At 39.5% G+C, this 72,089-nt stretch overlaps 1 protein-coding gene and 1 pseudogene across 3 annotated transcripts; both read left to right on the top strand.

Annotated features, from left to right (window-relative positions):
• Positions 1–6,623: 6,623 nt before the first annotated feature.
• LOC121471487 lies at positions 6,624–7,054 on the top strand (annotated as a pseudogene).
• Positions 7,055–20,857: 13,803 nt separating this feature from the next.
• On the top strand, positions 20,858–62,311 carry LOC121471979 (solute carrier family 22 member 9-like). Of its 3 annotated transcripts, none has more exons than XR_005982741.1 (11): positions 20,858–20,974; positions 21,093–21,514; positions 22,393–22,496; positions 40,832–40,986; positions 41,079–41,247; positions 41,993–42,116; positions 57,104–57,219; positions 57,994–58,208; positions 59,193–59,361; positions 59,586–59,694; positions 60,154–60,169. XR_005982741.1 is itself a non-coding variant. In XM_041722916.1 (11 exons), exons 2-11 carry the CDS (start codon positions 21,113–21,115, stop codon positions 62,194–62,196), a joined length of 1,656 nt encoding a protein of 551 aa, XP_041578850.1. In that variant the 5' UTR covers positions 20,858–20,974; positions 21,093–21,112; the 3' UTR covers positions 62,197–62,311. The 3 variants fall into 3 exon arrangements, 2 of the variants coding, with proteins under 2 accessions (XP_041578850.1, XP_041578849.1); XM_041722916.1 differs by lacking the exon at positions 59,193–59,361 and adding an exon at positions 62,136–62,311 and having other exon boundaries at positions 22,396–22,496; positions 60,154–60,357; XM_041722915.1 differs by lacking the exon at positions 59,193–59,361 and adding an exon at positions 62,136–62,311 and having other exon boundaries at positions 60,154–60,357.
• The last annotated feature ends 9,778 nt before the right edge of the window (positions 62,312–72,089 follow it).

Raw genomic sequence — 72,089 nt, 5'->3', positions numbered from 1 at the left:
TGCACATGGCTGTCCAGTTTTTCGTTTGTTGCTTGGCTATTCAGGATCTTTTGTGGTTCCATAAAAATTTTAGAATTACTTTTTTCTAGTTTTGTGAATTATGCCATTGGAATTTTGACAATGTTACACTGAATTTGTAGCTCCATTTGGGTAGTATGGACATTATAATATTAATTCTTGCAATCCATAAGCACGGAATATCTTTCCATTTATTTGTGCTTCTTCATTTTCTTTCATCAGTGTCTTATAATTTTCAGTATATAGGTCTTTCACTTCTTTGCTTAAATTTATTCCTAGATACCTTATTCTTTTTGATGCAATTATAAATGAGATTATAAATGAGTCTTCTTGATTTCTCTTTCTGGTGCTTTGTTATTAGTATATAGAAATGCCACAAATTTCTGTATATTGATTTTGTGTTCTGCAACTTCACGAAATTCGCTTATTGGTTTTAAGAGTTTTCTGCTAGATTTTTAGGATTTTCTATATATAGTACCATGTCACCACTGAGTATGACATTAGTTGTAGGATTGTCATGTGTGGCCTTTGTTATATTGAGATACATTCCCTCTAAACCCACTTTGTTGAGAATTTTTATCATAAATTGATGTGGAATTTTGTCAAATGCTTTTTATACACCTATTGAGATGATCATTTGATTTTTATCTTTCATTTTCTTAATTTGTTGTATCACATTGATGGTTTACATTGTTGAACCCTGGTATAAATCCCTGTTGATGGTGATGTATGGTTCTTTTGATGTATTGTTGGAATCTGTTTGGTAGTATTCTATTGAGGATTTTTACATTTATATTCATCAGGGATATAGGCCTGTAATTTTTGTGCGTGTTGTCTTTGTCTAGTTGTGGTATCAGAGTAATGCTGGCCTCATAAAATATGATTAGAAGTTTTCCTTTTTCTTCAATTTTTGGAAGACTTTGAGATAGATAGGTATTATATCTTCTTTGAATGTCTGGTAGAATTTGCCAGTGAAGCTGTCTGGTCCAGGACACTTTTGTTTGTTGGGAGGTTTTTTTTTTTTAATTTTTATTTATTTATGATAGTCACCACAGAGAGAGAGAGAGAGAGAGAGAGAGAGGCAGAGACAGAAGCAGGCTCGATGCACTGGGAGCCCGACGTGGGATTCGATCCCGGGTCTCCAGGATCGTGCCCTGGGCCAAAGGCAGGCGCTAAACCGCTGCGCCACCCAGGGATCCCTGTTAGGAGGTTTTTGATTACTGTTTCAACCTCCTTACTAGCCATCATCTATTCAGATTTTCCATTTCTTCATGTCATTTTGAGTTAATTTCTCTGAGTAGTGAGGGTCCAATTTCATTCTTCTATGTGTGGTAATTCCAGTTTTTTGTTTATTGAAAGTTGTCCTTTCCCCATTAAGTATTCTTGGCTCCCTTGTCAATATTTTGTGACAGTATAGATGGGGGCTTATTTCTGGCTCTCTACTCTGTTCTATTGGTCTGTGTGTCTATTTTTATGCCAATACCATACTGTTTTAATTACTATAGCTTGTAGAGTATTTGCAATCAGGAAGTGATTCTTCTGTCTTTGTTCTGTCTCAGGATTGCTTTGACTATTCCTGATCTTTTGTGGTTCCATATAAGTTTTAGGGTTGTTTTTTCTAACTCAGTGAACTACGCCTTTGGAATTTTGATAAAGATTGCATTGATCTATAGATCCTTTCAAATAGTATGATTTTTTTAATGTTAATTTTTCTGATCTATAAACATGGTATATCTTTTCATTTGTTTGTATGTTCTTCATTTTCATTTATCAAGTCTTATAATTTTCAGTGTACAGATTTCTCACCTCCTTGGATAATTTTATTCCTAAGTATTTTGTGGTTTTTTTGATGCTATTATAAATGGAATAGTTTTCTTTGTATCTATTTCAGATATTTTGTTAGTGAATAGAAATGAAACTGATTTCTCTGTGTTGAATTTGTATCCAGGAACTTTACTGAATTCGTTGATTAGTTCTTAACAGATTTTTATTCAATTATTAGGATTTTCTATATTTAAGATCATGTCATCTGCAAATAAGGACACTTTTATTTCTTTGTTTCTGATTTTGAAGTATTGTATTACCTCTTCTTGCCTGATTGTCCTGGCTAGGACATCCAGTACTATATTGAATGGTAGTGGTAGTGGTAAGAATGAACAACCTTGTGTTGTAACTTAGAGAAAAAGACTTCAACCTTTCACATTGAGTATGATGTTAGCTATTGGTTTGTTATATATGGCCTTTATTATGTTAAGGTATGTTCTTTCTATATCTACTTTTGAGCATTTCTATAATGAAAGGATGTTGAATTTTGTTAAGGGTTTTTTCTGCATCTGTTGAGATGATCATATGATTAGCTTTCACTCTCTTGATATAACGCATGACATTTATTGATTTGCATATATCTAATCATCTTTGAATCCCAGTGATGATGATATAGGATCTTTTAATGTGCTTTTGAGTTCACTTTACTAGTATTTTTCTGAGCATTTTTACATTTATATTTATCAGGAATATTGCTCTGCAGTTTTCTTTTCTTGTAGTATCCTTATTTAACTTTGGTATCAAGATAATGGTAGCCTCATAAAATGAATTTGGGGTTGTTCCCTCCCCTTCAATTTTTTGAAAGAGTTTAAGAAAAATTGGCATTAATTATTCTTGAAATGTTTTCTAGAATTTATCAGTGAAATAACCTGATTTTGGGCTTTTCTTTTTTGGAATTCTTTTGATTACTGATTTAGTATCCTTAGTTGTTATTGGTTTGTTCAAATCAGTCTTGATAGTATTTCTAGGAATTTATCCATTTTTTCTTTTTATACAGTTTGTTGGCACATAAATGTTCATAGTAATCTCTTATGTGTCTTTTCTGACTGGCATCAGTTTTAATGTCTTCATTTCAAAAATTTCAAAGACTTCATAAATGATCCAGGGAAAAAGAGGAGAATACATCATTTGGTCTATGGAAAGGGGAGCCAATGCTGGCCCTACTGGCCATCAAATTAATTGCTCCAGCTGTTCCCGTAGGGCATGAACAACAATCCAAAATAAGTTGGCAAAAAGCACACATGTAATTTACTGTTATTATTTTGACAGAACAATTGGTAGGTACACGGGCTTTTATGTCAAACTCCTGCTTTTGAGATTTGCTCTGTCACTTGAGATTTGCTCTGTCACTTGGTAGTTTATTTGTTTCTTATTTTGGGAGGGATCAGGGGTACAAGTAGATGGAGGATAATTTTTTCATTTTATTTTTTTAAAGATTTATTTATTTATTTATGATAGAGAGAGAGAAAGAGAGAAGCAGAGACACAGGCAGAGGGAGAAGCAGGCTCCATGCAGGGAGCCCGAGGCAGGACTTGATTCCGGGACTCCAGGATCGCGCCCTGGGCCAAAGGCAGGCGCCAAACCACCGAGCCACCGAGGGATCCCCTAATTTTTTCATTTTAAAAATACTGGAAATATTTATGACAATACTAATATCAGACAAAATAGACTTTAAATCAGAACTGTTATAAGAGACAGAGGAGAACATTGCATACTAATAAAACTGTCAATTCAGTAACAAGATGCAATTATAATCATATATGGCACAAAACAATGAAGACCCAGAATATATGAAGCAGAAATGAACAGAAATGAAAGAAGAAATAAATATTTCTAAATAATAATTGGAAACTTAATATCCGTCTTTCAATAATAGATAGAATCTCTAGACAGAAGGTCTGTAAGACAATAGGAGACCTTAAGTAGCACTACGTGTCAACTAGATCTAACAAGTATACACAGAACACTCCAGTTTCTCAAGTGCACTTGGAATATTCTCTAAGATAGATCGTATGTTAGGCCATAAAACAGTCTCAATAAATTTTAAAATATTGAAATCATATAAAATGTCTTCTGAGACCACCATGGAAGAAGGCTGTAGAAATCAATAAAGAAGAAAAACGGGGGCACATATGTGGCTCATTTGGTAAAGCATCTGCCTTCAGCTCAGGTCATGATCTCAGGGTCCTGGAATTGAGTCTCACATTGGGCTCTCTGCTCTTTCCCCCTGACCCCTTCATGCTCTGTCTTGCTATCTTTCTCTCTCTCAAATAAATAAATAAAATCTTTTTTAAAAAAAGAGAGAGAAGAAAAATGGAAGAATCACACTTGTGTAGAATTAAACAACACAGTGTTAACCAAGGAATCAAAAAAGAAACCACAAGGGAAATTAGGAAATACTTAAAGATGAATTAAAAAAAAAACCCAAACACAAATAACCAAAACTTACGAGGTGCAGTGAAGACAATTCTCAGAAGGAAATTGCTATTAATGTCTATATTAAAAAACAAGAAGTTATTTTTTAAAAAGACCTAAATTTACACCTTGAAGAACTAGAAGAAGAAAACCAAACACAACACAAAGCTAGCTAAGGCAATAATAAATATTAGAGTAGAGTCAAATAAAACAGAGAACAGAAAAACAGGGAGCATCAACAAAACCCAAGGTTGTTTCTTTGAGAAGAATAATTCAATTGACATGTATTTAGCTAGACTGACAGAGAAAGAGAATGTGCAAATGTAGGGTCATACTAGTAGTCTATACCATTGCTGAAATGCAATAATAATAATGCTTTATCTGTTTTTTTACTACTTAAAAATCATAGCTTGAGTACAATTATGAGAAGAGTTCCAGATAAATTCCACTATTCTACAAATTCTTGATCAGTACTCCTAAAAAATGTAAGGTCATCAAAAACAAGAAAAGCCTGCAAAATCATTGCAGCCTACAGTAGCCTAAAAAGGCATAACCACTGAATAGAGTGTGGTATTATGGATTGGATCTTGCAACAGAAAAAAAATGAAAGCAAAAGAAATGGGGACTAAAATGTGGACTTTAACTACGATGTAGCAATATTGGTTTCTTAATTTTGAGAATACGCTGTACTTGGGTAGGGTGTTCATGATAAGGGAAATTGGGTGTGCAGTCGGTCTATGGAAACACCCTGTACTATCTGGGGACTTTTTTCTATAAATCTAAAATTTTTCATCTTGAAAAAAGTGATAAAGTGATTAAAGGAAGTTGGATTTTGATCCTCAAAAAAAAACAAGAGGAAGGGGAAGAGAGAGAGAGTTAATGAAAACAGTCCTAGGCTAAATTTTTTAAAAGTAGATTTTTCACTGTAAACATTAACTTTTGCTAACTTACCTTCTGTCTTAGGCCTAATCACACAGAGAACCTCCAATGACCTCAGTCCCTTGAATTGAGGGACAGGGATGAATGGCCAAAGAGGAAAGAAGCTATAAACTCACATAGGACTTTCTTTCCTCAGAGTACTGATCATTTGTATAACTTTTTTTTTTTTAGATTTTATTTATTTATTCGAGACAGAGAGAGAGAGAGAGAGAGAGGCAGAAACATAGGCAGAAGGAGAAGCAGGCTTCCTGCGGGGATCCTGGTGCAGCACTTGATCCCAGGACCCTGGGATTATGACCTGAGCCAAAGGCAGATGCTCAACCACTGAGCCACCCAGGTACCCCCATTTATATAACATTTTTTTGAGAATCTTTTCTTTTCTTTTTTATTTTTTTGTATATTTTTATTGGAGTTCAACTTGCCAACATATAGTATAATACCCAGTGCTCATCCAGTCAAGTGCCCCCCCTCATCACCCAGTCACCCCCACCCACCTCCCTTTCCACCATCCCTTGTTCGTTTCCCAGAGTTAGGAGTCGCTCATGTTCTGTCACCCTCACTGATATTTCCCACTCATTTTCTCTCCTTTCTCCTTTATTCCCTTTCACTATTTTTTATATTCCCTGAATGAATGAAACCATATGTTTGTCCTTCTCTGATTGACTTACTTCACTCAGCATAATACCCTCCAGTTCCATCCATTGAAGCAAATGGTGGGTATTTGTCTCTTCTGATGGCTGAATAATATCCCATTGTCTATATAGACCACATCTTCTTTATTCATTCATCTTTCAATGGACACCAAGGCTCCTTCCAGTTTGGCTATTGTGGACATTGCTGCTATAAACATTAGGGTGCAGGTGTCTCGGTTTTTCACTGCATCTGTATCTTTGGGGTAAATCCACAGTAGAGCAATTGCTGGGTCGTAGGGCAGCTCTATTTTCAACTGAGAATCTTTTCTGTGCTAGTGCTAGGGATACAGCAATGTGGAAGACAAGGCATTTGGAGGTCTTATTATCAGTGAGAAAAAGACAGATATGTGACAATATTATAAGATACATATACAGAGAAAGGCTCAATGTACTATGGAAGAATCGAGGAAGCAACAAGGGAGAAAGAGAGGAGCAAATGCTTTGAGTAAGTTACACAAAGGTGTGTGTTCATGACATCACTTTCTCCTGAGCAGGTGCTCTGGGCACCAGAATGGTGAAGACTGATTCACAAAATGCAGTGGTGGGTGACAGTGTGGGGAAAGGGAGTTTCTGGAAAGGTGGATAACACATAATGATGGTAAAGGAGCAGGGCACATTTTGGAACAACAGATAAGCCACTACTGGACACTTACTTTAGCACTTCCATGAGATTATAGAAGAGAAGATTTTAAGAAACTGCCAAGTCTCTTTGGTGCAGCCCATGGCACCAGCAGGATGGGCAAGTGCTGCAGTCTTTGTACAGCCAGAAAGCTCCATAGCCCACTGATGAGATCAGAAGTGGCATCATGAACAGTACTAGCAAAAAAGCCCATTTGGAGGTGTTTCCCATGCAAAGGGAATTGTGCTGGAAGAAGTAGGAGTTGAAGCCAAAGAGCCAATTCTGCCACCAGGAAGTGCATCAGTGTCCAGTAGATCAAGAATGGCATAAATAAATAAATAAATAAATAAATAAATAAATAAATATCACAGGCTTTGCACCCAATGGTGGTTGTTTGAATTCTATTGATGCTGAGGTTCTAGTTGCTGCATTTGGCCTCAAAAGTCATGTTTTGGTGACATCCGGGGTTTGCTTTAAAGTTGTCAAAGTTGCCAATGGCTCTCTTTTAACAGTAGACAAAAGCAAGAAGGAAAGACCCAGCTCCTAAGCTCTGATGGTAAAAACATGACAATAAATTTTCATAGACCAAAAATAAGTAAATAAAATGGACAAGAAGAGAAAAAGGCTCTTTTGGTAAAAACAGAGTTTGGACTTTGGGAGAAATTTCAAAGTTCTGCACACAGTGGAAGATGAGGCATATGGTCGAGGGTAGACAAGGGAATAGAAGGAAAACGTACAGGTTTACAAACAGCTATTTTAGTTGACTGGGGCTGCAGTAATAACAAAGTAGCACAGACCAGATGGCTTCTAGTAATGGAAATTTATTACCCACAATTCTGGAAGTTTAAGTCCAAGACCAAGGCACTAGCAGTTTCAGTGTCTGCTGAGTGCCGGCTTCCTGGTTTGTAGATGGTTCTCTTGTTGCTGTGTCCCCCAAGGTGGGAAAGAGGCAGGGACCTTTCTGGGGTTCCTTTTATGTGAGCTCTAATCCTATACATGAGGGCTCTGTCCTCATTAGCAAGCTAGTCACCTCCCAAAGGCTCCACTTTCAAATGCTATCATATTGGAGATTAGTTTTCAACATAAGAATTTAGGGGGAAGACAAACGTTCAGCTTATAGCAAGAGCCACTCAACAAAGTAATGATGACGTCAAGAGGGTATGAGAAGAGTGCTGTGAAGGTGCCATGAGGATTATCTGTCTCATTCCCAGGATGGAAGCTGTGGGAGATGCCTGTTTTCTCACCATGAATGATCTCCTGCCAGTTTCCACTGCCTTTTGTACATCTGGGTTCTGGGGGTGCTGGCTCTGATTATGCTATGCTGATATGCTCTGCAGTCTCCTTGTTGTGTAACAATCAAAACTACCTGTTTTGATTCCTTGGATTAGGGTTCCACAATAGGACTTTTGCCTGTCCCATCCATTTCTTGGTTCCCTCCAAAATCCTCCAATATTGTGGGAGATGAAGCCAGTATTCAAACACAGGTCACTGAGGGGACAAAGAATCAGTGCAGTGAACTGTTGAGAAACTTCCTTTAAGGAAAAAGGCTGCCCTGAAAACCAAGGCTTCTGGCAAACCTTCCTGGCAAAGTGGATAGAAATTGTCTCTGCTCTCATTCTGGAATATATGCCTTCCCTCTCCATTCTGGAATATATGCCTTTCTCTCCAGGAAACAAGACAATCCAAGGCATGGAAACAAGAATCTGATGTAAAATATAAGTTCTATTCAAGAATCACTAAGCATCTGAAAATATAAAAAGCTTGTTAAGACTCCTCTGCTGACCCCCCCCAAATACCCCTAGGAAACAAAAGTTTTAAAAAATATTTTATTTATTTATTCATGCGAGGTACACTGAGAGAAAGGCAGAGACACAGGCAAAGGGAGAAGCAGGCTCACTGCAGGGAGCCTGATGCAGGACTCGGTCCCAGGACCCCGGGATCAGGCCCTGAGCCAAAGGCAGTTGCTCAACCGCTGAACCACCCAGGTATCCCAGAAACAAAAGTTTTTATCTTACTTGATTTAGTTCTTTTTCGTACAAATGTTTTCTTCTTCTTTAATTGTTCATTAGGGTTCTGGGTTTTTTGTTTCTCTTCCTTCCTTACAAATTCATCATCCTCTTATCTCTGTGCTAGCTGAGTACTTGGATCTCTTTTCTTCTCTATTTACAATCATTTCCCAGGGGCTCTCATCCAGTTCCATATTAAATATGTGTCTTCAGTGATTTATGATAAACCTACATTTTCAAGCTGAATTAACACACTGGAATCCAGATTTGTCTGTCTGATTCCCTGATCAACACCTCCACTTGGATATTTTAGTAGGTGGCCCCAGTAATGATTTCTGTGATCTCCACCTCTTGGTGTTCACATCTTTGTGAAATCCCTTCCCTCTCAGGATGTGCTCTCTGGACTTAACTTGCTTCTAGTAAATAGAACAAGACAGGAGTGATGGGACATCAATTCTTGGATTAGGGTTTACAAAGACTCTGGCTATTGTCTTGAAAAATTTCTCTTCCTCTCTCTTGCTGAGATCATACTACTGAGCACCTCTTTCATGCCATGCTATAAATTACCTTTTGGCTTATGAATTAGTGATGCTTCTTTTATGTATCACTTTGTTCTAGGAACCTGTGACTAGATTCTAGGAAATTCTTTTCATATAATTAATAGAGTCATGCTTTAAATGTCATGAATATTAAAAATTTGTAGCCACTTTGCTCAGTAGATTGTTGACATGGCTTCCTTTCAAGGGGTTTTGCATAATCCTGTGTAGGAAAAAGCTCTAATTTGGCAATTAGGATGGAGAATTTGCCATAATTTCTAAGATTTCTTCTTCAATTTGAAAAGTCACTTTCAGTTATTAGACTTATATGTTCTTCTTTTATAAAAACCTATTTGAAAAATATCGTAGGGGTTCTTGGGTGGCTCAGTCCATTAAGCATCTGCCTTCAGCTCAGGTCATGATCCCAAGGTCCTGGGATGGAGCCCCATGTCAGGCTCCCTGCTTGGCGGGGAGTCTGCTTCTTCCTCTCCCTCTGCCCTCCCTCTGCTCATGCACTCTTTCTCTCTCAAATAAATAAATAAATAAAAATCTTTTTTTAAATAAATAAAAGCTTGAAGAGTATGTCTTTGAGTAGGCCATTGTGTTTCTCTGTCTGGCCGTGGTTGGGCCCATAAACTAGGCAGGAGGTCCCATGTTCTAGAGCCCATGATTGAACAGTTGGGAGGTAAAATGGGCACCTAGGAATATGAATAGATATGAATCTATAATGTCTGGTGGGTCGAAGAGGATGAACATATATCTGGTTAAGAAGGAGATTACATGATGGGAGGCTGCGTGTCTGGAGAGAGCTGCCAGGCAGGAGTCCAGCTAAGGTATCAGTGATGGTGAGTACATACCTAAGAGCTCCAGCAGAGGACAGCAGTGGCCCAATAAAACAAATTTGCCATTCCTAGCAGAGTCTGTCAGCCTGGGGTCCAAGTTTCCACCTGGACGACTCTCAGGATTTTGTTTGAGAGCAGAGGAGGTAATTATCTACACTTTGGCTGGACCTGGTGAGGGCTCCATACAGGCCATACTTTATACCCAATCAGTGAAGGCTGTCACTCCCCAGTGGCCTGATATGATATGGGCTCACTCCACTAATGGGTATGCTATCTCTGTAGGAATAGTTGTGTCTGGGGCCATGTCTGGTACTCTGGGAGGTCGTTCATGTGAGGTTCTGAAATAGGCATGTCTTTTGGGTAAGGATCTGCAATGTAGTTATAATATGTTTCAGCTGTCTGTTGGTGTGTGTATGTGCAGACACCAATGACCATAATCTGCATGGGTGAGTTGGCTATTTCTCTCCAAATGGAGGCACCCCAGATAGGCTTTCCCCAAATCATGAAATTATCCTTTTGCCATTGTCTAGGCCAGACTATGAGACCATTGGCTACTGCCCAGAAGTCAGTAAAAATGAGGGTTCTTGGGAATCTCATTTTTGTGGTCTATGTAGAGCCAAGCATACTGCTACTGATTCTGCTAGGTGGACTAAGTCAGGAGAGCCTTCCTGACTGGATGTATGCCCCTAGCAGGAGGGTATGCTGCAGTCTTCCAATGGGCTGCCTTGCATATAAGGATGTTGTTGCTACCAGCAAAAAACACCAATTCCCTTTCCACTTCAGACAGTTGGTTCCAGTGGGATCCCCAGCCTGCTAGAGGGGTGGGCAGTGGGGATGGTGCTAGCTCTACCTCAGTGTCAATGGGCAAGGGGCTCGACATGGGGGGAAGCCACATCCTCCTGTAATTTGGAAAGGCCCTTGACATAAGGTTTAGCCCTTTCCTGAAGATACCATTTCCTTTTTACCAGTGGGGGCCTTAGTGTTTGTGCCAAGCCTCCGCTGGCTGAATCTCTGACCCAAAGCAGGCTAGGACTTGTGTGTGAAGCACTGAGCACAGTAATGCTTCTTTAAAAGGGCCCAGCAGGCTGCTAAGATTTGCTGCTCAAGTGGTGCTTACCAGGCAGAACCCACGGGCAACCAGGTAGAGCCACAGTTAGACCAGCGACTCCACAAGGCATCATCAGGTGTTGCCAGTAATTCAACTCCAGTGTCTAAACCCAGAGGGACTAATGGTGGGGCCTGCTGTACGGCAGCTGATTAAGGTTCTCCCCAGTGGAAAGAGGCTTATTTGCTTGCAACAGCATAAATAGGCCTAAGTAGAATGGATATGGGTAGAATGTGTTGCCCCCCAAAGGTGAAGAGACCTCACATGTGTTGTGCCTGCTGAAGTGTAGCAGTGAGTTTTGATGGTGAGGGGTTGATGTTTTCCAGAGAGAGTGACTCCATGGCCCTCAGCTGACCACACTAGGCCCAGAAACCTGACAGAGGTGGCCAGTCCTTGGAGTTTATGTAGGGCAATGGCACATCCTCTCTGCTGTAAATAAATGTTGTGTTACCAAATGTCAGTCTTCCTGCACCGCTTTCTCAGAGTGCCCCTGTGGTAGAATGCCATCTTATAATGTAGAAGGTGGCAGTGGGTTAGTTTATGTGGATTTGGATCTTGTCTGCAGGGGCTATGGGCAATGGGGAGCTATTCAGACCCCCATGGGCAGCTGAGGAAAGATATATTGGGTGGCCTCAAAAGCAAATTAAGATTTTGAGTCTTTGGTAATTGGGACCCAATAAAGCACAGTGGCTATAGCTAGGGCAGCAGAGAGAGGCTCTGAGCCTTTCCATCCCATCTATTATCTTTATGATACTGGGAATGGGGCCTTAATAGCAGGAGCCTATGCATTTAAGTTTAGATAATCAAATGTCAGTCTCCATTCATTAGTGGTGGGGTTTAACAGTATCCAGGGCTCTTAAAGGGTGAGATGGTAGGTCTAATGACCCCAGGGTCAAGCATACCTCTAATGAAGGGTCAAAGGCTTTCTGTACTTTGCTTCAGCCAGTATTTTGGCGTATTTAGCATTTTTACTAGAGGAGACAACCGAGCGGGTTCTCATTTGTCAACTTCCTCTAAGAGAAAAGCCAGGAATTTGGGTTTGTTCCCAGACATGTCACTGAGTAAGGGCCTTTGTACCTCTCACAGAAAAAAGAGAGCTAGAGGAACCACCACTGACAACTGTTTTAGAAATATGGTGCCAGTAGACACATCCAGATTAATATTTATTCCCTTTGCAGTTTTACCTGCCATGTTTTGTAGACTGTGTGAGGTTCCCTTGGGGAATAGAGGAGAGTTATCTGGAATTATCATGACTTGAGCTCCTATGTCTAATAGGACCACCAGAGTTGTAAGTGGATGTTTGTCCCTAGGAGGTGGGACAAGCTCTGGGGAGACTGTAGGATAATGCTCTGAGGATTGCTAAGCTGCAGTGGGAGAAGTTATTTGAGGCAGAGGGGACCTTGAGACCTTAGGCCATTGAAATTGGGCTCTATAGTGAGATAGTTGCTGTTTTAGGGGGTGGAATTTGCACCAGAACCATCTAGATATAAGGTCTTTAGAAACCCCAATTGTCAGAGCTGCCAGTATAAGGTGTTCTGCTGTTTAGAATCATAAGTTTTGTCTCCAATGGCATTAGCATGGGGCTCTGGGACCAGGAAGTGGGAACGGTATTCTACAAGGAGTGTTTCAAGGCCTGGAACCCAAGGGTTGGCATTGGGGTTGTGGGCTGCTGAGGCACTGTAAAATCTGGGAGTCTGGGTGAGTATCTCCTTCATGGCGGATCACCATGTATATTCCCTCCAGGACTCCTGAATAGTATAGGAGAAGTAAAGGAGTCTAGATTTGTAATTGTGGGCAGGGGCAGGTCTCTATAAGAACTTTCTGGATTTGGGGTCGATTTGGGGACTTTTCAGCATTAGATATAAAATCCAGATCATCTGGGTTGCTGTGTTCAAAAAAAATGAGAAACCCATTGGACCATACCAATCTTATGGAGAAAGAGTTGGGCCTCATCTAGTGTCTTCCGTTGGTTTTGAGCCTTTGCAGTGAGGTGGGTGGTTTACATTTAGTGGGGAGCATACCAACTTCCTTGAGTGTTTTAGGTATCAGCACCAGGTGTTCAAGCCATTCATGGTTTGGACCATTAGATCTTGTACCACAATGCCCTGGGGGGTGGGACCCACAATATCCCAAAGGGCTGGGATGGGGACTAAGGTGTGAAGCAGGAAGGTATACAGCAACAGGAACTGCAGACCAGGCTGCACTTCCTTTGTGAGGAGCCATGCCTTCCCTAGCCAGGGTGATCCTACTGTACTGGTCAAGACTTGGAGTCCTGGTGCAGCCTACCAACACATGCAGTCAGAGAAGAGAGGTCTTCCTTTCCTCTTTCTAATAACACTTCCTGGCACCTTTATACTGCAACCCAAACTTGGACTTGGGTTGCTACTCACATGGCCCAGCCATGATCTAATGCAACAGGACCTTGAGAAGATCATGGTTAACTTACCTAAGAGTTGGCTGTGCTTGGAGTTGTGAAATATACTCAAAGTCTATTCCCTACTGGGGATTTCACTCTGTGGGCATGAGCAAGCAGAAGACACATCCACCAACAATCTCTGAACAGAGTTCAGGGTATTCCTCCCTTCTCTTTAAGGATAATGCACATTCACAGCCAGTTTCATTGACCAATCTGAGAATCCCAGAAGTTTAGCAGCATTCTTTCTTTCCTCCATCTTTATTGCATCTTCAAACCAGGCTGGCAGTGTTTCTGCTAGCATAAAATTCTGTAAAAATGTGTTGGCTTCCCAAGCAATTTACAGGAGTCCAAGCCATTAGACAACCTGTCCTACCCATATCTTTCCTTGTTAACCACATCTTTCCCCTGACATCTGCAATGATGGTGATTGATTTTAGGAGTCACATCTGAAATCACTTGAGCAAGTGACAGCCCAGTCACACTCCTGATGTTCTCTCCAGAACATCCTTTCTCGGATGAGCACTGGGTGTTATACTATATGTTGGCAAACTGAGCTTAAATAAAAACAAATGTTAAAAAAGAAAACATTCTCATTTTGTGCAATATGCTTATGCTAAGAGTTTTCCAAATATTCAAGTTCTGGTTACTGTTTACTTACTGCTTCTTCTATGTATCACTGTCCTCTTCCATCTTACTGTAAGAAGCAAGGAGAATCCAGGTCACACCTTTAACACTTTGCTTAGAAACCTCCTCAGTTAAATAATTCAAGTTCATCACTTACTAGTTCTACTTTTCACAAAACATAAGAACACAATGCAATCAAATTCATTACTATTTTATAATAAGTTTTTTTTCTCCTCCAATTTCTATTAACATGTTCTGTCCATCTGAAACCTCACCAGAAGCATCTTTAATGGACACGTGTCTACCAATTCTCTATTCATGATGGTGTATGCCTTCTTAAAGATCATAAAAACTTTTTCTAAAGTTTTCTTTCTGCCTTAGCTCTCAAAAGAATTGTGTTTAACACACATATTTCTACCAACAGTCTCTTCTAGGCAATCTAGGCATTTTCTAGTGTGCACCTCAAAACCCTTCTAGCCTCTACCCATTACCAACTTTTAAGGCCACTTACTTCTATACTTTTAGGTATTTGTTACCCAGAAGTAGAACTCCATATTACAGTACCAAAATCTGTACCAATACTGAGTACAAAGAACAGTAAGGATAGAAGCTATGCATGAACCCAACAACATAGGCTCCCGCTGACTAAGTCCAAATTAGCTACTGCCACTGCCAAGTGTCCAAATGCTGAGTCAATGACTTGTCAATGCTGAATCAACAACATGATGCCATTTCTCAAGAAGACCAATTAGAATATGGATACCAAATTGGTCATATTAGATGTCTTTCATTTTTAAAAAAGATTTTATTTATTTATTTGAGACACAGAGAGAGCAAGAGGCAGAGACACAGGCAGAGGGAGAAGCAGGACTCGATCCCAGGACTCCAGAATCATGCTCTGGGCTGAAGACAGGCTCTAAACCACTGAGCCACCCAGGGATCCCCATTAGATCTCTTTCAAGATCAAAGGGCAGTGATTCATCTTGACTGGAATCAACCCATACTCTGGCTAAATATTTCTCTTTCTTGCCTTTTTTTTTCTTTCTTGCCTTTATGACTCAGCTAGAATAACTGTTTAAAGACACAGAGAAACACTTGACTCACCAACATTAACTTATGAAGTGTTATGACACTTCATTGAGCCAAAGAAGACATGTAGTGTGAAAAAAAGGCATGGCAGTGGGTTCATGACAACCAGATCCCCTGGTTCAAATTCACAGTCTACCACACAGAAGCTATCAGTACCACAGAGCAATGGGATAGCTTTGTTCAATTTAAAGTGCACCAAGTCTGGCTATTGTGGACATTGCTGCTATAAACATTGGGGTGCAGGTGTCTCGGCTTTTCACTGCATCATATCTTTGGGGTAAATCCCCAGTAGTGCAATTGCTGGGTCGTAGGGCAGGTCTATTTTTTTTTAAAGGTTTTAAAAATTTATTTTAGAGAGAGAATGTACTACAGCAGGGGGAGGAACAGAAGGGAAGGGTCAGGGAGAGGGAAATAATCTCAAACAGATTCCTTGCTCAGCACAGAGCCCAACATGGGGCTCGATCTCACAACCGTGAGATCATGGGCAGGTCTATTTTTAACTCTTTGAGGAACCTCCACACAGTTTTCCAGAGTGGCTGTACCAGTTCACATTCCCAAAAACAGTGCAAGAGGGTTCCCCTTTCTCCACATGATGAGCACTAAGGGGGGCACTTGACAGGATGAGCACTAGGTGTTATACTATATGTTGACAAATCTAACTCCAATAAAAAATAAATAAATAAATAAATAAAGTGCACCAAGGACCCAGCTAGGAGATGATACCATGCAAACACTGGAAATTATTTCCAAATTGAATTACATACTCTAAATCAATGACCACTTTATGGTTTTTTATTTCCCATAGGTAGAATAAACAGTTCTGGGAACAAAATGGAACAAGTTTACCAAATTCCTAGTACTCCACTTGGGGTTTTGTTCCCTTTGTCCGTGCAAATCGGGGTAGGTATATGAACACTTAAGTCCTGAGAAATGGAGACATTTCCACCAGGAAACACAGGAAGAGCATCATATATTAAGTTATGCCTATCCCTCTGTCATGTCAGTTTCCTGGGCTAGGAGGCCAGGACTCAAGGAAAAGAGTCATCAACTGGACTGGATTAACAAACCCTCAGCATCAGCAGGAGGTACAGCTGATCTTTCTAGTATACCTACATATTCTTTTCCTCCAAAGTAGTCCCACTGGGGTATCTCATGGTACTTCCTTGCCCAACTTTGATGGTAAAGGGACATGGGAACTTGCCAGCACCTGAAAAGAGAAGATCTGACCTCTCAAACATTAGGGCACTCCTGGTGTGAGTCTTAGACCAGGACTGTAAGGGGTACCTAGAATATGTTATAGCAGAGGGAGAGAGAGAGAATGAATAACATTCATAGACCTGAGATTAGCTGCAATGGTGGCATCCATAGTTTACAGACTAATTTCCTCTTGCAAGTTTTCCCTGAAGGAGTTATTCTGTGGTGATTGAATTTATTACATATATCATGCACGTTGACTCAGCACAAGAGTTGGGCAGTGCTGGTAGTTATGGTATACCACCTAGATACCTCGAACTGCTGGGAGTTTTGACAGATGGTACTCATGGCAGGATTTATCTCTTGGAGTTGCCCTTGGTCAAAGGAAGGTATACTGTTCAACATTACACCCCAGGGACACCGCCTATGTCCAATCATTGGTCAATGTGGGGTTGCAATGGCTTGTTCTGTAACCGAGTCACAGAGTGACTTAGAGTCACTCTTCACAGAGTGAAGAGTCAAGCTTGCCTTAAAGAGAGCAAACTTCTAGCTGTAAAATAAATAAATAAGCAAAAAGTAAATAAAATAAACTTCCAGCTATAAAATAACTATTTTGCAAATAGAACTGGTGGATAGTGAGTAAGGAAGAAAATAATTACAACTAAAATATTTTTTCAACAAATTATTACCCTTTCAAAAGTATAGCTGTTGCTGACATTTGAGTGCTCTTACCATTAAGGAAAACTGGTGCCACTGTTCTGACAATGAAATCTTGTTCATTTCATGAATGCAGCTGGGCAGAATCTAATCTTTGGTTCATAAATCAATGTTGTCAAAGGAATGAATAAAATAGAAAGTAACTTTGAATAAATAACACAATTTCATTCTATGTGGTGCGATCTATCATGACCATCCAGAATTTTTCTAGTTTTTTTTGCACAGGATGTTATGTATTCTGGCTAATTTTCTAAAAGCAAGCATTTAAATCTTACTAGCTAAAGTTATACATCAATTTTTAATGCAATAAGATTTTTTCTCAGTCATCTATCAAAATGACTTTAATTATATACTTACGTGGTACAGAAGCTGGATTACTTCTGAACAGAGGACTACTTTCACATGAATACTATTACCAGCGTTTAGGAGTTTATGTTGTAGGAGGTATTCTTAGAGGTAATAATGAATAATCTAATATTACAAATTTAGGGATTATTTGACTTTTCAAATGCTGTTAATCATCTCTAAAAATCTAGTGGAAACATTTGGTCTAAGTAGGGCCATTAGGGTCGGATTTATTTCAATGCCACTGAGCAAACAATTGCATTTACTTTAAGTAAACTGCAAAAATTGCCAAATCTACTGTTTGTATTGTTGAACAAAATACGTTGTAGTCGTCAACTTTGAATTTCACATGGGCTGTTTTTTGTTTGTTTGTTTATGGAACTCAGTCTAGCAAAATTAAAGGAAAAGACTTCAGGTTTCTGCTCTGACATTAAAGGCTATGAAAAAAAAAGGCTATGAAAGATGCCATTTGTATCATAAAAAAACTACATAAATGAAAACAACTATTCCTAGATCCATAAGAGAATTGAGGTCAAAGAGCACCCACCATCCCCCCAAACTGGAGAGACAGAAAGTTATATAGAATCACAGCTTATCAGGAGCAGAAGCACCCTGTGTAGAGCTGGCAGGAGCATTTAAACCCCAATTGAAAAACTACCACAGTCTCAGTGTAGACTAGTTTGGGATTTAAAAGCTCTGGGACTGTGAAGCTCCCACACATTAATGGGGCCCCACCAAGTTCTCCTTGTGCAGATCAAAATAAAATGCCCTTTTTTCAAGAGGAAGAGAAACAAAACAAACATTTTGAAATATATCCAGAGTAACTGCTCTTGGCTCTACTCTCTGTAAAGAAGGGGGTCCTGAAGAGAAACTAGGTTACAAAGCTTTATCTGATGTGGGAAAAGGCAATCAACCAACTTCAGCCCCTCTAGCCTTTCAATCTCATATAAAAGGAGAGAAAAAGAAAAAAAAAAAAACAACAATGAAACTCATCTGAAGATCACAGCATAGGGACTCCCCCTGCCCCCAACAAGGAAAAAGAAATAAAGAAATGTATTCATAATAGTAGGTAATGTTCTCCTTCCCTGATATCCAGCCATCACATCAGCAGGGCTCTGGGACAATAAACAGCAGATTACCAGGGAGACACAGATTCCATATAAGGGGTTTCTAGGAGATTCCATATAAGAATACCCAAAGGCATTAAGAGAGAAAGACAAAGCTAAACAAAACCAACTATGCTACAGGAGATTGAAGCCTCTGGCACATACAGATACAGAAAACATTACTACAGCCTATCATCTAGCCAGATAGACATTAAATCTCACTCTAAAAGCCTATTTGCCTCAATCTGATGCATCAAAGACAGAGTGAACCTCAGAAACAGACACAGAGAGAGCATCGATTTTAGAATTTTAAGACCAGGAATTTAAAATAACTGAGATTAACATGCTAAGGGCTCTAATGAAAAAAGCAGGCAATATGCTGGAATCGACAGATGCTATCTGCAGAGAGCAGGAAACTTTAAGAAGCAATAGAATGGCAATGCTGGAAATTAGAAACTCTGTAATGGAACTGATGAATGTCTTTGATGAGCTCAACAGCAGCCTGGGCACAGCGAAGTAAAGAATCCGTAACTTGAAGGTTGGTTAATAAAAACCTTCCAAATTAAATGCAAAGTGAAAATAGAATTTTAAAATGTAATAGAATAGCCGGTAACTGTGAGACAGCAGCAAACAGTATAGTATTACTGTAACGGGAATGCCAAGAGAAAAGAATGAGGGAAAGGACCAGCAGAAATTTGACAGTAACGGTGGCTGAGCATCTTCCCAAATTAAGGACAAAGACCACATCAAAATCCATGGAAAGGCCCTAAGAAGATTGATTTCTTTCCAAAAGAGACACATGCCTCCAGGCAGAAATGGTATCATTGATTGCCAGAGTTCGGGTCCAGGTAATCAGGATTGCATGTTAATAGTTAATAGAACTGTTTTTTTGGGGAGATGATGAAAATGTTCTAAAATTAGGTAATCATTATGGTTTCTGAGTTTTCCCAGATATTAGATAGACTTAGCAGAAAAATTACTCCAAAGCAGCTATTTACATATGTTCACAAAATGCGTTTGAGAATGAAAGAAAGGAATGGGAATAATGACTTGTCACATAGGATCTGTCAATAGAGAGAATACGTGACCTGGAACATAAAATTGCTGCAGTGAGCAATGGAAGTGTCACCAACCTCAATTGTTTGAGGTAGGTTTGAAATGGCAGCAAAACAGAATGTTCGAACAAGAAGCTGGGGCAAGAGGGGTTATGTTATAGGAAGAGCAGAAAGAAAACACACTAGGGAATTTCCAAGACAGTGTAAAGGCCTTTAAGGAATACAACAGTAGCCTTTTCAGATTGGCTTTTTTGATTTAATAATTTACGTGTATGGCTCATCCATGTCTTTTCCTCTGTTGATAGCTCATTATTTCCCCTTGTTTTCTTTTTTTATGGCAATATCCCCTTGTCTGGATGGATCACAGTTTATTTATCCATTCACCCATGGAATGTCCATTGCGACCAGATTTTGGTCATGATGAAGAAAGCTGCTATGCACATCTGTGGGCAGGGTTTTAAGTGGACATAAGTTTTCAACTTACTTGGGTAAATAAGCATGGTTGTTTCCACATTTTCTCATCAATTCCTCTTTAGCACATTGTGCATTTGTCATGTATATGTTTTATGTCAGAGTGTCATTATTTATGTTCATTTGTCACCCACTGAAGGATAAGACCCTGAAAGATTTTGTCTTATCCATTGCTGTATTCCTAGCATGGAAAAGGCTCTTACCAACGTTGTCTGAAAGAATCAATAAACCTATGAAAATAAATCTCTTAAGGAGCTTATCACTGGCTTAGCCTCTGCCCTTTGTCACTACCTACTCTGCCTGCATTTCGAGTTACTTATTTTTAGTGTGAATTCACAGTTTGATTTGAAGTGGAGCAGAATGTCACTTTCCACAAGGGAAGGATTACACCATATTTCACTCGCTTTAGTTTACTCAGGGTTATTTGCATTTACTCGTTTAACTAAAATTCAGTACTAGGGACCCCTGGGTGGCTCAGTGGTTGAGCATCTGCCTTTGGCTCAGGTGGAGTCTCACATAAGGCTCCCCACAGGGAGCCTGCTTCTACCTCTCCCTATATCTCTGCCTCTCTCTGTGTCTCTCATGAATAAATAAATAAAATCTTAAAAAAAAATCAATACTAAACAAGCTTAGCACTAACCTTCTGTACTTTTCACAGGAAAATAAAAAACAGTTCACTTTGAGTCTTACAAGCAAAGCAACACATTTTGCAAAGAACTGTGTTCCATGTAGTGGGTTTATTTTATTTTATTTACAGATGTGGGGATCAAAGTCCAGTGCCACTGCAGGGCACTGCTGACGATAAGAATTTTCACAAAGTACACCTTTAAATAGTGCTGGTTGTCAACTGCTGGAAGCATCTCAGCAAAATACTCCTCTGTGACTTTAAAGTAAACGAATACTCACCTGATCCCCAAACAATTTGGAGAAACAGCTTCCGTGACCCTGCTGCAGAGCTGAGGTGGGACCCATTGAGGCAAAAGTGGGGTTAGGATCAACACACACTTGGAGTGACATAGTGAATGGAGACCTTTCTCCCTTTGAACTTTTCTAAATAAAATCATTTTGCTTTCCACCAGGGATCACTTGTTCAGCCTTGATGGCCTTTCAGGACCTCCTGGATCAAGTTGGAGCCCTGGGAAGATTCCAGATCCTTCAGATGGTTTTCCTTTGTATCTCCAACCTCATAGTGTACCCTCATGTTCTATTAGAGAACTTCACTGCAGCTAGCCCTGGTCACCGTTGCTGGGTCCACGTTCTCGACAATGACACTGTCTCTGCTAATGACACTGGGATTCTCAGCCAAGATGCCCTCCTGAGAATCTCCATCCCACTGGACTCAAACTTGAGGCCAGAGAAATGTCGTCGCTTCATCCATCCCCAGTGGCAGCTCCTTCCCCTGAATGGGACCTTCTTCAACATGAGTGAGCGGGACATGGAGCCCTGCATGGATGGCTGGGTGTACGACCAAAGCTCCTTTCCCTCCACCATCGTGACTAAGGTAAGAGCTTCCGTTTACCTCTTGTGAGCACACAGTCTGGGTGTTTAGAGGCAGTACAAATAATGAGCTTGCTTCAAGCTTTTAATCACTATATAGGTGTTCATTCTTCATTATTTAAGCAAACATTTGTTATGTCTTTATTAAATACCACTAATCTACATATTTAATAAGTCTAATGAACTAAAAGGTACTTGTGACCTTGCAATTATATGGCTTTTATTCTTAGAAGATCAAATTTTAAGCAAGTGACTTACATAATGCATTAAAAATGTTACACTTGCAAATTAGAAACATCTGGGATATTGATCAAAACTTCCAAGCACAGACTGTGCTCCCTGAGCAGCCATAGGAGATCTGCGGTAAATGTTTAAAGTTTCTCAAATGATTGCATTCTGCGGCCAAGGTTGAGAATCACTTCATATGAAATAAAACAAGCCATTAATATAGCCTACAGGCTTAAATGAGTCCTCCTAAAGGAATTTGTCTGCTTTTTAAAGATTTTATTTATTCATGAGAAATACGACAAAAGAGGCAGAGACATAGGCAGAGGGAGAAGCAGGCTCCCTTGTGGGGAGCCTGATGTGGGATTTGATCCCAGGACTGCGGGATCACTCCCTGAGCCAAAGGCAGATGCTCAAAAACTGAGCCACCCAGGTGCCCCTCCTTGAGATTTGTACTTAAGCTGATACCTGAATGATAAAGTCAGCTAATGCAAAAAATAAAAATAAATTTAAAAAATTTAAAAAGAAAGTTAGAGAAGAAGAAGGGGGCCTGGTATAAAGAAACTTGTAAGTCATTTAAGCTGTTTCAATCAGGTTTCCACTGAGGGGCTATAAGCTGCCATGCAGCGCTCCTTTGCTGGTTTCCTTCTCTTCCAGTGGGACCTGGTATGTGAATCTCAGTCACTGAAATCAATGGCCAAATTCTTATTCATGACTGGAATGCTGGTGGGAGGCATCATATTTGGCCATGTATCAGACAGGTGAGTGTCTCTGGATCACTGGGGTATTTTGTTGAACCAACAAATTAAAAATTTGAAGACACAGATACATAAAACAGTGTTGCCGACTTTGGCCGGAGAACCGCGTGTTCAGTCCCTCCTGGACCCTGTGAGCTGAATGCCTATGTATTTCCAGAGATTAGTCATCATGTCCCGTTTCCCAAGTGTGATGGGTAGGCATTCCTATTAAACTTGTGGTGTCCATAGCAAAGTGTCTTGATGATGTAGAGAAAAAACTTTTTCCAGTGACCTTGATTTTTGTTTTTGCAAAAACGGCGCTTTAAAAGTATCTTTTCAACCACGCAATTAATCTAATGACAACTACTGTCACCACTTGTGATGTTAGAAATTGGAGTATCCTATGCCTGGCAATACCATTTCTGAATTAGACAGCCAATTGCCAGCACCAAACATGTCTCCTCTGAGGGTTATGGGAAATAAGGCTCCCCTTATCGCCTACCAGCACAATGTCTGTTATATCAGCTCAAAAATGTGAATCTGTTATATCAGCTCAAAAATGTGAACTCTAAAGGTATGATGGTAAATGTGTTGTGCCCAAGATTGAGAATCCGAGAAACCACCAAGGAGCCGACACCAATGCAAACACACGAGGGTTTATTTACAAGCTCGAGCTTGGGTCCAAGTGCACCCGAAACAGCGGAGCAGGGACTTGGACCCCGAAGTGGGTTACAGCTGAGTTTTTTATAGGCTGGTCTAGGGGATTTTCAGAAGGGATGGAAGAATTTCTCAAGTTCTGTTTACATTTTGATATGGGGCTTTCAAGGGCATTGAGCTCTGTTCTCATTCTAAGATGGGACTTTCTACCATGGGCTCTGTTGTCTTTCTGATATGGGATTCCCTGCCGAGGACATTGAGGACATTCTGCAGTTTTTCCCATAAAGTTCAGCTCTTATTCACAGGGGCCTGAGATGGCTGTACTTGTGCTGATGCTAAACTTGAGGTGGGATGGCCTTAATTTTTCTCGGCCTCCACATTTCCCCCTCTCAGAGGAACCTAAGGAAGGACCCAATCATGGGTCCAGGTTGGCCTCAGAGTGAGCCAGTGGGAATGATTAAATCATGATTCAAACCAACCTTGTTGCTGTTTTCGTTCCCGTTTACCTCTAGCCAAACCTTTTCTGACTTTTGCCATAGATTCCTGAACTATTCCTAGGTGGTCAGTAAAGAAGCAACACTCCTCATTTGGGGCAACACATAACCCCCTGCCCCTTGCTTGCAAAAGCCTCTCTACAGTTAAGATGCTCCTATCTTTTTAAACCTTAAAAGACTTTAAAAGCAAGGCTGAATTGGGTGCACATTTTTAAATGGCTAATGGGGATTGGTTCTGGCATGAAGAGGACAGAGCATAAACAACATTAGTGGGGTAAGTGAGAACGGCACAGTCTTAACAAAGTCCTTGCAGCTGGCCCGGCGTGGGTGTAGTGGACCCAGGGAGTAATCCTGCGACCTTGAGAGAGGTGGGAGTGGTCAGGATCACGAGGTAGGGTCCCTTCCAGCGAGGTTGAAGTGTCTGGTGTCGGTATCTCTGCATGTACACCCAGTCACCTGGCCGGTATCGATGGGGGCCCGGGGGTGGCCCAGTCTCATAGAGGGCCCTCAGCTTAGGCCACACCAACGCCGCCGGAACCGCGATGCTTTCCAAGGCGCGGGCCCCTCTCTCGGGGCGAGCCCATTCCAGGGCACCCCGTCCTTCACAAAGGAAAGAGAACTCTCCCCGGGGCTCCCGCCGGCTTCTCCGGATCGGTTGCGTTACCACACTGGACGCCTCGGCGCCCATCTCCGCCACTCCGGATTGGGGGATCTGAACCTGACTCCCTTTCGATGGGTTCCAACATGCCAGAGGCTGTTCACCTTGGAAACCTGCTGCTAAACTGGGGATAACAGGTGGAGGAATATTGAATATGGCCTCGTAGGGAGTCAGTCCCATCTTATATGGGGAGTTCCTCACCCTATATAGGGCGAAGGGGAGGAGAGTCACCCCGTCCTGCCAGTCTCCAGGGCTGATTTAGTTAAGGTCTCCTTTAATGTTCTGTTCATCCTCTCTACCTGTCCTGAGCTCTGGGGCCTACGTGTACAATGTAACTTCCAATCTGCCCCAAGTACTAGTGCCACTCCCCGTGTTACCTTAGAGACGAATCCTGGGCCATTGATCCAGTCTTAACAGGAAAACCATACCTCAGTGAGATGTCTTCCAGCAATTTCTTGGTCACCGTCTGTGCTGTCCTCTGCTCTGCAGATCTGGGCTTTTTTAGCTGAGGCCCAGTATCCTAGAGCCACTATGGTTTGTAGCAAGTCCCTGGTGCTTCGCAGGCCATGTGTCCTGTTCCTCCTCCGCCAACAGGATATCAAAAGAGGGTGCTGGGAACGGAACTCACCCAAGTAATTGTTAGAGTGCGGTTTCTGAACCGGCAGCAAGGGAGTGTTCCATGCCGATTGGCAAGGCCTCAATATGCCCGAGTCCAGTAGTCGCCGTATGTGGGGTGTGATTCGCTACGAGAAGCATGGGGTATTGGCGGACCCTGACAGGGTCTGCCCCCGGTTTTAGTTCTATGTATATGGCCGGTCGATGCTGGGCCAGCCCAATTCCCCCAGTTTCTGCCCATGCTTGGGGAAATTCCCACAGCCAACGGTCAATGTCAGTCATTGGAGCTGAGGGCATTTGGTGGAGACAATATCCGTCTTCTAAACTCAGGAGAAGCACCTGAATAGGGTGCCCCTCCTTGTTTAGGATTTTTGCCCCTTCGGGTGGAAACAAATTTGTACCCCCATCTTGGTGAGCAAATCCCGACCTGACCATGAAGGAATGGAATACCCAGCCCATGCCGAGCCCACAGTTCTTTGGGTAGTCCATGAGTACTGTTTGGTGCCCGTGGCCCCTTGCACCCATGAAGTCTTGTTTGCCAATTTCCCTTGGGGTTGTAATAAAACCGAATGTTGTGCCCCAGTGTCCACTAGGAATTCAACAAGTTGCCCCTCCACTCTGAGAGTTACCCTGGGCTCGGGGAGGGGTGCCGAACCCCGACTCCCCTAGTCATCCAGGTCCTCCATTTCCAAGATCTTGGCAGGGGCCTTAGGTTTTTTGTTAAGACAGTCTTTCACCCAGTGGCCCTCTTCTTTGTAGTAAGCACATTGGTTTTTGTTCAGCTTAGGGCACTCCCGACAGGGACCAGGGCCATTCTCCTTACCTGTCCCTGAAGCCAGCTTCTTGAGGTGCCTCCGCCTTTCCTGTGGGTCGTTCATGGTTGTGGCCAGCAGGATCTTGGCTAGGTTTCAGGTCTGCTGGTCACTTAGTTTGGTTTGGTGTTCTTCCGGACTTTATTATTATTGACTCTTTCTGCTACTATAAGTCCTGCAAGCTCTTCTCTCCTAGTATTCTCTCTAAGAAGGCTGTGGGACTCTCCTCCTTACCCTGTCTTACATAACCATACCTCGGCCAGATTGGTAGGCTTGCGCGGCAGCCTGGAGACTTGCCCCTAGAGTCTGGCAGTGGACCCAGAGTCTCTCCTTACCTTCAGCCAAGTTGTGTGTTTTGGGGAGTAAAAATGCTTTTAGCCAAGGAGAGGAATTCTCGATCATGTCCTGCCAGACCAGGATGTAGGGCACCTGGTCAGGGTGGCCGTCCTGTTTGTCCCTGAAGATCACAGCCTTGACCTGTAATAGGTAGGTGAAAAGTTCCTTCTCGGGGCTATCCCATGTCAAAGGTTGGCCATTCTGATATGCAATAAATTTGGAATCTCTCTCTCCGTATGTCTATGCTCAGAATACGAGCTCTTTCCGTAACATCCGAGAAGTGGGAGAGCATAAGAGACAAGGGTGTGGTTTGCATCTGCCCCATTATGTCCCCCGTCCACACCAAGGCACAGACAGTTAACAAATAACACAGTCAAACGCACAGTTAACAAGAACACAGTAACACAGACCAGCACACAAACAGTCAACACAGATCAGTGCGCAAACAGGTAACAAGAACACAGTAACAGACAAACGTTCCAGTGCGGCCGCAAAGATGACAGAAAGTAATCTGAAGGGCTGGCAGCTGGCCCTCTTACAGATGAGGACCCCCGTCCTCCTTACAGATGAGGACCCCGTCCTCCATACAGATGAGGACCTCCATCCCCCTTATAGATGAGGACCCCCGTCCTCCATACAGATGAGCATCCCCGTCCTTCTTACAGATGAGGACCCCGTCCTCCATACAGATGAACACCCCCGTCCTCCTTACAGATGAGGACCCCGTCCTCCATACAGATGAGGACCTCCGTCCTCCATACAGATGAGAACCTCCGTCCCCCTTACAGATGAGGACCCCCGTCCTCCATACAGATGAGCATCCCCGTCCTTCTTACAGATGAGGACCCCGTCCTCCATACAGATGAGCACCCCCCGTCCTCCCTACAGATGAGGACCCCCGTCCTTCTTACAGATGAGGACCCCCGTCCTCCATACAGATGAGGACCTCCGTCCCCCTTACAGATGAGAACCACGTCCTCCATACAGATGAGAACCTCCGTCCCCCTTACAGATGAGGACTGCGTCCCCCTTACAGATGAGGACCTCCGTCCTCCATACAGATGAGGACCCCGTCCTCCAGGCAGGGGCAAGGGACGTCTCCTCAAGACCCCCGGTCGATGGCCCACCAGCACGTCCGCCTAAGCCAATGCCGACCCAATACAGATTGGAATTCCTACAGGTTAGAGCTCTCAGAGAATATGCGCACAAAAGGTGGAAAAAGTTGAGTCACTCACCACGCGTGAAACCCTCCAGATGGGGTCCTAGGGGTCTCTCGGATCCCAGACGAGCCCCCAAATGTTGTGCCCAGATTACATATCCAAGAAACCACCAAGGAGCCGACACCAATGCAAACACACGAGGGTTTATTTACAAGCTCGAGCTTGGGTCCAAGTACACCCGATACAGCAGAGCAGGGACTTGGACCCCGAGGTGGGTTACAGCTGAGTTTTTTATAGGCTGGTCTAGGGGATTTTCAGAAAGGATGGAAGAATTTCTCAAGTTCTGTTTACATTCTGATATGGGGCTTTCAAGGGCATTGAGTTCTGTTCTCATTCTAATATGGGACTTTCTGCCACTGGCTTGGGCTGTTGTCTTTCTGATATGGGATTCCCTGCCGAGGACATTGAGGACATTCTGCAGTTTTTCCCATAAAGTTCAGCTCTTATTCCCAGGGGCCTAAGATGGCTGTACTTGTGCTGATGCTAAACTTTAGGTGGGATGGCCTTAATTTTTCTTGGCCTCCACAAATGTAGCTTGTAAAGTGTTCAGAGCCAGAGTCCATTTCTAACAGTTCCATAACACAGAACCACCCACTTACAGAAATAAAAATAAAACCATATATCTCTGGCTGATTCATTTTTTGAAAAGGGTGCCAAGATCATTCAGTTGGTAAAATATAGCCCCTTCAACAAATGGTGCTGTAACAACTGGATATCCACATGCAAAATAAAAAGTTGGATCCTTACCTAAAGCCATAGTAAATATTACCAAATGGATTAATTGTTGTGCCCAGGATTGCGAATCCAAGAAACCACCAAGGAGCCGACACCAATACAAACACACGAGGGTTTATTACAAGCTCGAGCTTGGGTCCAAGTATATCCGACACAGCGGAGCAGGGATTTGGACCCCGAGACTAAGAGGCGTAGCAGCTTTATAGGGGCCAGTGGCCAATGGGATACGCAGAAAGTTGCACAGTCATGTCGGTCCACACGCAGGTGGCCAATTAAATTACATCTTACCCTATAGTATCCATTTGAGCTGGCCTATTACTTTGGTCAGAATTGGTGTGCAGTTTTGGTGGGCACAAGGCAGGGTTATATTGTTATGAGCCAATTTCCGATTAGGGTGTGCCCAGTGGCTTGACTAGGGTGGGGAAGTGCCTTAAGCAATAAGCAGGTCATGTGGGGGTGATACAGGTGGTGGTGGGTGTAGCACAAAATGGAGTTGGTCATGCTCTGCTTATCCAAGGGTAGGGGATTTTTGTTAAATTTCCTGGGTTCCACATTGATGACTTAAATACAAGAGCTAAGACCATAAAACTCTTCAAAGAAAATCGAGGATGAATCTATATGACTTTGGGTTCGGCAATGAATTCTTTGATATGTCACCAAAAGCATGAGTGACAAAAAAAATCGATGGATTGGTCTTCATCAAAAATTAAAAACTTTTGTACATCAAAGCACATTATCAAGAAAGTGAAATGATAACCTATATAATGAGAGAAAATATTTGTAAATTATATGTAAGCCATAAAAATAGGCAAATAGACCAATGAAATGGGTTTAATATTCAGAATATATAAAGAATTTCCACTCTCAACAACAGAAAGACAAAAAAGAAACCCCAATTTTTAAATGAACAAAGGACTTCAATGTACATTTCTTTAAAAAAGACATACAAATATCTTCTCCCATTCTGTAGGTTGTCTTTTTTTTTTTAATTAATTTTTATTGGTGTTCAATTTACCATCATACAGAAAAACACCCAGTGCTCATCCTGTCAAGTGTCCACCTCAGTGCCCGTCACCCATTCCCCTCCAACACCCGCCCTCCTCCCCTTCCACCACCCCTAGTTCGTTTCCCCGAGTTAGGAGTCTTTATGTTCTGTCTCCCTTCCTGATATTTCCCAACATTTCTTTTCCCTTCCTTTATATTCCCTTTCACTATTATTTATATTCCCCAAATGAATGAGAACATACACTGTTTGTCCTTCTCCGATTGACTTACTTCACTCAGCATAATACCCTCCAGTTCCATCCACGTTGAAGCAAATGGTGGGTATTTGTCGTTTCTAATGGCTGAGGAATATTCCATTGTATACATAAACCACATCTTCTTTATCCATTCATCTTTCGATGGACACCGAGGCTCCTTCCACAGTTTGGCTATTGTGGCCATTGCTGATAGAAACACCGGGGTGCAGGTGTCCCGACGTTTCATTGCATCTGAATCTTTGGGGTAAATCCCCGACAGTGCAATTGCTGGGTCGTAGGGCAGGTCTATTTTTAACTCTCTGAGGAACCTCCACACAGTTTTCCAGAGTGGCTGCACCAGTTCACATTCCCACCAACAGTGTAAGAGGGTTCCCTTTTCTCCACATCCTCTCCAACATTTGTGGTTTCCTGCCTTGTTAATTTTCCCCATTCTCACTGGTGTGAGGTGGTATCTCATTGTGGTTTTGATTTGTATTTCCCTGATGGCAAGTGATGCAGAGCATTTTCTCATGTGCATGTTGGCCATGTCCATGTCTTCCTCTGTGAGATTTCTCTTCATGTCTTTTGCCCATTTCATGATTGGATTGTTTGTTTCTTTGGTGTTGAGTTTAATAAGTTCTTTATAGATTTTGGAAACTAGCCCTTTATCTGATATGTCGTTTGCAAATATCTTCTCCCATCTGTAGGTTGTCTTTTAGTTTTGTTGACTGTATCCTTTGCTGTGCAAAAGCTTCTTATCTTGATGAAGTCCCAATAGTTCATTTTTGCTTTTGTTTCTTTTGCCTTCGTGGATGTATCTTGCAAGAAGTTACTGTGGCCGAGTTCAAATAGGGTGTTGCCTGTGTTCTCTTCTATGATTTTGATGGACTCTTGTCTCATATTTAGATCTTTCATCCATTTTGAGTTTATCTTTGTGTCTGGTGCAAGAGAGTGGTCTAGTTTCATTCTTCTGCATGTGGATGTCCAATTTTCCCAACACCATTTATTGAAGAGACTGTCTTTCTTCCAATGGATAGTCTTTCCTCCTTTATCGAATATTAGTTGACCATAAAGTTCAGGGTCCACTTCTGGGTTCTCTATTCTGTTCCATTGATCTATGTGTCTGTTTTTGTGCCAGTACCACACTGTCTTGATGACCACAGCTTTGTAGTACAGCCTGAAATCTGGCATTGTGATGCCCCCAGATATGGTTTTCTTTTTTAAAATTCCCCTGGCTATTCGGGGTCTTTTCTGATTCCACACAAATCTTAAAATAATTTGTTCTAACTCTCTGAAGAAAGTCCATGGTATTTTGATAGGGATTGCATTAAACGTGTAAATTGCCCTGGGTAACATTGACATTTTCACAATATTAATTCTGCCAATCTGGAAAACTGTGTGGAGGTTCCTCAAAGAGTTAAAAATAGACCTGCCCTACGACCCAGCAATTGCACTGTTGGGGATTTACCCCAAAGATTCAGATGCAATGAAACACCGGGACACCTGCACCCCAATGTTTATAGCAGCAGTGTCCACAATAGCCAAAATGTGGAGGGAGCCTCGGTGTCCATCGAAATATGAATAGATAAAGAAGATGTGGTTTATGTATACAATGGAATATTCCTCAGCCATTAGAAATGACAAATACCCACCATTTGCTTCAACGTGGATGGAACTACGTGGATGGAACTGGAGGGTATTATGCTGAGTGAAGTAAGTCAATCGGAGAAGGACAAACAGTGTATGTTCTCATTCATTTGGGGAATATAAATAAGAGTGAAAGGGAATATAAGGGAAGGGAGAAGAAATGTGTGGGAAATATCAGAAAGGGAGACAGAACATAAAGACTCCTAACTCTGGGAAACGAACTAGGGGTGGAGGAAGGGGAGGGGGGTGGGGGTGAATGGGTGATGGGCACTGAGGGGGGCACTTGATGGGATGAGCACTGGGTGTTAGTCTGTATGTTGGTAAATTGAACACCAATAAAAAATAAATTTATTTAAAAAAATAAAAATAAAAAAATAAAAAAGACATACAAATGGTACATAAGCACGTGAAAAAAATGCTCAACATCATGATATTGAAAACAATGTAAGTCAAAGCCACAGTGAAATACCACTTCATACCTACTAGAGTGGCTATAATACAACAAAACAAGATGGGAAATAACATGCATTCACAGGGGTGTAGAGAAATTCGAAGTAAGCTGACAGGAAGATAAGATGGTGTCACCACTATGAAAAATATTTTGGAAATTCTTCAAAAAATTAAGTGCAGAGAAACCATTTGGCCTAACAATTCCATTGCTAGGTATAAAACTAAAAGAATTGAAAAAGGAACTCAAACAGATATTTACAGATATGGATGAACCATGAAACATTATGCAGAGTGAACTAAGATAAACAAAACAGGACAAATATTATATTCACTTATATGAAATATTTAGAATAGGCTGATTCATAGAGAAAAAGATAGAGATATCAGAGGGTAGGGAAAAGAGGACTGGAACATTATTGCCTAATGGACACACAATTTCTGTTGAGGATTTTGAAGTTTTGGCAGTGGATAGTGGCGATGGTTACACAGCATTGTGAATGTAACTAATGCCAGTGGAAATGGCATTAGTTAAATATGGTGAAATGGCTAATTAAATTTTCATATTATACTGCAATGAAAAAGGAACAAAATCAAGGGAATTAGAAGACAAGTCACACACCAGGAAAAAATATACTTGCAAAAAGGGTTGTTATCCAAAATAAAATCTTTAAAATTCAACAGTAAGAAAACAAACAACCCAATTAAAAAATGAGCAAAAGACTTGAATAGACACCAAAGAAGTTATACAGATAGCAAATAAACATACATATATATGGTATTAGGGAATTGCAAATTAAAACAACAATGTGATACCACTACACACCTATTAAAATAGCAAAAAACTAAAGCACTGTCAACATAAATGCCGGTGGAAATGTGGAACAACAGGAATTTTCATTCATTGCTGATAGGTATGCAAAATTGTACAGTGACTTCTGAAGTTTCTTAAAACATTTTTTCCTTTAAAAATGTACTTATATTTATTTTTAATTGAGGGGCAATTAACATATAGCATTATGTTAGTTTAAGGTGTATAGCATAATGATTTGCTATTTGTATGTATTGTGAAATGATCACCATGATAAGTCTCATTAACATCTGTCACCAAACACAGTTACAGAAGTTTCTTTCCTTGTGAGGTGTACTGTTAATATCTATCCTCAGGAATTTTCAAATATGCAATACAGTATTATTAACCAGAATCTCCATGCCGTAAGTCACATTTCCAGGACTTACTTATTTTATTGTTAGAGGTTTATACCTTTTGACTTCCTTCACTCATTTTTCCCACCCACCCCCACCCACCATTCTGTTCTCTGTATCTACAAGCTTGGTTTTTGTTGTTGTTGTTTCCTTGTTTTGTTTTTTAGATTCCATATATTAATGAGATCATAGGGTATTTGTCTTTCTCTGTCAGACTTCTTCCCCTTAGCATAATACCCTCACAGTCCATCCATATAATTGCAAATAGCAAGATTTTTTTTGTGTGTGGCTAAATAGTATTCCATTGTATGTGTGTGTATATAAGTGTGTGTGTGTGTGTGTGTGTGTGTGTGTGTGTGTGTGTGTGTGTATGCCACATCTTTATCCATTCAACCATTGATGGACACTTAGGTTGTTTCCACATTTTGACTATTGTAACAATGCTACATCTCATTCTTTTTTTAGCTGCTATGGCAGCTCATTGTACAGAAACTATGTTTTCTTTCTTTTTTTAATTTCAAGTTAAAATTTTTTTTATTTAAATTCAACTTAGTTAACATATAGTATAATCTTAGTTTCAGAGGTAGAACTTAGTGATTGATCAGTTGCATATAACACCCAGTTCTCATTACAACATCAAGTGCCCTCCTTAGTGCCCATCATCCAGTTACCCCATTGACCTCTCCTCCAGCAAGCCTCAGTTTGTTCTTTATAGTTAAGGGTCTCTTATGGTTTGCCATCCTCTCTGTTTTTATCTTAGTTTATTTTTCCTTCCCTTCTCCTATATTCATCTATTTTGTTTCTTAAATTCCACATATGGGTGAGTGGTATTTATTGTTCTCTGACTTATTTTGCTCAGCATAATACTCTCTAGTTCCACCCACATCCTTGCAAATGGCAAGATTTCATTCTTTTTGATGGCTGAGTAATATTATATATATATATATATATATATATATATATATATATATATATATACCACATCTTCCTTAACCATTCATCTGGGGGATCCCTGGGTGGCTCAGCAGTTTAGCACCTGCCTTTCAGCCCAGGGTGTGATCCTGAAGTCCCAGGATCGGGTCCCACATTGGGCTCCCTGCATGGAGCCTGCTTCTCCATTTGCCTGTGTCTCTGCCTCTCTCTCTCTCTCTCTCTCTCTCATGAATAAATGAATAAAATCTTTAAAAAAAACATTCATCTGTTGATGGAAATCTGGGCTCTTTCCATATTTTGGCTATTGTGGACATTGCTGCTATGAACATGGCAGTTTACATGTGCCCCTTCAAATCACTATGTTTGTACCCTTTGGATAAATACCTAGAAGTGAAATTGCTGGGTTATAGGGTAGGTCTAGTTTGAACTTTTTGAGGAATCTCCATACTGTTTTCCAGAGTGGCCATACCAGTTTGCATTCCCACCAACAGTGTAAGAGGGTTCCCCTTTCTCTGCATCCTCGCCATCATCTGTTATTTACTGACTTGTTCATTTTAGCCAATCGGACCAATGTGAAGTGGTATCTTATTGTGGTTTTGATTTGTATTTTCCTGATGTCAAGTGATATTGAACATTTTTTTCATGTGTGTGTTGGCCATCTGTATGTCTTCTTTGGAGAAATATCTGTTCACATCTTCTGCCCATTGCTTGGCTGGATTTTTTGTTTGTTTGTTTTGGAGGTGTTGAATTTGATAAATTCTTTATAGATTCTGGAACTAGCCCTTTATCTGATATGTCATTTGTGAATATCTTCTCCCATTCCATAGGTTGCCTTTTAGGTTTGTTGAATTTCCTTTGCTGAGCAAAAGCTTTTTATCTTGATGAAGTTCCGATAGTTATTTTTGCTTTTGTTTCCCTTGCTTTTAAAGATGTGTCTAGTAAGAGGTTGTTGCAGCCAAGGTCAAAGAGTTTGCTCCCTATGTTCTTCTCTACGATTTTGTTGGATTCCTGCCTCACATTTAGGTCTTTCATCCACTTTGAGCTTGTTTTGTGTATGGTGGAAGAAAGTGGTCCAGTTTCATTCTTCTACATGTGGCTGTCCAATTTTCTCAACATCATTTGTTGAAGAGACTGTTTTATCAAAGATTAGTTATTGAGAGTCCATTTCTGGGTTCTCTATTCTGTTCCATTGATCTATGTGTCTGTTTTTGGGCCAGTACCACACTGTCTTGATGATTACAGCTTTATCATATAGCTTGAAGTCTGGAATTGTGATGTCTCCAGCTTTAGTTTTCTTTTTTAACATTACTTTGGTTACTTGGGTTCTTTTCTGGTTACATACAAATTTTAGGATTGTTTCAGCTCTGTGAAAAATGTAAATGGTGTTTTGATAAGAATTGCATTGAATGTGTAGTATAGATTGCTTTGGGTAGCATAGACATTTTAATAATATTTGTTCTTCCAACCCATGACCATGGAATGTTTTGAATGTCCACTCATCACTAACCTCAGCAGTCAGACAACAAAAATGAATAAAAGGCATCCAAATTGGCAAAGAAGTCAAACTTTCACTCTTTGCAGACAACATGATATTCTATGTAGAAAACTCAAAAGACTCCACAAAAAAAATTGCTAGAACTGATACAGGAGTTCAGCAAAGCCACGGGATATAAAATCAACACACAAAAGTCAGTTGGATGTCTAAATACTTACAATGAGGCAGAAGAAAGAGAAATCCAGGAATTGATCTTATTTACAATTGCACCAAAAATCATAAGATACCTAGGAATAAGCATAACCAAAGAGGTAAAGAATCTACTTTGAAAACTGTAGAACAGTTATGCAAGAAATTGAAGAAGACACCAAGAAATGATTTCAAGTTTTTATTTAAATTCTAGTTAGTTAACATATATGGTAAAATTGGTTTCAGGCATAGAATTTAGTGATGCATCACTTACATATAATATCCAGTGCTCATCACAGCAAGTGCCCTCCTTAATACCCATCTCCTGTGAAATGTACCTCAATGTAAGCTATGGACTTTGGGGGATAATGATGTATCACTGTAGGCTCATTGTGTCAAAAAGTCTCTTTTGATACAAGATATTGATAGGTGGGGACTGTGCATGCATGCGGGCAATATATATTGGAAATCTCTATATTTTCTGCTCAATGTTGCATCCAACTTAAAATTGCTCTAAAAAAAGAAACACAAAAATAAAGGAAGAAAAATAGGAATATGTGGTTCATAAAGCCTAAAATGATAACCATTTGGCTTTTTACAGGAACTATTTGCTGCCTCCTGGTGTAATAGCATTCCTGGGCTCTTTCCTCGTTTTCTTAAATCATTATTTCTCTCTGTTCTTCACCTTCCACAATTTCCATTAATCTGTCTTCAAACAGTCTCTCTCTTGTGTCCACATGATTGTTAAGTCCATTCAGTGAATTTTTGAATTAGAAACCACTTTTTCACTCCTGAATTTCAATAACTTTGGTTTACCTGTGTTGCTATCTCTCTGAGAATACCTGTTTCTAAGCTGTGAATTTCATTTATCAAAATCGTAGTTTAAAAAAAAATCGTAGTTTATTTATGTCTTTGAGAATAGTTATATTACCACTTTAAAATCCTTGTTGGTTAATTCCAAACTTTGTCTCCTCTCAGCAGAAGATCTGAAATATTTCCATAGTCTAGAGAATGGAATTCCGTTTTCTTGGTTCATCACACAGCAGGATACTATGAATTATATCTTAAATATTATAAATATTAAGTTGTGAAGATTCTATTTTCCATTATACTCATCAGTAGTACTGAGTCCATTTTAGCAAATAATTTTCAAGCCTTGGACTAAACTAAAATCTATTTCTCATATAGAAGCTCCAACCTCAGGTCAGATCTCTGTCTATAGTTGACTTGCTTTGAGCAAGATAACTACCTTAGCAACACGATCACAATTTTCTTATGCTAAGGGTACATTTGTCTGATCTTAGACCTATTCAACATCACTTTCTGGAATCCCTTCCCTTTAAATATCCAATGCAATACCCCATCTTCTATTTTTTTTTAATTTTTTTAGAGACCAATCATCCCATTTGCTGGTACATTTTTGGTTTAATTGTTAATAACATTCCTTCTTGGTCTCAAAAGTACCCTATTGAAGATGAAAAATTTATGTTCACCCTATTTATTCCTGACTGCAAAAGAAAGGAGAAGACCTATGTTTCAGGGTTTGGAGTAAAGTGATGAAGAAAAATGGTACTCTCAGTACCATAGAGTACAAGCTTGTCTCCTTATGGCTCTTTACCCATTGGCAACATCGTTCCTTCCCTATTCCTGCCTCATTTTGAAAGGGTGCTCAAAGCCACCAGCAAATAAGATACAAATATGTACTTTTTTAACCTTTTGTTATTTTCTGACAAAAAATTTGCTTATGGTAAAAAAAAGTGAGAACATAGATAAAAATACTTTTTACATCATTCATAATTCACATTCTATACTGATCTAGAATCTTCAAAAGGCAATGTCATGAGAAAAATACATGGAGAAATCATTCTAGATTTTGAAAGGTTCACAAAAACACAAAAATCATATGGGATGTGTAACTACCAGAGCATAGATGGGAAAAAGAAAACTAACATCTAGAAAGACTTTTGGAGGACCTTTTTGGTAACTTGAATGTCATCTGATAGCTAGTAGGGAATTATTGTTAGTTTTCTTTTTTTTATTTTTATTTATTTATTTTTTATTTATGATAGTCACAGAGAGAGAAAGAGAGAGGCAGAGACGTAGGCAGAGGGAGAAGCAGGCTCCATGCACCGGGAGCCCGATGTGGGATTCGATCCCAGGTCTCCAGGATCGCGCCCTGGGCCAAAGGCAGGCGCCAAACCGCTGCGCCACCCGGGGATCCCCTATTGTTAGTTTTCTTAGGTGTGATGATAGAATTGTAATCATATAAGGAACTACTTATATTCTTTTTTAAAAAAATATTTTTGTTTATTTGAGAGAGAGAGAGAGTAGGGAAAGGGGCAGAGGGAGAGAGAGAATCTCCAGCAGATTCTGTGCTGAGCATGGAGTCCACCATGGGCCTTGATCTTGAGACCTGAGATCATGAGCTGAGTCGAAATCAAGAATCAGATGCTTAACTGACTGAGCCACCCAGGCACCCCTAGAAATGACTTGTATTCTTCATACATGTATGCTAAAAAAAATTAGGAGTGATGTGTCATGTAGTCTGTAATTGCCATTCAGATGGTTCAACAGAAAAGAGTTTGTGTGGGTGTGTGTGTGTGTGTTCACACAGGCAAAGAAATAAAGCAAATATAGCAAAATGCTATCTAGTGAGGAATCTGCTTGAGATTTATAGCAATTTTCATTAAAGTATTTATTTAAACTTTCATATTTGACAATTTTCAAAATAAAGAGCTAAGAACAAGTCCACTTGAGTGGGAGCCAACACTGTTATATTTATATCCATCGCAAATATATGTTTTCAGTAAAATTGGTAAAAATGTATATGTAATTTTGAAATCTCTTTATACACATGTTTACAGTTCTACATCACATTTTATTTTCAAATAAAAAAAATCTTTTTAGACAGAGTTGGGGTAGGCAAAGGAAGAGGAAGAAAGAGAATCTTAAGCAGGTTCCACACCTAGCATGGACCGTGACTCAGGGCTTGATCTCAGGACTCTGAGATCACAACCTGAGCCAAAATCAAAAGTAGGACACCTAATTGACTGAGCCACCCAGGTGCCCATTAAATAAAATATTTTTTCAAATAAATTTGAGAAACCTATACCAAAAAAGAAGTACATATAATATCTTTCCTAATTCTCTTCATCAAACACAATTATTCAAACATTAACGTGTTAGCCAAGGTAGCTAGTTACTGTAAGAACCCAAGAATCGTAATTGGTGATTTTAATAAAATCATGATTCTCACTGTCCTCAGTTTGGTGTGGGTCATGTGGCCCTCATCCTCTAGGCAGTGGCTCAGGGAACCACACATCCATTGTATAACTTTTTAATATACATGTTTTTTGTTTCCAGCCATATTGTCAGAAAAAATGAGCAGGATTCAAGTGGACGTTATATGGACAGGCCTGGAAGTGGCCTTGGCCACTTCTGTCCTTAGTCCATGGTCAGAGTACAGACATGTGGCTCTAACTTAAATATAAGGCTGGGAAGAGTAATCTTCCTCTGCATCCGGAAAAAAAAAAAAAAAAAAAGCAATGGTGAACATAGAGCCAAACTGCATAATTAATAACCGATAAAACAATAGTCTTTATATTTTGCACAGCACAAATTTCTCTTCCTTTGAATATCAAACCACTGATGGGGTTGAATTATCATACTCATTTCATGAGACAGTGTCCTCATTAATTTGGCCATAAATTCCTTTCATGTATGTATGTTTTTGTTTCATTTTTTTTCCTGATGCCCCAATCCCATTTCCTTCTTCCCAATAGGGATCAATGCATTGACTATGTTTCTTTAAATTGATATGTGTTTTTACAAAAGAAATGACATTGTTTGGTTTACATATATTTTAATTCACATATTTATGTAAATGTATTATCTCATTATTTTTCTTTTGTACACCCACTGCTATGATTTTGAGGTATATACATATTCCTATGTGTACTTTTAGTTCATTCTTCTAATTGCTGCATGGTGCTCCACAGTGAAGATCCATTACAATGCATCTAATCCATTTTTTGGTGATGGACAACCAGATTGTTACCAAATGCCTACCACTCTAAATATCACTGCATTTTAAAGATTTTTATTGTGTTTATTTATTTGAGAGAGAGATCACACAAGCACGGTAAGAGGAGAAGCAGTCTCCCCATTGAGCAGGGAGCCCAATGTGGTGTTTGATCCGGGGGTTCGGGGATCATGACCTGAGCCAAAGGTAGATATAATTGACTGAGCCACCCAGACACCTGGAGAAGATATTTTTTTTTTAAGATTTTATTTATCTTTCATGAGAGACAGAGAGAGGCAGAGACACAGGCAGAGGGAGGAGCAGGCTCCATGCAGGGAGCCCGATGCGGGACTTGATCCCAGGAGCTCGGGATCCTGTCCTGAGCCAAAGGCAGATGCCCAACCGCTGAGCCACCCAGGCGTCCCTGGAGAAGATATTTTTAGAAAGGAAGGAGGAGCCAAGTGGGGAGTCTACTTCTCTGGCTCCCCTTCCATCTCCCTCTGCCTCTGCTTGCTCTTTCACTCTTCTCTCTCAAATAGATAAAATAAAATAAAATAAAAATACCTTCTGCTTTTCTGTTTCTTTTTTTAAAAATTTATTTATTTATTCATGATAGACATAGAGAGAGAGGCAGAGACATAGGCAGAGGGAGAAGCAGGCTCCATGCAGGGAGCCCGATGTGGGACTCGATTCCAGGACTCCAGGATCGCGCCCTGGGCCAAAGGCAGGCGCCAAACCGCTGAGCCACCCAGGGATCCTCTCCTTTTCTGTTTCTTTATGCTCATCTTGCCTAATCCTTTCCTCTGAGAACTTACTGTAACCTCTCTGAGCTGTGGCTTCCTTCTATCTTATTTCAGGGAAACATTGTTCACGGCCTATAAAGCCAAATTTAGCAGAGAAGGACTCTAATGCAACCCATCAGCAACTTTCATGTATTGTTCCTTGGATGTTCCTTTCATAGAGTTTATCTATGACCTGCATGGCCTCAGAGCCTCAAGTACAGATTTAGATCTTGTCTTAGTCAGCTCAGGCTACCACAATAAAACACCAGCTGGCTTAAAGGCAGCTGTCTTCTTGGTATAGCCTCACATGGCAGAAAGATAAGGAGAGCAATCTCTTTACTTTGGTGCCTCTTCTTATAAGAACATTAACACCATCCTAAGGACCCCACTCTCATGACCTCATATAAACCTAATTACCTCCCTCAAAGTCCATCTCCAAATACCATTTCACTGGGTATTAGAGAGTCAATATAGGAATTGGAGGGAGGGGAAAGGACACAAATTGGTTCATAGCAGCCCCCTCATGTTCTAGACACTGCATAGACTCTACTGAGTTACATGCATGCGTTAGTACAAGGGACATTTGTGATGTGATAAAATTTCCAGTATTGCAACCTGTCTTGGGCAGCTTCGGTTGGTCTCAAAGATCTGGTAACAGACTGGGGAAGAAGCTTTGTTATACTCAGCATCTGTTCACTAACAGAAAGGTTGCTTCTGGGACGATCTCCTGTTGACTACTTGTTGATTCTTTGAAGTTTCAAGGGCAAAGTTTCACTTATTAAAACATGCCCTAAATTTCAAAGTGTGCCTTCTTTTAGTAATTTTTGTATCGGATTGCTATTCCCACGTCTAACGTGTTCCCATTCCTCAGGTTGGGGAGGAGGTTAGTTCTCAGGTGGTGTTACCTCCAGCTGGCCATTGCTGACACCTGCGCAGCCTTTGCTCCCACCTTCGTCATTTACTGTGTGCTCCGCATCTTGGCTGGCTGTTCTACCGTGACCATCATGACAAATACTATTATGTTGTGTAAGTAAACACTTTGGATCTTTAACATTTTCCAAGCTGTGACTCTGACATTCCAACTTTGGAGTCAAGATCCTGTTTGTGTTTTCTTTCAGTTGTAGAATGGACAGAACCCCGACTGCAAGCCATGGCAATAGTAGTGGCTATCTGTGCCGCTTGTGTGGGACAGATGACCCTGGGAGGACTGGCTTTTGCCATTCGAGACTGGCACACCCTTCAGCTAGTGGTTTCTGTACCATTATTTGTCTTTTTTCTTTTCTCAAGGTATAATCTTTCTTTTTTCCTTTGTCTTAGAGGATCCTGGGATCCAAGATACATGGAATCAGGTTCTAAGAATTCTGTTTGGTTCTTAGGTAACACTTGAGCACATGTTCTCCTAATAAGTGTCCTATGTACAATTCAAGAAGCTGAACAGGTAGGGTTGCCAGATAATATCAAGGACACTCAGTTAGATTTGATTTTCAGGTCAATGACAAACTTTTTGGTATAATGTTGCAAATATTTCATGGAGTATAGCTATACTAAAAATTATTCATAGTTTATGTGAAATTTCTATTTATCTGAGAGTTCTGTATTTTTATTTGCTAGCCTGATAAAACACAGGATGTCTCATTCAAGTGAAATTTCAAATAAACAGTAAATATTTTTCAGTGTAAGTAGGTCCAAAACATTGCACGAGACATAGTTTCACTCAAGAATTACTCATATTCACTGTTTATCTAAATCCAGATTTAACTAGGCACACTATCTTTATTTGCCAAACCTGGCAATAGTCCCCTGAATAAGAGTCAAGGGACAATATGACTCCTGCTCTATATTGCCAGTCGTGAAAATGTGCTGCATAGAGAGGTCATCCTCCCAGTTTTCTAGTGGTACAAGAGAGCATAAATTTATATTTTCTGGTATAACAAAACAAGAGGTAGTTATTAGAGGGGAGGAGAGAGGCATTTCAGGACAAAGAGCATGGGCATGTGAAAGACTTGGCTCCACCTCTGTCTTCTTTGATCAGGTGGCTGGCAGAGTCTGCTCGGTGGCTGATTATCACCAACAAACCTGAGGAGGGCTTAAGGGTACTTAGAAAAGCTGCACACAGGAATGGAAGGAAGAATGCTGGAGAAGCCCTCACCATGGAGGTAAGCAGGAAAAGGAGCTGGTTATGGGATGTAGGGAACACGTGACATGACATAAGCACTCATTGGTATCAACAAGGTGAATAAAGGGTGGGATGGAGGTCTGGCTACAGATCTTACCTCATTGTCTTGGTTCTCAATGGCTGTCCACATTGTCTGGGTTAATATAAAGAGAGAATACCCTGTTACTGGGAGCCGAACACAGATAATTTTACTCAACAGGATCAGATAGCTCTCAGTGTTGACGATTGTAAAGATTGTTTATTTGTTAGAGAAAGTAACAAAAGTGAATCCATTTCTCTCCATTAATATTCTTTTTTAAAAAAATAAGAAAGACTTTATTATTTTATTTATTTATTTTATTCCATTAATATTCTGATGGCCTTTTTCCAGGATAGTAAGACCAGTAGAAGGGAGGTTTAGTGACAACACAGAATAGAACATGTTAACTTGGGCGTACACTCTTTCATTAATGGTATTTATTGAGTGCTCCCGGGGGTGGGCCACTACTGTTCCTTACAGGAAATATGGCATTGGCCACAACAGTACATGTCTTTGCTTTGTGGAGTTTACATTCTACTTATTACAAGTTCCAAAAGCGTGACTGAGTGGAAATGCCTCAGAGATGTCTTTTTTTCCCCTACCCTGGGTCTGGAAGGCAGATATTGCTGTGAATCATTAAGTAAACCATATATCATGTCATGAACATATAAATTATTTATTAAAAAATTATAACATTCCAGTCATGGTGCTTGATCCTGAATAGTAGTATAGGTCAGTTGTGTTTCAAGAAACTTTAGTATTAATAAGAGAAAAATCAAGATGTCTTAAAGTTAATACATATTATGAAACCTATTTTCTTAAATTTTTAACTGTACAATACAGTTTCATTAAGTACAGTGATCTGTAAATCTTCCTTGACTAAAACTCTGTACTCCTTGAACAGCAATCTCTCAAATCCCTTGTCCCTATTCCTTGGTAACCACCTTTCTATTTATTGTTTTATTATTTTAATATTTTATATACTTCATATAAGTGGAATTGTGCAGTATTTTGTCCAGTGATTGCCTTATTTCAGTTAACAAAATGTCCCTGAGATTCATCTGTTGTAGCATATAGCAGGATTTCCTCTGTTTATGGATAATATTCTGTTGTGTGTATATGCCACATTTCTCTACCCATTCATCCACTGATGGACATTTAGTTTGTTTTCATTGGTTTAGCTATGGTGATTAGTATTGCAGGGAACACGTATATGCAAATATCTTAAGATCCTGTTTTTGATTCTTTGGGGTATATAACCAGAAATGGTACTGCCAGGTTGTGTGGTATTTATATTGTTAGCTTTTCTGTTTGGAATGATAGGCGGATGGAAAGAATTCTAAAAGAGGGAAAATCATCTACCCTTATTTAATTGGAAAAGGAGAAGATTAGGATCTAGACGGTCAAAGAGGAATAATAAAATATTTCTGGAACATATTCAATGGCACATCTGAAGGATTTTTCTTAAAACAACTTTGTGCAGGTGATGAATCACTAAATTCTACCCCTGAAACTAATAATACATATATGTTAACTAATCTGAACTTAAATAAAATCTAAAAAAATCCAACTTCATTGATGTATGATTGACATACAAGAGCTGTGCAGATTTAATGTATACAAGTTGATGAATCTGATATAACCAAACAACATCACAACCCATGCAATAAACATATCCATCACCTCCTAAAGCTTTCTCATGCCCTTTTTATTCATTATTTTTGTGGTAAAACTTAATATAAGACCTACTAATAGCAAATTTTCAATATATAGTGTAGTATTTGTACACTGTAAGATCAGTCTTCAGTTCATTCTTTTACATGTAAATATCTAGTTTTCCACAACACTATTTTATTGAAGACACTAGCCTGTCCCCACTGTGAATTTCTGGCACCAGTGTCCAAGATCAAGTAACCACATATGCTGAGTTTATTGCTGTTTTGCTTCATTGGGATACATGTCTGGGTTTATACCAGTACATCTCTTGGTGACTGTAGCTTTGTAATATACTTTGACACCAGAACATGGTGTCAAACATGTCAACATCTACCCCTTTGTTTCTGTTCAAGAATGCTTTGATTGTTAAGGATTTTCTGTGTTTCCATATGAATTTTAGGATTGCCTTTTCTCTCTTTTTTTGAGGAATAATTGACACAAAACATTACATCACAACATAGTGATTCAACAATTCTATACATTCTACTGTGCTCACCACAAGTATTGCTACTATCTGTCACCATGCAATGCTAGTACAACACCATTGACTATATTCCCGTGCTACGCTTTTCTACTTCATGACTTTTTCACTCTGTAACTGGAAGCCTATACCTCCCACTCCACTTCATCCATTTTGCCCATCCCCTCACCTCCCACCCCTCTGGTAACCATGTTTGTTCTATGTATTTATTGATCTGTTTCTGCTTTTTGTTTTGTTTTTTAGATTCCACATATAAGTGAAATCACTTACCATGATATCCTATAGATCCACCCATTTTGCCACAAATGGCAAGATCTCACTCTTTTTTATGGATGAGTAATATTCCATTATATATATATATACACACATATATACTTTATATACATACATATATATTATACACATACCATATCTTCTTTATCCATTTATCTGTCAGTGGACATTTATGTTGCTTCCATATCTTGTCTATTGTAAATAATGCTGCAATAAACATAGGGGTGCATATATTTTTTTGAATTAGTGTTTTTGTTTTTCTTGGGTAAATATCGAGTAGTGAAATTACTGGATCACATGGTATTTCAATTTTTAATTTTTTAAAAAGATTTATTTATTTATTTTAGAGAGAGTGTGCACATGTGAGTGGGGGCAGGGGCAGAGTCAGAGGGAGGGGGAGAGAAATCCTCAAGCACTCTCTGCTGAATATAGAACCCAACTCTGGGCTGGATCTCAGGACCCTGAGATCATGATCTGAGTTGAAATTAAGAGTGGGATGCTCAACTGACTAAGCCACCCAGGTATACCTCTCTATTTTTAATTTTGAGGAAGCTCCTTGCTGTTTTCCGCACCAATTTACATTTCCACCATGTTACATATTTTTATTGAACTGTTCCTTTTAATATTAGGTAATGTCCTTCTCTGTCTTTTGTTACAGACTTAAAAAAAAAAAGTTTTTGTTTATTCATGAAAAACACAGAGAGAGACAGAGACAGAGACAGAGGGAGAAGTAGGCTCCCTGCAGGGAGCCTGATATGGGACTCGATCCCAGGATCCTGGGATCATGACTTAAGCCAAAGGCAGATGCTCAATCACCAGGCCACCCAGGCGCCCCTACAGTCTATGTTTTAAAGTCTATTTTGTCTGATATGAGTATTGCTACCGGAGCTTTTATTTTTCTTTCAATTTGCATGGAATATCTTTTTCCATCCTTTCACTTTCTGTTTGTATGTGTCCTTAGGTCTGAAGTGAGCCTCTTATAGACAGCATATGGATGGGTCTTGTTGTTGTTTTTTTTTTTAAGATTTTACTTATTTATTTATTCATGAGAGACAGAGAGAGAGAGGCAGAGACACAGGCAGAGGGAGAAGCAGGCTCCATGCAGGGAGCCGGATGCAGGACCCAATCCCGGGTCTCCAGGATCACGCCCTGGGCAGAAGGCAGGCGCTAAACCGCTGAGCCACCCAGGGATCCCCCTGGGTCTTGTTTTTTTGTTTTTTTAATATTTTTTTCTTTATTTATTTATGATAGTCACAGAGAGAGAGAGAGAGAGAGAGGCAGAGACACAGGCAGAAGGAGAAGCAGGCTCCATGCACTGGGAGCCCAACATGGGACTCGATCCCGGGTCTCCAGGATCGCGCCCTGGGCCAAAGGCAGGCGCCAAACCACTGCGCCACCCAGGGATCCCCTGGGTCTTGTTTTTTAATCCATTCTGCCACCTCATGTCTTTTGATTGGAACATTTAGACCATTTACATTTAAATGGTAAACACTACCTTTACTGTATGTTTGCTTTTACTCATGAAATATTTTTCCTTCCAGAATTTTCTCACTTCTATTTTTTTAAAGATTTTATTTATTTATTCATGAGAGACACAGAGAGAGAAAGAGAGAGGCAGAGACACAGGCAGAGGGAGAAGCAGGCTCCATGCAGGGAGCCCGATGTGGAACTCAATCCCGGGACCCCCGGGTCATGCCCTGGGCCAAAGGCAGACACTCAACTGCTGAGCCACCCAGGCATCCCAAATTTTCTCACTTCTAATTATATCCTTTTCTTTTCTACCTAAAGAAGTCTCTTTAACATTTCTCACAAGGCTAGTTTAGTGGTGGTGAACTTTCATTCTTTTAAAGATGTATTTATTTATTTATTTGAGAGAGAGAGTACATGCATGCACAGAGGGGGAGGGGCAGAGGGAGAGGGAAAGAGAATCTTAAGCAGACTCTGTGCTGAGCAGAGTTCCATGTGGGGCTCAATCTCATGACCCTGTGATCATGACCTGAACGAAAACCAAAAATCAGATGCTTAACCGAATATGCCACTCAGGTGGCTTAGTGGTGATGAACTTTTAAAACTTTTGTTTGAAAATAAATAAATAAATAAATAAATAAAACTTTTGTTTGTCTGGGAAACTCTATCTCTCCTTCCATTCTGAATGGTAATCTTGCTGATTAAAGTATTCTTGGTTGTAGGTTTTTTTTCTTTTCAGCACTTTGAATCTATCATGTCACTCCCTTCTGGCCTGCAAAGTTTCTTTTCTTTTCTTTTTTTTTTGAAGATTTTATTTATTTATTCATGATAGACACAGAGAAGTAGAGGCAGAGACATTGGCAGAGGGAGAAGCAGGCTTCCTGTAAGGAGCCTGATGTGGGACTCCGTTCCAGGATCCCAGGATCACGACCTGAGCCAAAGGCAGATGCTCAACCACTGAGCCACCCAGGTGCCCCAGGCCTTCAAAGTTTCTGATGAAAAATCACCTCATAATCTTATGGGATTTCCCTGTCACGTAACTAGTAGATTCTCTCTTGCTGCTTTTAAAATTCACTATCTTTAATCTTTGGCATTTTAATTATTATGTATCATGGTGTGGAATTCCTTGAGTTCATTGTATTTGGGGCTCTCTGTGTTTCCTAACTTAGATGAGTGTTTCTTTCTGTAGGGTAGGGAATTTCTCAGCTATTATTTCTTCATATAAGTTTTCTGCTCCTTCCTTTCTCTCCTTTTCTGGGATCCCTATCATGTGAATGTTTATTTGCTTGATGTTATTCAAGAGATCCCATAAGATATCCTCATTTTTAAAAATTCTTTTTTAATTTTTGCTGTTAAGCTTGGGTGTTTTCACTCAAGCTTTGGATATTTTCCAGATCACTAATATGTTCTTCTGCATCTTCCAATCTTTTGTTGATTCCCTATAGTGTCTTTTTCATTTCAGTTCTTGTGTTCTTTAACTCTGACTGGAAGGAGTTCCAGCAGCTCTTCTACCATTTGGCAGAGTTGTAGGGCTTAACTTTTTATATTTCATGTGCTCTTTTTAGAATTTTTAAAAATATTTTATTTATTGATTTATTGGAGAGAGAGAGAGAGCAGGGGCAGGAGCAGAGGGAGAGGGAGAAGCAGACTCCCTGCTGAGCAAGGAGCCTGATGTGGGGCTCAATCCCAGGACTCTGAGATCATGACCTGAGCCAAAGGCAGACCCTCAACCAACTGAGCCACCCAGGCACCCCTCACATGCTCTTTTAAATTGGCTTTTCCCCCCCTGTGCCCCAGGGAAGACAAGTCTGCTCAGTCTCACTGCAGTTTATAGCGTCCAAGGTGGGGGTCCCTTTGTTATTGTATCTCCATCTCTCTTGCCATTTTCTGTGTGGTCTTTCTATCTTTTCTTGAGTAGGAGCTGTTCAGTCAGCCCTCAGTTCTTCAGGATGACTTTCTCCATGAGTAGGTATAGATCAGTGTGTCCTATGGAGGAGGTGAGTTCAGGGTCTTCCTATGTTGCCACCCTGGACTGGAGCTCCAGATTAGTTTTCTTCTTTTTTTTTTTTTTTTCTTTTAAAAATATTTATTTGATGCTTCATTCTGCAAAGGATTTGATGATTAAAAAAAGTATTTGATGATTTATAACATTCACAAATGTGAATCACTTGTGAGGAAAATAAAAATCAAAATTTTTAAAATATTAAGACTGTAGAAAGAATAACACCAATGCATAAATGAATATGTATATTCTATATGTATATATATGTGTCCATATATTATATAGCTATCTGTGTATATATACATATATGTATATGAACATATATATATTCTCCAATGTAGATGATTGGAGACAGTCGTATATATTCATAGACAATATTCATCAATATATTTTGAATCCATACAACCATTTCTCAACTCTACTGCTACCATTACACTCCACATCCTTCTTCCCTCTGGCCTAGCTTCTTTCCCACCTCCACTGTTGCCCCATTCTCATCCCTTGCTCAGAAAGTAGTCAGAGTGGAGCACCTGGGTGGCTCATTTGGCTAAGCATCCAACTCTTGGTTTTGGCTTAGGTTGTGATCTCAGCGTCCTGAGATCCAGCCCCACATCAGGCTCCATGCTTAGTGAGGAATCTGCTGGAGATTCTCTCCCTCTGTGCCCCTCCCCACACTTGTGCATGCTCTCTGTCTCTCTCTCTAAAAATAAATACATCTTTAGGGGGGAAAAAAACACAAAGGAAACAGCCAGAGGATACTTTAGAAACAGAAGCCTGGTTCTGAAAAGCACCCCTGCTGCTCCTGCTTAACATCCTCTACAGGTTTCCTCTTGCATTTAGGATAAAAGTCAATGTCCTTCAATATGTCCCACTAAGCTTTTTGTGGTGTGATGCTGACAGCTTTTAGTGGCCATTGTTGATTTTGAGCTGTCCATTTGTACTTCCTAATTGCAACCTAGTTTTCTTTTAGGGAATGAATCACCTCTTTCCCATTGGATACAGTCTGGTGGAACCATCAGTCAGGCGCTGTCTTTTCCTAGGCATGAGGCAAGATTTTTTTCAAGCATGTCTTAAGATCAAGGCCAATAGATGCTCCAGGAATGTGAGTTGAGGGACAGAAGTGAAAGTTGGTTAAAGGTGATTTATCCAGGAGGCGAGTAACTATATCTGGCCATTCTTACCACAAGACTCTTTCTGGCCTTCCTGCTCCCTAGTGCTTTGAAGATTCCTGAATCCTGCCTATTTGAAAGCCTTTCCGTCAATTCAGGATTGTTTTTTCCCCATTTCTGTAAAGAATGCCATTTAGATTTTTATAGAGATTATATTAAATCTATAGATCATTGGGGGTTCTATGAGTATTTTAACACTAGTAATTCTTTTAGTCCATGAACATAGGATATCTTTCCTTTTTTTTTTTTCATGTGTCTGCTTTAATTTCTTTCTTCAGTGCTTATAATTTTCAGTATACTAGTCTTTTATTCCTTTGCTAAGTTTATTCCGTAAGGACCTTATTGTTTTGAAGCTAAATTTGTAAACCAAATTTTTTAAAGTAGGCTCCATCCCCAGCATGGGGCCCAGTGTGGGGCCTGAATTCTCTCTCTCTTTTTTTTTATTGATCACCAAAATTTTATTGGTAAGCAAAATTCTATAGGTAATGCATCTCTTAGTGATAAGTAAGTGCAGGAGAACAAAACTTTTGTTATAGGTATGTCACTTAGTTTTTCGAACTTCTAGCACATTGTGGTGCCTGAATTCTCAACCCTGAGATCAAGACTCGAGCTGAGACCAAGAGTTAGATGCTTAACTGACAGCCACCCAGGTACCCCAGCAGGATTGTTTCTTTAATTTAATTTTCAGATAGTTCGTTGCTGGTATATAGCAATGCAACTAATTTCTCTATTTTGATTCTGTATTCTAAAGCTTTACTGAATTCATTTATTAATTCTAACAATATTTTGAAGGCTTCTTTAGAGTTTTCTACATATAAGATCATGTCATCGGCCAACAGAGATAATTTTACTTCTTCCCTTTGGATTTTGATGCCTTCTATTTCTTTTTCTTATCTGATTGTTCTGCTAGGACTTTCCAATCCTATGTTGAATTAAAGTGTCATTCTTGTCTAGTTCCAGATCTTAGAATAAAAGCTTTCAGTTTTCCACCATGGAGTATACTCTTGCCTGGGGGCTTTTCATATATGGCTTTTAAGATAAGTTCCTTTAATACCGTATTTCTTGACAGTTTTTAAAATCATGGATGTGTGTTGAATCCTGTCAGATGCTTTTTTACATCTATTTAGATGATCATATGGTTTCTACCTTCATTCTGTTAATGTGGGGCATCACTTTTTAAATTTGCTTATGTTGAATTTTGAATTATCCTTGCATTCCAGGAGTAAATCCCACTGAGTCATGGTAGACAGTGTGCTGTTGAAGTTGGTTACTAATACGTGGTTGATAATTTTTTCACCTTTGTTCATCAGGGATATTGGCCTATTTCTTTTCTTATGATGTTTTTGTCTGACTTTGGTATCAGAGTCATACTACCTTCATAAAACAAATTTGTTAGTGCTTCCTCTTACTCTGTTTTTTGGGAAAGTTTGAGAAGGACCAGTGTTCATAATTTAAATGTTTGATAGGCTAGAATTCACCTGAGAAGCCATCTGGTATTAGGCTTTTATTTCTGGGCTACTTTATTTTCTTTTTAAATTCTAGTTGGTTAACATACAGTTCAATATTGGTTTCAGGAGTAGAGTTCAGTAGTTCATCATTTACATATAACAGCCAGTGCTCATCATAGTACCCTCCTTAATACCCATCTATCCCATCTCCCTCCCACCTCCCTCCATGAACTCTGTTTGTTCTGTATAGTTAAGAATCTCCCATGTTTTGTTTCCCCCTCTCAAATGTTCATCCATTGTTTCTTAAATTCCACATATGAGTAAAATCATATGTGAATGGATAGAGAAGATATGGTCTATGTATACAACGGAGTATTACTCAGCCTTTTGAAATGACAAATACTCACCATTTGCTTCAACGTGGATGGAAGTGGAGGGTGAGTGAAATAAGTCAATCGGAGAAGAACAAACATTATATGGTCTCATTCATTTGGGGAATATAAATATTACCGAAAGGGAATAAAGGGAAAGGAGAGAAATGAGTGGGAAATATCAGAGAGGGTGACAGAACATGAGAGACACCTAACTCTGGGAAACAAACAAGGGGTGGTGGAAAGGGAGGCGGGCGGGGGGTTGGGGTGACTGGGTGATGGGGACTGAGGGGGGCACTTGATGGGATGAGCACTGGGTGTTACACTATATGTTGGAAAATTGAACTCCAATAAAAAAAATTTTTTAAATCATATGGTATTTGTCTTTCTCTGATTGACTTATTTGCTTAGCATAATACACTCTAGCTCCATCCACATCATTGCAAATGGCAAGATTTCATTCTTGTGATGGATTTTCATTTCTTTTTGATGGCTTTTCATTTCTTTTTGATGGCTAATATTGCATTACATATACAGGATATATATATATGTGTGTATATATATATATATATATATATATATATATATATATATATATATCACATCTTTATCCATTCATCAGTTGATGGGTTTTGGGGCTCTTTCCATAGTTTAGCTATTGTTGATAATGCTGCTATAAACAACAGGGTGCATGTACTTCTTTGAATGTGTGTTTTTGCATCCTTTGGATAAATACCTAGTAGTGCAATTGCTGAATTATCGGGTACTTCTATTTTTAGCTTTTTTTAAAAAATATTTTATTTATTCATGAGAGACACAGAGAAAGAGAGAGAGGTAGAGACACAGGCAGAGGGAGAAGCAGGCTCCATGCAGGGAGCCCAATGCAGGGACCCTGATCACACCCCGGGCCAAAGGCAGGTGCCAAACTGCTGAGCCACCCAGAGATCCCCTATTTTTAGCTTTTTGAGGACTATCCATACTGTTTTCCTGAGTCACTGCACCAGTTTGCGTTCCTGCCAACAATGCAAGAGGGTTCCCCTTCTCCATATCCTCACCAACATCTGTTGTCTCCTGTGTTATTAATTTTAGCCATTCTGAAAGGTGTGAAGTGGTATCTCATCATAGTTCTGATTTGTATTTCCCTGATGATGAGTGAGGTTGAGCATCTTTTCATGTGTCTGTTAGCCAAGGGTGTCATTTTTGGAAAAATGTCTTTTGTCCATTTCTTAGCTGGATTATTTGTTTTTTTGGGTGTTCAGTTTACTAAGTTCTTTATAGATTAGATACTAATACTTTTTCAGACATGCTATTTGCAAATATTTCCTCTGGGATATTTTTTCATTACGGTTTTAATCTTATTTATCTTTGGTCTCTTCAGGTTTTCTATATATTCTTGATTCAGTTTTGCGTGTATGTTTCTAGGAATTTATCTATTTCTTCTCAGTTGTCCACTTTGTTGGTATATAATTGTTTATTATAGTCCCTTGTGATCTTTTTCATTTCTTTGGCATCCATTGTAATGTCTTCTCTTTCATTTCTGATTTTGAATTTTCTCTCCTTTTTTTTCCATGGTCAGTCTAGCTAAAAGTTTGTTAATTTTGTTCATCCTTTAAAAAAAAACCCAGCTCATTCATCAATTCTCCCTCACCCCAATAATTCTTCATAGCCTTGTACTGGTGTTTGTGCATTTGAAGAAGCAGTCACCTCTTCTAGTCTTCACAATCTGGCTTTGGCAGGAAAAGCCCTTCACTAGTCATCTTGGCTGGAGATTATGGGTATGCCAGTTAGCAGGGTTCCCAGTAGGACTGCTGTCTGGGTCCATGGATTTGTGGACCATTTGACAGGGTCTGCAGGTATGTCCACGGCCAGGTTCATGAACAGACAGGCCAGGTTACAGGCTTGATAAAACCTCTTTGAAGTAAAGCAAGGGTGGAATGTGAATACCAAGGAGGAAGACATAAGCCAGATTGCAGACATGCAGGAACTGAATGCTACTTGAAATTAGTTGTATTTGAAATAGGCCTTACAGGTTAAGGTAGAACTAGCCAGGTTTAAATCAAGTAGGCATATGATGAGAGCAATCCAAATGACTGCAAAGGGGCCAAGCCAGTAGTGTGCTAGTAAATGTTTAGCACCTAACATTATAGGAGGGGGAAAATATCCACATATCTCAAATTTGTGGTGATTATCAATTTCTGTAGTATGAATACTACCACCATTGCCAGTAAAAGCCACCAACATAGCAACTACTTTACAAACGAAACATTTAACAAAGGGCTTTTGTGAATTTGTACATGCGCATTCCAGGACACCAATAGGCTGTTTCATGCATTTTACCCAGCATGGTGTTATGATTGGTACTACAAATAGTTCTTTGAAGTTTTTTTTATCCCTACCAAAGGACAGAGAGAAAAGATGCATTTAAAAAAGCAAAGATCCAGCAGTCTCCCATTTGAATATAGGCCTCCTCTTCCTTGAATAAGAATTTTACCCGGTAGGAGGAGCTCCTTGAGTTCCCATTAATGACCTGACATCACCTCCCTAACTTTTTCTGGAAATGCTACTCACATGTCTGCTTGCTTAGCAAAAATGAATGGCCAATGTGAAATAACCTCAGTGTCTCCCAAACATTTATTCCGATACTGGATGTGATTTGAGGCCAGTCTCACCAGCATGGCAGCCCTCAACTGGCCCAAGTTTAAGGTATTCTTGGAGCCTTTTCTTAGAATACTGCTATGACAATGGCCCATGATCATGGGTTTCTGGGGATAGATGCAGAAAGGAGATGTTATCATGACTCTTCTCTTCCAAAAGCATAAGTCCAGCATTTTGCTGCTTGAGCTAGCCCTGCAACTGAAAAAAGACATTCTGATCCAGTAGGGCCTCACTTAGGTGGTCTTACAGCTCTCTAAAGTCCTTTACCATGGAATTTTTCCAATAGACTTCATGGTATTGTTTCATTTGTAGAGGTGGGATGAGAATTAAGTCAATATTATTGGAATAACCAATAAATAGGTAAGTATCCGAGATATGCTGGATATAATTCCATCTCCGTATTTTCAACCTCGTGTAAGGCTAGAAAGTCCTCATTTAAAAAGTGTTATTATTTTTCTCCACCTATTTATTCTCTTTCCCCCCCTTCTCCCTTTTCTTTTTCTTCATGACAGAGAAATTGGGTTTTAGAAATACTTAATCACCTTCTGCAAAGTGTATACCTACCATGTTGAAGAACCATTAAGTAACTCTAGATTATAATCAGCTAGGGTATAAATTATTCTACACCAAGATCCCACCCTGGTCTCATCCTCATATTTAATTCTAGGCATTTCATTCATGGAGGCACAATATAACAAGATTTCCCTCAAGGAGACTGAATGAAGAACCAAAATAAAGACTCTCAGGAAATGTCATTTTTTCCTGAGATAAACAGTTTCTCTGCAAAGGAGAGACAGCTGAGGACCAAACTTAGTTTCTAGGTCTTTCATGCACATCTAGCATAAATTGAGTTTTGGACCATAATCCAAGGAACTCACATTTGGTTCCCTTCCTGATCTGAATATCTAACATACATACCCTTCTGATGCCCTGCAACCCACTCAGATCTTGTGTTTAAAAAGACCTTGTTGCTGGGTCATAGGGTAGCTCTATTTTTAACTTTTTGAGAAAGCTCCATACTGTTTCCCAGAGTAGCTGCACCAGCTTGCATTCCCACCACCAGTATAAGAGGGATCCTCTTTCTTCACATCCTTGCCAACATTTGTTGTTTCCTGAGTTGTTTGTTTCAGCCGTTCTGATTGTAGGGTGATATCTCATTGTGGTTTTGATTTGTATTTCCCCGATGCCAAGTGATATTGAATATTTTTTCGAGTATCTGTTGGCCATTTGTATGTCTTCTTTGGAGAAATGTCTGTTCGTGTCTTCTGCCCATTTCTTGACTGGATTTTTTGTATTTGGGGTATTGAGTTTGATACGTTCTTTATACATCTTGGATACCAGCCCTTTATCTGATACGTCATTTGCAAATATCTTCTCACATTTTGTAGGTCCCTTTAGCTTTGTTGACTATTTCCTTTGCTGTGCAAAAGCATTTTATCTTGTTGGAGTCCCAATAGTTCATTTTGGCTTTTGTTTCCTTTGCCTTTGGAGACATAACTAGCAAGAAGTTGCTGCAGCTGAGGTCAAAGAGGTTACTGCTTACGTTCTCCTCTAGGATTTTGATGGATTCTTGTCTCACATTTAGGTCTTTCATCCATTTTGAGTTTATCTTTGTGTATAGTGTAACAAAGTGGTCCAGTGTCATTCTTTTACATGTGGCTATCCAATTTTCCCAACATCATTGTTGAAGAGACTGTATTTTTTCCATTGGATATTGTTTCCTGCTTTGTCAAAGATGAGATCACCATAGAGTTGAGAGTCCACTTCTGGGTTCTCTATTCCATTCCATTGATCTTTGTGTCTGTTTTGGGGCCATTACCATACTGTCTTGATGACTACAATTTTGTAATACAGCTTTAAGTCTGGAATTGTGATGTCACTAGCTTTGGTTTTCTTTTTCAATATTCCTCTGGCTATTCAGAGTCTTTTCTGGTTTCATACAAATTTTAGGATTGTTTGTTCCAGCTCTGTGAAAAATGTTGATGGTATTTTGATAGGGATTGCATTGAATGTGTAGGTTTCTCTGGATAATATAGGCATTTTAACAACATTAATTCTTCCAATCCATTTCTTTGTGTCTTCCTCAATTCATTTCATGAGTCAGAGTACAGATCCTTTACCTCTTTGGTTAGATTTATTCCTAAGTATGTATCATTTTTGGTGCAATTGTAAATGGAATAGATTCCTTAATTTCTCTTTTTTCTGTCTCATTGTTAGTGTATTGAAATGCAACTGATTTCTGTGCATTGATTTTATATCCTGCCATGCTGCTGAATTACTGTATGAGATCTAGCAATTTTTGGGTGGAGTCTTTTGAATTTTCCACATAAAGTATCATGTCATCTGCAACGAGAAAGATTTTGACTTCTTTACCAATTTGGATGTATTTTATTTCTTTTTGTCTGATTGCTGAGGCTAGGACTTCTAGTACTGTGTTGAACAACAGTGGTGAGAGTGGACATGCTTGTCATGTTCCTGACCTTAGGGGGAAAGCTCTCAGTTTTTCCTCATTGAAAATGATACTCACTGTAGTCTTTTAGTATATGGCTTTTATGATATTGAGGTATGTTCCCTCTATCCCTTGTATTACTAGGTATTTACCCCAAAGATATGAATTAAGTGATCTGAAGGGACACTACACCCCAGTGTTTACCACCACAATGTCTACAATAGTCAAACTATGGAAAAAGCCCATATGTCCATAGACAGATGAATGGCTAAAGAAGATGTGGTATATATATACAATGGAATATTACTCAGTCATTAAAAGAATGAAATCTTACCATTTACATTGACATGGATGGAACTGGAGGGTATTATGTTGGGCAAAATAGTCAATCAGAGAAAGACAATTATATTATTTCACTCATATATGGATTATAAGAAATAGCACCAAGGATCATAGGGAAAGGAAGGAAAAACGAAATAGAAGAAATCAGAGAGGGAGAAAAACTGTGAGCAACTCTTAATTCTAGGAAACAATCTGAGGGTTCCTGAAGGGGATAGGGACAAGGGGATGTGGTAACTGGGTGATGGGCATTAAGAAGGGCACAGGATGTGATGAACACTGGGTGTTCTAGGCAACTGATGATTTACTGGGCTGTACATTTGAAATTAATGAGACACTATATGTTAACTAATTGGATTTAAATAAAATAAGGTATTTTTAAAAGTCCTTGTTGCTACATAATTTTCCTGAGGCTCCTTTAACTCCCTAATCCACCTGTCACATATCATTGTATCTTTGCTGTTTCAATTTCCCACTAAATACAACAGCAAGTTATATAGCTTATCCTCTCTGGGGGACCTCCTAATGCTCACATTGTGTGGCAATTGAACCGTTTCTTATTGTGATTGTCATTGAAGGTTTTGAGATCCACCATGCAAGAGGAGCTGGAGGCAGCACAGAAAAAACTTTCTGTGCGTGACTTGTTCCGCACACCTATCCTGCGCAGAAGGATCTATTTTGCATCCTTTGTGAGGTGGGCTTTACACCGTGCATGAAGAATATGAAAATATTGGAGACATTAATCTATTCATATCAAAGGATACATGTTGTGGGGATAGATTTGGAGATAAAACACGAAGAAGCCATAAAGATAATTGCATTCTTCAGTTACAGGACTGACCCAGAACTCATTGTACAATGAGTTTTGTTTATTATATCACACCACCAGGTTCAGCATCTGAAAACTGAGGCTGTGGACTTCAATCACAGTAGAGATTTTAGCTTTAAGTTTCTTCACTTGTTTATTTCCACTTCAATTAAGATAAAATTACAAACAGTTAGGGCACCTGGCTGTCTTAGTCAAAAGAGTGTGTGCCATTTGCTCTCAGGATTGCGAGTTGAGCACCACGTTGGGTGTAGAGATTACTTAAATAAATTAAAAAAAAAATTTTAACGTGCACTCATATATATGATTCAATGAATATTTACGTATGTAAATATGCAATCATCACCCAAATCAGGATATAGAAAAAACTGTGAAACTCGAGGGCTTCATTATGTATTCTTAAGTAAAATACCCTCCACCCACCAAAAAAAGTAATAATTGTGACTGCCATCATTATGCAATATTTAATGACAGTTTTTAAAGCATCACCATATAGAATATTCTATAAAACAGACCATGCCTTTTGTACTTGGACACCAAGCACTGGCTGTTTGATTACACTTATGACACTTATGACTGTCATTTGTAGAACTTAGGGTCTAAACATAATGACATCTGTCTTTCTTCTTTTTTTCACCATAGATTTGCAAACTACATGCCCTTTTTTGGCCTGACTCTCCATCTCCAGCACATGGGGAGCAATGTTTTCCTGTTCCAGGTTATCTTTGGCATGGTCAACCTCCCTGCCAATTACATTGCATTCTTGGCACTGAATCATATGGGCCGTCGAGTAAGCCAGATGCTTTTCATGTCCTTACTTGGAATCTCCATTCTGACCACCACATTTCTTCCTGAAGGTGAGAAAAGAGCACAGGTTGAAGAAAGGAAATATCTCAGGGACTTGGGGACTCAGAGACTGGATTCACACAAGGAAAGGGAGAATATGGTTCTGATGATTCCCCAAAATCGATTTGAAGATTCAGGATAGATTCTACTATTGAGTGGCTAGGAAAGAGTCAAAGGTCAGTAAAAATTGGTTCAGATATATGGCCTCATCACATCTGAGAAGCATCTGGTGCCATTTCTTCCTAAAAGTTTCTCTAGGCGAGCAATCGATCACTTGCCATTTTGATGTTGACCAATCATGCTTGTAATTGTAAATGACAGTATTGTGTCCAATATATGTTAATTGTATTTCATACAAGGACACAATACTGCCACTTTCTCTGGTTGCTTTCTTGTTATTACACTGTCAGTGACAATTTACTCCCTGATGTCCACTCGTGTCTCTTGTATTAGGTTACCATAACTATAATCCTGGCTTAGGGAAGACCTTTTGATTTCAAGGTAATAAAAATATCTTGTCTTCAAGCAGAGAAGTATACAATAGGAACAAAGAGTGAAGCAGTTAAAGCCTCCCTTAGAATCAATTTTATGAAATTAAATGATCATATGCAATGAATAGGGGAACCGAGGTGGTCCTCGTGCTTCACCTAATTCCCAGGATAGCTGTGCATCTTACAGGATCCCAGGTTGCTCTGCTCTCATCTTGGATGTCAGCAATGATGCACATTTGCTGCTTTACCACAGAGCTTACCCCAATGCTCTAACACTCCTGTGAGATTTTTTTAAATTGAGTAGAAAACTGACCCTCTGAAACTTCCTTTCAGAGGTTTCCAAAGCCCAATAATTTTTCCCTTTATTCGGATCTTTATTCTTAAATCTTCAAACATTACTCTAGATCAAGCTGCTCTCCAGCTTATCCATAACATAAGACTTCTGTTCTCTTATTACTCTCTGCTGTGGTACCAGCCCCAACTCAATATTGTGTGTGCACCTAGGTTTTAAACTTCTCAACGACATCAGCGAGTTTTAAATCCCTCGGTAATTGTCATATGTGAGTCCTGCTTTATACATGAAGGGCAGAGGAGACACTGGACAGAATATATGAAAGCAAACTACATTCCCTTCTCCTCCATCTTTGGCAAATCTCTGATATAAAAGGGAGAGGTAATGAAATGGCCTGGGTTTTTTATTCTCTTTAAGTTGTAACCAACAGATAAGTTGTATTTCTCAGCCACTAGTCACTACACAGTCTCTGCCTCTGTGCACTTTTTTCTGCAATGTATGTAACACGTGAAAACATCTCCAGTTGTGTCTTTTTCACTTATAATTTAGTGGATGGTGATTCCTTTAGTTCCGATGTCTTGAGTCTTACTGGTCTTCCTCTCCAGAAATGCAGACCCTACGTGTTATTTTGTCAACTTTGGGAGTAGGTGTTTCTTCTGCAGCTGTCATGTGTTCTTCTGCCCATGGAAATGAGCTACTTCCTACTGTAATCAGGTACAAATTGCATGGAAGCTCTATAGCAGGGCCAAAATAGACCTTTTCCAGCTAACTAGCATTTATAGTGGGAAGAACACTGATTAGTTATCAAAGTTATCAAAAGCATCAATTATAATAGTATTAATAGTAACAAAAATTACAGCCAAAAATCTGACTTTGGCAAGGCACTGTGTTGTTTTTTACTGTATCACCTCACTTAATCTACAGAACCACTCAATGGTAGGTGTTATGGATAAGAGTATTTTTTAAATAACAAAAGTATGTCTTAATGCACCTATGCACTTGAAAATAATTCCCAGCAAATAAAAGAGCATATTTGAAATGTAAGAGTATTTCATCAAACTTCGTGTATCTAAATACTGTTGTGGTATCTCCCATAATCGAAGCAAAATAATAAATCACAAATTACCTGCATGGATTTATACCGAATTATTTGTTTATTGTTTACACTCCAAGGGCAACAGCTACTGGAATCCTGGGACTTGCTGGTAGTATTGGAGCAGCGCTGGCTCCCCTCTTGATGATCCTAACCATTTATTCTCCCCACCTGCCCTGGATCATGTATGGAGTCTTCCCCATCCTCGCTGGTCTTGTTGTACTCCTCCTTCCTGAAACCAGGAATCAGCCTCTGCCTGACTCCATCCAGGACGTGGAAAAGGAGTGAGTAAATCTCCTGGCTGCCCCTAAGGTCTGCTCTAGGCTGTGATGAGGAAGGCAAGACACTTCAGGGTCATTGTCCCCTGGGAAAGATATATGAATTTTTTTAAGTAAGCTATAAATCAAATGTGGGGCTTGAACTCATGACCCCAAGACTAAGTTGCCTGCCCTACCAACTGAACCAGCCAGCTGCCTCTCCCAGGGAAAGGTTTAGACCTAGACATATTCCATGTTGTCAATGCCTTTGGTTTAGCTACCACCATCTCTCCTCACGTGGACCTCAGACTCCCTTGTGACTCCCTAGATCACACAGATTAGCTCTGCCCAGCCTGCAGCAGTAGGTTTAGTGCTGTAGGGACCAAAATTAGGTATCTTAATGTGACAAACATGCCCTGAAGGTATTTCACAGACATTCAAAGATCCAGACACCAGACTCTCATCCTTCAGACCCCAGCAGCCACCAGCCTGGGAATGCATGAAGCTCTGAGGACTGCCCTGGCCCCTGAAGAATCTAAGCCAGATCAGGGAGATGATCTGAGCCCCTCCCACAGATGACAGTGCATCTTAGGGGAAGAGTCCTGTTGGGCTGTCAGTGAGATCCAGACCAGCTGGTTTCCACTGGGATGCAACTGTTGAGAAAAGAGGGAAAGGAAGAATAAATATAATTTGGTTTGTCTGTTTTACACAGAACAAGAAATTTTATGATTTTGAATGATGGTGCATTCAAACAAATAACAAACTTAATCAGAGGAGAAGGCAGAGGGAAACTTCACATACTGAGGTGGATTTCTGGGCAGGTTTTAAAACCTTTAAAGGTTGAGGGCATAACTGTTCAGTCTTTTCTCTGACGTAGGACTTCCTTTTTACTTGACATTTTCACTTTAATAGTTCTTATGTTATGAAGTTCAAAGTCTTTTGCCCATAAGGTTAAATGGAAAACAGAGAGCGAGTAAAACAATTTCTCTATATTAAGAATGTTAGGAAGAGTTTGTTTCTTTGTTCTTTCACATACATTTTAATAGGAAGAGTTTGTTTCTTTGTTCTTTCACATACATTTTAATGTCTAACTTTGAAATTTTATTACAGATGTCTTAATTTTTGATTTTTAAAAAATGGTAAGACAATGAATTTTCTTGACTTACAGATCATAGTAGCTTCATAAATGATCAAGATACATGTACAAACAAAATTTCAGATGCTCTTGAAAACACATTTTGAGATATATAGCACATGTGGTACATATTTCTTTTGGGGTTTGCTTATCCTTCTAGAATACTGAAGAATACCCAATTTAAAATATATGTAATTTTTGGGCTTGAAGCCTACTTAAAAGAGATAAGGAAAGAGAGAAAGAGAAAGAAAAATAGGGTGCATGGATGGCTCAGTCGGTTAAACATCAGACTCTTGATCTCAGCTCAGGTCTTGATCCCAGGGTCATGAGTTCAAGCCTGCCTACTCAAAAAGAAAAAAGGAAAAAGAAATAAAATATAGGTATTTTTAAGTGATCAAGAATTAGAAAGGATTTTTAAACTTTTGTATACTGCCCTTGCCTCTTCCAAATCCCTTTGGCATCCAGATCCCTTGGCCTCCAAAGGTGAGAGTTGAAACTACAGAAGCTGTCTTCCCAAAATGCACTCAAATCCTTGGGGCAGGGGTCATGGTTTTTGTCAAAACTGGTGGATCAAGAATCAACTTGCTCTAAAGAATGCAGGATATGTATGCTGATTTGATGTCTTCTCATTTCTGTGCTGGTTTGTTTGGTCTCATTATATTTTTACCAGGAGAAAAGGCCCAAGAAAAGCAAAGAAGGAAGATACCTTCATGAAAGTGACACAGTTTTAAGGAGTTCCAGGAACTAACTGCTAATCAAAGAGCAAAATAGAGGAAGGAAAATCAGGATCATCTGCAGATACTGGAAAACTCTGTAAAATAAATAAAATAAAAAGATATAACGGAATCATGGATCCCATTTACAATTGCAGTACTAAGTAACTATATATAAAATGCCTACAATTAATCGTGAGAAGTTTGAGGAAAGTCATAATTCTTAAAAATGTGTTTTATTACTGAAGTCTCATTGACATATAATGCTAAATTAGTTTCAGGTGCACCATATAGTGATTTGACAATTCTATAAATTAAAAGTCATAATATTTTAAAAGGAATCATGGTAAAATATGTGTAAAATTGTAGATGTCTAGCATGTTTCTGGTTGAAAGGATAGAATAGCATTAAAAACACTGATTTTGTTCCAATTAATTGGTAGAGTAATTGACAGAGTAATTACAATGCAAAACTCCATTCTTTTGGGACAACTCAAAAAAGAGTTCCAAGTGTATGTACAAATTACATAATATACAAATGTACAAATTAATAATAGACAAGATGATTGAGCAAAAAGAGGCTCATGGAGGGAGGGTGTGGCAGGTGTTTGGGGCAGCATATGCTAAAATGAGATGCAGTAGGCCTAAAACACAAATAACAGATGCATTGACAAATCCAAAGAAGTCCAGAATGATATGGTAGCATGTATGACACATAAATTTTATAATTAGAGCATTGTAAATCAATGGTAAAGATGAATGAGTCCCATTAACTGACTTTATAAATAAATGCCTAATAGTTTAACTTCTTTCTCTAAACTAAAAAAATACTCCATGTGATTAAAAAGATATATAGAACAATTAAACCATGTTATTCAATACAAAACCTGGCTACAAAATCTTGGGGTTACAAAAATATTCTGAATAGTAAAGCGAATGCCAGAAAGGTAAGTAGAAATAGATCAGACTAAATACTCATTTAAAACCTCTGTTGACGGGGCGCTCAGCTGGCTCAGGCAGTTAAGCATCTGCCTTCGCTCAGGTCATGATCCTGGAGTCTTGGGATCCAACCCACATGAGCTCCCCGCTCAGTGAGGAGTCTGCTTTTCCCTCCCCCCATTCATGCCCTCTCTCTCTCTCTCACAAATGAATAAATAAAATCTTTAAAAAAATACAACCTCTGTTGGACCAGCCCTAGAGATAGAAGACATCTAGAATAACATTCATTAAAATGATAAAAACTGTTAACCTCAAGTGGTGTACCTTTATGAGATTTTTCTTTTCTTTTTTTGTAAGTTTTTGTATTCTAAGTTTAAAAAGGATAATGCCTGGGTGGCGCAGCGGTTTGGCGCCTGCCTTTGCCTGGGGCACGATCCTGGAGACCAGGGATCGAATCCCACATCGGGCTCCCTGTGCATGGAGCCTGCTTCTCCCTCTGCCTGTGTCTCTGCCTCTCTCTCTCTGTGACTATCATAAATAAATAAAAATTAAAAAATAAAAATAAAAATAAAAATAAAAAAATAAAAAGGATAATGCAACATTTTAAAATATTATAAGGAATCATGAACAATAAATTGCAGGGTGCCTGAGTGGCTCAGTTGGTTAAGTGTCCAACTCTTGATTTCAGCTCAGGTCATGATCTCGGTTGTGAGATCAAGTCCCGCACTGGGCTCCAAGCTAGGCATGAAGACTGCTTAAGATTCTCCCTCTCCCAGGACACTTCGGTGGCTCAGTGGTTTGAGGATCTGCCTTTGGCTTGGGTTGTGACCCTGGGGTCCAGGGATTGAGTCCCACATCAGGATCCCCTCAAGAAGCCTGCTTCTCCCTCTGCCTATGTCTCTGCCTTTCTCTGTGTCTCTCATGAATAAATAAATAAAATCTTAAAAAAAAAAGGTTCTCCCTCTCCCTCTGCCCCTCCACCCTCAAAAAAATTGCAAAAGACAAATAAAAAATATTCAAAATGGATCTATATTAATATGTATATCTAATAAATATTCATGAAAAGAATATATAATTCAATATTAAATAGTCAAAAGGTAGGAGCGTATAATTTTCAAAAGAAAAAAGTCTCATAATAATGCAAAATTGTACAAAACCACTGGAATTTGAAGCCATTCAAACTAAAATAAAAGACTTGTAAAAAGAAATGTATTAATTGATGACAGGGCATGCTATAGAAATGCTTAAAACACTGGATGATGTCATCATAAAGAGCTTTGCAAACCTTTAATTAACTCAGTAATCATTTATTCAGCATATAACCGTTACCAAGCAGTATGCTGAGAACCTTGGATACAAAGAAGAAATGAAGAAAAAAGGCATAAGAGCAGCTGTAGCAGTGATCAGTCCACATGTGCGAGTGTGACATCACATTTTTATTTTTTAGGGCAACAAAATTTTATTTTTAACTCCCATCCCCTCCAGTTGGCAGAAAATTGCAACCAGTTAGTTATTTTCACAAATCTTTCATATCAGGGCTATCTAGATTTCAGGGCACATACTTTGGCAAGATAGTGAGGTGACAACAGGGAGGGGCTACTGTGGTTGTCTATGTTCAAAATCCCCAAAATAAGAAAAAAATGCACAATGTAAATAACTTAAAATACACACACACACACACACACTTGCACACACACTTGCACATACTTCTTACAGAACTGTGCTCAGGGTAATGCCATTTGTTGAGTGCCACTGTGGTCATATTTTGTTAAACTGCTGCTCTGGGTATTTTTGTTTGAAAAACCTATCAAAGTAGGGCACAGTTGTTTCCTGGATGAGCGGAAACGAAAGATGCTTCTGGCAAGCAGAAAGTGTTATGGTCTTTCAAGTTGTACAAAATGGACCTGAAGAATCATTTAAGTGTTCTCAAGATGCAAAGTTGGAGCTGATATATCCAACCAGTTGCAAAAAGTGTACAGCAGCCACCTCTTGAAGTCAAACCTGGTACCAGGCATGCAAGGAAGCTCCAGGATACCTAGCATGTTGGCTTTGTTCCATATCATCACATCATTTGATCATGTGTGAATTTCACCAAAGATTCATATTGTTCTGCTAGTTTTGTATTGCAGATTTGCTTATACTCCTCCTGAATTTTATCTTCATGGTCTTTTAAGAGACACTCACATATTATTCCCATTTGTCAGAAGGAACCTGGACAACAAGCTGCTATGAAGGCCAAGGAATGAAGCTGACTCTCTGAAGTACAAGCTTCACAAGAACAACTTCTAAATGTCTCCACCTCTGATAATGACTGTATTCTTGTTTTATGTTCTGAAAAATTTATCTGGGTGTTGGTGGGCTCTGGCTGGGGGTCTGGGGCTGAGGCCAGGAGCAGGACCAGGCAGAGAGGTGCAGAGGCAACTGGGGGCCAACCTCCAGCTCCTCAGCAGAGTTTGCCTATAATCTTTAATTCCCAGTGAAAACAAAGAAGTTAGCAATTGTGATCTGTCTGTTACACTGGCATTCTGTGGGTTGGCAGATTTATAAATACATGTCCTAATTTCCGGTAGTATATTTTTCTTCGAGGAAAATTTTTCAATGTGGCACAAAACACGTTTAACAACAGACCCAAATATCTTTAGTTCTTCTGTAAAAAGAAGTTATTCTTTTTATGAAAAGAATAAACTTGTGTCCGATAATGTGTCAGTATTTTATCTCATTTGGAAATTATTCAGATATTTAATGAATATCTATCATTTAACTTGTCTCAGGATAACTTCAAAGTTTCAAACCAAAAAAAATGGAAACTATTTTTAAGTAGACATACCATAATGCATAATTATTGTTGCAAATGTCATTTATAATCTTTTATCTCATGGCTAGTGAATTTGTTACTTGTTTTAACAGTATGTTTAGATCACTCATGAAGATTTCATGAGACATTAAACAGCTCTGATCTTAAGTTTTTTTCTTGCTGACAAATCTTGTAACAGAAATAACAGGAGTGTATGTGACTTTTAGTAAACTTAGGTGGAATAAGAATTGTTTGTCTGCGTTATATTTAATGCTGATAGGTCTAAAGAAATGCCTAGTTTAATTAAACCTGCAAATGTAAACTACCTTTTATTTACTGAAGATTATTCTAGACCATGTGAATTTGAAAAATATTTAGGTTAGTTTCTACATATCTAAGAACATACTTGATTTATGTAAGTGCTTGTCTGTCTTCCAGCCATTAAGTAGAGTACTTTATTTTTTTTATTTTCCAATTTTATTTTATTTTTAAAGATCTTATTTATTTACTCATGAGAGACACAGACAGAGGCAGAGACACAGGCAGAGGGAGAAGCAGGCTCCCTACAGGGAGCCTGACATGGGACTCAATCCAAACTGGGATCACGCCCTGAGCCAAAGGCAGATGCTCAACTGCTGAGCCACCCAGGCATCCCAATTTTACAAATTTATTGAGAAATAATTGACAAACATCACTGAGTACATTTAAGGTATACAGGAGGATGGTTTGACCTTACATGCATTGCAAAATGACCACACTAGATTTAGTTAAGATGCATCATCTCATATAGAAAAATTTTAGCCCTTTAAAAAAAAGTAGTTTGTCACATTATTTTAACAAACTTTGAAATTACAAAATTGAAATAGATAAAACATTGAGTACTAGCTTAGAAATTGACCATAATTTTACTTTCTTATTTCTTTTTTATTTTTATTTTTTTAATTAATTAATTATTTATTTATTTATGATAGTCACAGAGAGAGAGAGACAGAGAGAGAGGCAGAGAGGCAGAGACAGAAGCAGGCTCCATGCACCTGGAGCCTGACGTGGGATTCGATCCCGGGTCTCCAGGATCGTGCCCTGGGCCAAAGGCAGGCGCCAAACCGCTGCGCCACCCAGGGATCCCTCTTATTTCTTTTTTAAATTTGTTTTTATTTAAGTTCAATTCGCTTACATATACCATAACACCCAGTGCTCATCCCATCAAGTGCCCTCCTCAGTGCCCATCACCCAGCTACCCCAACCCCCCCGCCGGCCTCCCCTTCCACTACCCTTTGTTTGGTCCCAGAATCAGGAATCTCTCGTGGTTTGTTTCCCTCTCTAATTTTTCCCACTCAGTTCCCCTCCTTATAATCCCTTTCACTATTTCTTATATTCCCCATATGAGTGAAACCATATGATGATTGTCCTTCTCCAATTGACCTACTTCACTCACCATGATACCCTCCAGTTCCAACCACGTCAAAGCAAATGGTGGGTATTTGTCGTTTCTATGGCTGAGTAATATTCCATTGTATACATAGACCACATCTTCTTGATCCATTCATCCTTCCATGGATACCAAGGCTCCTTCCACAGTTTGGCTATTGTGGACATTGCTGCTATAAACATTGGGGTACAGGTGTGCCGACGTTCCACTACATCAGTATCTTAAGGGGTAAATAGTGCAATTGCTGGGTCGTAGGGCAGATCTATTTTTAACTCTTTGAGGAACCTCCACACAGTTTTCCAGAGTGGCTGCACCAGTTCACATTCCCACCAACAGTGCAAGAGGGTTCCCCCTTCCTCACATCCTCTCCAACATTTGTTGTTTCCTGTCTTGTTAATTTTCACCATTCTTATTGGTGTGAGATGGTATGTAATTGTGGTTTTGATTTGTATTTCCCTGATGGCAAATGATGCAGAGCATTTTCTCATGTGCTTGTTGGCCATGTCTATGTTTTCTTTGGTGAAATTTCTGTTCATGTCTTCTGCCCATTTCATGATTGGGTTTTTTGTTTCTTCAGTGTTGAGTTTAGTAAGTTCTTTATAGATCTTGGATACTAGCCCTTTATCTGATAGCTCATTTGCAAATATCTTCTCCCATTCTGTAGGTTGTCTTTTAGTTTTGTTGACTGTTTCTTTTGCTGTGCAGAAGCTTTTTATCTTGATGAAGTTCCAATAGTTCATTTTTGCTTTTGTTTCCTTTGCCTTCATAGATGTATCTTGTAAGAAGTTTCTGTGGCCAGGTTCAAAAAGTGTTGAATCAGTGTTGCCTGTGTTCTTCTCTAGGATTTTGATAGATTCTTGTCTTGCATTTATCTTTCAACCATTTTGAGTTTATCTTTGTGTATGGTATAAGAGAATGATCCAGTTTCATTCTTCTGCACGTGGCTGTCCAATTTTCCCTGCACCATTTATTGAAGAGACTGGCCTTTTTCCAGTGGATAGTCTTTCCTGCTTTGTCAGATATTAGTTGATCATAGAGTTGAGGGGCCATTTCTGGATTCTCTGTTCTGTTCCATTGACCTATGTGTCTGTTTTGTGCTCATACCACACCGTCTTGATTATCACAGCTTTGTAGTACAGCTTGAAATCCAGCACTGCGATGCCCCTGGCTCTGGTTTTCTTTTTCAATATTCCTCTGGCTATTGGGGGTCTTTTCTGATTCCATACAAATCTTAAGATTATTTGTTCCAACTCTGTGGAGAAAGCCCATGGTATTTTTGGGGATTGCATTGAACATGTATATTGCCCTGGGTAGCATAGACGTTTTCACCATATTAATTCTTCCAATCCATAAGCATGGAATATTTTTCCACCTCTTTGTGTCTTCCTCAATTTCTTTCAAAAGTGTTCTGTAGTTTTTAGGTATAGATCCTTTACCTCTTTGGTTAGGTTTATTCCTAAGTATTTTATGCTTTTGGGTGCAATTGTAAACGGGATTTACTCCTTAATTTCTCTTTCTTCAGTCTCATTGTTAGAGTGTAGAAATGCAACTGATTTCTGGGCATTGATTTTGTATCCTGCCATATTGCTGAATAGCTTTATGAGTTCTAGCAATCTTGGGGTGGAGTCTTTTGGGTTTTCTATGTACAGTATCATGTCATCTGTAAAGAGGGAGAGTTTGACTTCTTCTTTGCCAATTTGAATGCCCTTTCTTCTTTGTTTCTTTCTTGCTTGCTTGCTTGCTTGCTTGCTTGTCTGATGGCTGAGGCTAGGACTTCTAGTACTATGTTGATAACAGTGGTGAAAGTGGACATCCCTGTTGTGTTCCTGATATTAGGGGAAAGGGTCTCAGTTTTTTCCCTCATTGAAAATGATATTCACTGTGATATTTTTATAAATGGCTTTTTAAAAATTTTTATTTATTTATGATAGTCACAGAGAGAGAGAGAGAGAGGCAGAGACACAGGCAGAGGGAGAAGCAGGCTCCATGCACCGGGAGCCCGATGTGGGATTCGATCCTGGGTCTCCAGGATCACGCCCCGGTGCAAAGGCAGGCGCCAAACCGCTGCGCCACCCAGGGATCCCATAAATGGCTTTTAAAACATTGAGAAATGTTCCCTCTATCCCTACACTTTGGAGAGTTTTAATCAGAAATGGATGCTGTATTTTGTCCAGTTTTCTCTACATCTATTGAGAAGATCATATGGTTCTTGTGTTTTCTCTTGTTGATGTGATCTATCACATTGATTATTTTATGAGTGTTGACCCACCCTTGCATCCCGGGGATAGATCCCTCTTGGTCATGGCGAATAATCCTCTTAATGTACTCTTGGATCCTACTGGCTAGTATCTTGGTGAGAAATTTTGCATCTGTGTTCATCAGGGATATTGGTCTGTAATTCTCCTTTTTGGTGGGGTCTTTGTCTGGTTTTGGAATCAAGGTTGTGCTGGCCTCATAGAATGAGTTTGGAAGTATTCCATCTCTTTCTATCTTTCAGAACAGCTTTAGTAGAATAGGCATTGCTTCTTCTTTAAATGTTTGATAGAATTCCCCTAGGAAGCCATCTGGCCCTGGACTTTGTGTCTTGGGAGGTTTTTGATGTCTTCTTCCATTTCCTCCCTGGTTATTGACCTGTTCAGGTTTTCTATTTTTTCCTGTTCCAGTTTTGGTAATTTGTGGTTTTCCAGAAATGCATCCATTTCTTCTAGATTGCCCAATTTGTTGGCATAGAGCTGATCATAATATGCTTTTAAAATCATTTGTATTTCCTTGGTATTGGTTGTGATCTCTCCTCTTTCATTCATGATTTTATTAATTTGAGTATTTTCTGTCTTCTTTTTAATAAGGTTTAATAAGGCTGGCTAGGGATTTATCTTATTAATGCTTTCAAAGAACCGACTCCTGGTTTTGTTGATCTGTTTTTCTATGGTTCTTCTGGTCTCTATTTCATTGAGTTCTGCTCCAATCTTTATTTAATCTCTCTTCTTCTGCTTGGTGTAGGCTTTACTTGCTGTTCTTTCTCCGGTTCCTTTAGGTGTGAAGTTAGCTTGTGTACTTGAGTTTTTTTTCCAATTTCTTGAAGGAGTCTTGTATGCAATGTATTTCCCTCTTAGGACCACTTTTGCTGTGTCCCAAAGATTTTGAATGGTTTTGTCTTCATTTTAATTAGTTTCCATGAATCTTTTTAATTCTTCTCCAATTTACTGGTTGACCCATTCATCTTTTAGTAGGATGCTTTTTAACCTCCATGTGTTTGAGTCTCTTCCAAATTTCTTCTTGTGATTTAGTTCTAGTTTCAAAGCATTGTGGTCTGAAAATATGCAGGGGACAATCCCAATCTTTTGGTATCGATTGAGACCTGATTTGCGACCCAGTATGTGGCCTGTTCCAGAGAAAGTTCCATGTGTACTTGAGAAGAATGTGTATTCCATTGTGTTCGGATGGAAAGTTCTGTATACATCTGTGAAATCTATTTGATCCAGTGTATCATTCAAGGCCCTGTTTCTTTGGTGATGTTCTGCTTAGAAGATCTGTCATTTGCTGAAGGTGCCATGTTGAAGTCTCCTACTATTAGTGTATTATTATCTAAGTATCTCTTTACTTTGGTTATTAGTTGATTGATATATTTGGCAGCTCCCACATTAGGGACATAAATATTCATGTTTGTTAGATCTTCTTGTTGGATAGACCCTTAAGTATGATATAGTGTCCCTCTTCATCTCTTACTACAGTCTTTGGGATAAACTTTAATTTATCTGATATGAGGATTGCTACCCCAGCTTTCTTTGAGGACCATTTGAATGGTAAACGGTTCTCTACTCCTTCATTTTCAGGGTGGAGGTGTCCTTAGGCCTAAAATGAGTCTCTTGTAGACAGCATATAGATGGGTCTTGCTTTTTATCCAGTCTGATACCCTGCATCTTTTGATGGGATCATTTAGCTCATTCACATTCAGAGTAACTATTGAAAGATATGAATTTAGTGTCATCATATTACCTATTTAGTTCCTGTTTTTGTGGACTCTTTCTTTGGGTTCCCTCTTTCTTTTACAGGGTCCTCTTTAATATTTCTTGCAGAGCCAGTTTGGTGGGCACATATTCTTTCAGTTTCTGCTGATCCTGGAAGCTCTTTATCTCTCCTTCTATTCTGAATGAGAGCCTTGCTTGATAAAGTATTCTTGGCTGCATGTCCTTATATCATTTAGTACTCTGAATATATCCTGCCAGCCCTTTTTGGCCTGCCAAGCCTCTGTGGAGAGGTCTGCTGTTAATCTAATATTCCCCTCATATAAATTAAGAATCTCTTGTCTCGAGCTACTTTATGAATGTTCTCTTTATCTTTGAAATTTGCAAGTTCACTATTAAATGTCAAGGTGTTGAAAGGTTTTTATTGATTTTTTTGGGGGGGTCTTCCATCTTTTGAATCTTTTTTTTTAAGATTGTATTTATTTATTCATGAGAGACACAGAAAGAGAGAGGAAGAGACACAGGCAGTGGGAGAAGCAGGCTCCATGCAGGGAGCTCGATGCAGGACTCAATTCCAGAACTCCAGGATCATGCCCTGAGCTGAAGGCAGAAGCTCAACCACTGAGCCACACAGGGATCCCTCCATCTCTTGAATCTGAATGCCTGGTTTCTTCCCCAGATGTTCTCAGCTATGATTTGTTCAAATATACTTTGGGGTCCTATCTCTCTCTCTCTCTCAGTCTCTTCTGGAATCCCAATTAGACGTATATTCTTCCTTTTCAAGT

This window comes from Vulpes lagopus, chromosome 11 (assembly GCF_018345385.1).
Source record: "Vulpes lagopus strain Blue_001 chromosome 11, ASM1834538v1, whole genome shotgun sequence".
Classification (NCBI taxonomy): domain Eukaryota; kingdom Metazoa; phylum Chordata; class Mammalia; order Carnivora; family Canidae; genus Vulpes; species Vulpes lagopus.
This window is presented reverse-complemented; position numbering and strand designations above follow the sequence as displayed.

Coding starts and splice junctions, on each gene's coding strand:
- LOC121471979 (XM_041722915.1), top strand. CDS start 21,113: ATGGCCTTTCAGGACCTCCTGGATCAAGTTGGAGCCCTGGGAAGATTC. Junction 21,515..22,392: donor CCTCCACCATCGTGACTAAG/GTAAGAGCTTCC, acceptor CTTCTCTTCCAG/TGGGACCTGGTATGTGAATC. Junction 22,497..40,831: donor TTTGGCCATGTATCAGACAG/GTGAGTGTCTCT, acceptor CCCATTCCTCAG/GTTGGGGAGGAGGTTAGTTC.